The following is a 72,089-nucleotide window of genomic DNA, read 5'->3' as shown; positions in this document are numbered from 1 at the left end:
ATAGCTTTGAATTAAAGCAAGTGCAAACCCTGATGAGCTTCAGTCCAAAAGCTGCTGAGTATTTTTAGAGCACATCAATGCATTCTGCAAGACACATGTGCTCCAACACGCCCAGTTTACCAAGCAGTGCACCTGTCTGGCACCAGCCTCATTTACATCACTGTTCTATTTTTGCCTTCAGGAGAAATGTGGTGGATGCCTTTGTTAAAATATGTTGCCATGTGAGCTTCCTCACTAAAGCATCCATACTTCATATTCCTGCACCCTTCCTTCTAAGCAAACATCTGAATGGGAGGGGGATGCATTAAAATGCATGCATTAAAGCGTCAGAAAGTGACCTTCTCAGTTGCATGTACTAAGGGCCCAATCCTGTCCAATGTTCCAGTGCTGGTGCAGCAGTGCAAATGGGGCATGCACTGCATCCTGTAGTGGGAAGGCAGTCAAAGAGGCCTCATCAAGGTATGGGAACATTCGGTAATGGGGTAATGTTGCACCAGGGTCGGAAAGAACGATAGGATTGGGCCCTAAGGCTACAATCCTATCCACACTTTCCTGGGAGTAAGGCCCATTGACTATAATGGGACTTACTTCTGAGTAGGCATGCACAGCATTGGGCTCTGAGTCAGGTTACAGTAGAGAAAGAGGGTATACCTTAACAGAAGGGCTGTTTTTATGAGTTGTACCTTAATAACTGGACTGTAAGTCACCTTGGGAGCCAATTTCAGCAGAGTATAAATCTATATAATGAACACTCCAATATAATCTAAATATGCAAATAAAATATGACATCAAGGACTAAAACCTGAATTGCATAGCTGCTGAATTTCCCCACATTGTCACCAGAGGTCAGCACTGTATAACGAACCTGGCATAACGAATACGTCTAAAACATAATTTAAAATGTTGCTCAAGTCTTCAAGCCACGTATTAAAACACACTGTAGGATCTAGTCCCAACATTTCAACTGCGGAAAAGCCTCTTTAGGGGATTACAAAGAATTTTGTCTCCTCTGCTTAAAGCTCTGGCTAACTTCTGCTTTTGGAGGTAGTCCAAGTAAGTATCGAATTGGTCTCACGTGCTAGCTGGCCACAGGCTTAACTGCCAAACTTTCTAGCACCAGGACCCACTTTTAAAAATGACACTGCATTGGGACCCACCTAGGTTTACCAGAGTCAAATAAATAAATAAATAAATAAATAAATAAATAAAATCTTTCCATGGCTCCTTTTTATTTATTTAATTTATTAATAAGTAATAACCAGAAAAAAGAACCTCAGACTTTATCTTTCTATTTATACACGTGCATGCAAACTGCAGGAGCTCAGCTCCCTTTGGGGGCAGTTAGCAGCTACTTGATTTCTGAAAAGCCTCAGGGCTTGAGGCAGTGAGTTATCTGAGCTGTCCATCACCTTCGGGGACCCACCAAAAATCAGGTCATGATCCACCAGTGGCTCTCAACCCACACTTTGGGAACCACTCTTTTAGATTCATCCAGTCAGGAAAGCCTTCAGCTGCTATCCTCACTTTCCTGGGAGTTGTTGGCAACCTTCAGTCTCGAAAGACTATGGTATCATGCTCTGAAAGGTGGTTCTGGAACAGCGTCTAGTGTGGCTGAAAAGGCCAATTTGGGAGTGACAATCCCTTCCACACTGGGAGCAAGTGCAGCCTGTCCCTGGTCTGTCCCTCTGGCTATGGGCCTTCCTTCTTTGCCTCTTTGCCTCAGACTGTTGGCCAAGTGTCTCTTCAAACTGGGAAAGGCCATGCTGCACAGCCTGCCTCCAAGCGGGCCACTCAGAGGCCAGGGTTTCCCATTTGTTAACCCCTGCTAATTGGGTAAGAGGCACTTTTTCAAGTGGGTGCTCCTTTTTTTAGCAGGGGGAGAGTAACTGGCCCACGTCACCCCAGCACTGTCTGTTCTAGTGGCTGTCTGCTGGTATTCATTTGCATCTTTTTAGATTGTGAGCCCTTTTGGGAGAGGGAGCCATTTAGTTATTTGATTTTTCTCTGTAAACCGCTTTGTGAACTTTTAGTTGAAAAGCGGTATATAAATACTGTTAATAATAATAATTGTTGAGGTCCACTCCTAATGCCTTCAGATCCCTCTTGCAGATGTCCTTGTATCGCAGATCTCCTTGTCCTTGTTGCAGATGTCCTTGTCTCGTACCTGGGAGTAAGTCCCACTGAACCCAATAAAGCTTAGTTTGGAGTAGACCTGCTTAGGATTGTGCCCTTAGTGTGTTTGCACAGCATAACTCAGTTGGAGGGGAATAGCCTTTATTAAAATAGTTTTAATAACAAATACTGTAGTTGGACATCAGTTAGCTTTCTGGGTACATCTGAAACACTGGAACTGAGCCAAAGAAACTGCTTAGGTGAACTCCAAGACAGGCAGCAGCCTGCAGATACAGGAACTCACCTGTACAGCCACAATCCTACCTAAACCAATTAGGAAGCCCCTCGGCATCCCAGAGCTTTATTCCACCGAGTTGGCTGGAGCCAGCCCAACTCACTATGCAGCTTATATGGAGTCTCTTGCTCAGCTGTGAATCAATAAGCCCCATTATCAAGCTCAGACACATCCTACTGTTCAGGGAAGTGAAAAGAGGTTGGTTTCCGAAGAAGCTGTTCTGTCGGAAGCGAAAAGAAGAGCACTGGAGTGTGTAGTTAGTCTGTGGAACTCCTTGACACAGGGTGTGGTGATAAATAATAATACAGGTATTTCTATACCGCCTTTCTTGGTCCTCAGATTTCTCCTCAGACTTTATTCAAGGCAGTTTACATAGGCAGGCTATTTAAATCCCCAAGGGATTTTTTACAATTAAAAGAAGGTTCTATCTTTCAAGAACCACAACATGCAGATGTTTCTTTCTGATCTGGTTTCACATTCTGGCCTCCATCCTCCCATGCTCAGAGCAGATGGAATAGCTCGGCTCAGCTTGTCAGCTGCTTCAAGGTCGCACGGTGCCGGTGGCCTCAAACTGGCGACCTGTGGATGTTATCTTCAGGCAAATGGAGGCTCAACCCTCTAGACCGGACCTCCTGCCCGTGATGATGGCATCTGGCCCAGATGCCTTTAAAAGGGGATTGGACAAAGTTCTGGAAGAGAAGTCCATCACAGGTTACAAGCCATGATGAGTAGGTGCAACCTCCTGGTTTTAGAAGTGAGGTACCTCAGAAGGCCAGATGCAAGGGAGGGCACCAGGATGCAGGTATCTTGTTTTCTTGCCTGTATTCCTAAGATACAGGAAGCTGAACTAGATGGGCCTTTTGCCCGATCCATCGGAGTTCTTCTTACATTTAAACCAGGTTTCTCCTGGCACCTTACCTCCTCACAGTAGCATAGCTAGAAAAGGGATCGTGCACTAAAGTTTTGCAGGCCCCTGAACACACCATATCTCGCAGTGACCCACCAGATGCCTCAAGGAGCACACAAGACAACAAGCTCCCTGCCATCCCTTGCACCTGACATCCTGAGATAACCTGCTTCTAAAACCAGGAGGTTGCATGTACCCATTGTGGCTTGTAATCTGTGATGGATTTTTCTTGCAGAAATCTGCCTTTGAAAGGCATCTAGGCCAGACGCCATCACCACATCCTGTGGCAAGCAGTTCCACAGACACGCTGAGTAAAGAAACCTTTTCTTTTGTCTGTCCTAACTCTACCAGCATTCAATTTGAGTACATGTCTCCTGGTTCTGGTGTTGTGTGAGAGGGAAAAGAACATCCCTCTGGTCTATCCATTCTATCCATCCTAGGTTTGTCCTACCAAGTCCTGAATATGCATGAGGTTTGTCTCTTCAAGCGGAGTGTTAAGGACCTGGGTGCCACAGAGACCCAACCAAGAAAGCTACATAAAGGCTCCCAGCCCAGACAGCAGGCTTCATCCCCCCTTAACTGCAGGGGTGGCGGGATTACAATATACACTCCTCCTCACCCCGTCGCTCTCTCTGACTGTATTCTAGAGCAATGACCTCATTGAAGGAGGCCGTCCGTCTGTCCCTGCATCTCTGACCTTGATCTTGTTTGCAACCCTGTCTTCCTGGTGAGTGGAGGTTGTTTTTTTTTAAGGCAACAGAAAATCAATGACAAAAAGGAGACCACAACACAGGGCACAAACCGAGTCATTTTTGTACTGTCCAGCCTCTTTCTATTCACACAATCTATTGTTTTCTTGAGTAAAAAGGAAGTGTCGGCTGCAAGAGAAGGACTGTACTGAACACAGGCAAAGCACACAAGCATTGAACAGCACACAAGGCTAAGAATAGATATCATCTGAGTTGGCCTGGCTGGCTATTGATTTGTGCAAATGGGATGCTAGAGCTACGCAGTTTCTCTGTATTAGACAGACTTTGGAATGAAAGATCCTCATTGCTTCCCAGGACCTGGAGTTTTTCTAGTGCAACTGGACACATTTTGGATGATGAGAAGAAAAAAAAACTGTGTTGAGAATTAAGTTTTTGTGCCATTAGGCCTATGGAGTTGGATAGGAAGCTACTGCCCACCACTTCTGAGGAAGAAATAGTTGAACAAAGATGGTAAAAAGAGATCCAAAATAAAGAGGAACACTGGAACCTTTTCATCATGACCTTGTATTAAGAATAAATTTATTTATAGGATTTTTATACTGCGTTTCCGATACCCAAAGCAGCAATACATCACATTAACAGCAAAATCCAATATTAAGATTTAAGAAAACCATAAAACAGTTTAAAAGGTACAACAATTACAACCACTCATTCTATTCTTTGCCAGTTCATCGCCTTTTCCATCCTCCTTCTTGCTTTTTTCGTTCTGTTCCATCAAATCTGTTCTCTAGAGCAAGGGTTCCTAAACTTTTTAGCATCAGGACACACACACACACACACACACACACACACACACACACACACACACACAAAACCAGTTCCACTTTAATAATAATAATAATACAGTTATTTATATACCGCCTTTCTTGGTCTTTATTCAAGACTTTATTCAAGGCGGTTTACATAGGCAGGCAATTTTTAAATCCCCATAGGGATTTTTACAATTTGAAAGAAGGTTTCTATCTTTCAAGAAACCACAACATTCAGATGTTTCTTTCTTGATCTGGCCTCCATCCTCCCACGCTCAGAGCAGATGGAATAGCTCGGCTCAGCATGTCAGCTGCTTCAAGGTCGCACGGTGCCGGTGGCCTCGAACTGGCGACCTTTGGATGTTATCTTCAGGCAAATGGAGGCTCTACCCTCTAGACCAGACCTCCTGCCCAGTCTTTACCAGTCACTCAAGCCTCTGTGGCTATGATGGTGTTTGGGCAGCAGTTTTTTCTCCCCACCCCCAAGTATCAGGTTGTTTCATCCTTGATGCACATAGCCTAATCTACATTCTTAGTTTCAGGAATCACCAAGAATGGATCACAACCCACTGGTGGGCCATAGACCCACAACTTGGGAACCACTCCTCTAGAGGTCTCATGCCCACTGTAGACTAATTAGCCTCTCTTCCATTCCCTACAACGACCCTAAGCTCTGCAAAAAGTACCACTAGACCCCACCACCCAGGTAGCTTACCTGTCTGAACTACAGAGGTTCTTCTTCCTTCTCCCATCAGCAGCCTCTGCAGTTACAACCGCATCTTAACTCTCAGTAGCTCCTTGGGCAAGGCAGCCACACTGCCTCCAGCACTCACTGGCTAGCTCCCCCAGCCCCTGGCAATTATTCTCTATGCTCAAGAAGACCCTCATTATTCCTACTAGGATGCAGTTGTGGGCCACATGCATTGCAAGCTGAGGTTTAACTCTATACCGTCTACACAAGGGGCCACTGCTGACACAATATCCTGTCTTGGGGGGGGGGAGGATCTTCCACAATTCCAATACACCTTCCCCCTGAAAAATAATTTCTGGAGTGATGGGACTGCACTGACTGTTTTCATGGGGGGGGGGGAGGCTGAAAATGCACACCTTTCTCTCTATTTCTATTCCATCCACACAGTACACTGTTTCGCTTTATTTTATTATTGTAATTCAGAACATTTCTATACCGCTTTTCAACAGGAACAATTCACAATGTGGTTTACACAGCAAAATGAATCAATCAGTGGTTCCCAGTCCCACTGCGTTAAATGGGGCTTACTCTCAGGTAAGTAGGTCGCATTTCAGCCTGCGTTTCTGTGCACACAAAATGCGCAGAAGTTAATTGGCAGCGTTTTGTTGCGTAATCCAAACCACAGAGAAGCGGGAAGGGTCTGGAAACATGCACACATCCCATAATGCATTTCAACAAAAGAATAACTTCCCTACTTAGAACCACTAGGATTGCGTCACCCAGTATAGGAGGCCAGTGTGTCATCTCTGTGATGGACCTCCTCCCATGCGGTGGGTGGGACAACAGTCCTACACTGGGAATATTTCATTGCCTTAAAAACAAATCTAAATTTTGCAACTGATGACCACACCTACACTCAGTGCAATCCTCTGCGTATCTGCTCAGGAGTAAGATACATTGAGTTCAATCAGACTTATTCCCAGGTAAGTGTGTACTCTTCGTCTCAATTTCCCACGTGAAACTGCCCCACCATCTTGGTGGCTACAGCAATCCCAACACAACCCTGGTGCCCACACCATGTGGCCAACACATGGCTATACATCCAGTCCTCACACTGTCTTCCAGGCCACCAAGGTTAGCTGCTCCTCACATGATGAGGACCTCCCTACTCTGGGGTGATACTGGCCCTTAAACCCCAAGATTTTAATGCCTAGACCAGGTAGAGTTGAGGGTGGGGATGGGAGAGGGACAGTCCAAGAAGGGGAGGACCCAGGGCTTCATAAGGCACTCACAGCCACTGATGAGTGGGCAGTCTACCTGAAAGCGGCTCTGTGGTCCTTCTTGGTTGCTGGGAAGGGTGAGGTAACACTCTATCCACTGCTGAACTCTGCGGTCTGGTTGGGGATCCCAGTGATTGGGCCACCAATGTCCCCTTTTGTTTCTACACCTGATGGGGCCAAGAAGGACTCAGGCACCAAATGGAGCACACCCCTCTGATGGCATCCCTGCTGGGGGTGGAGAATGGAGAAACTTGCACCTCTATCTTCTGATCCTAAGAGCTCATAGCTTAAGAACATAAGAACAGCCCCACTGGATCAGGCCATAGGCCCATCTAGTCCAGCTTCCTGTATCTCACAGCGGCCCACCAAATGCCCCAGGGAGCACACCAGATAACAAGAGACCTGCAAGGCCTCCTGGGAATTGTAGTTAAGAACATAAGAACAGTCCCACTGGCTCAGGCCATAGGCCCATCTAGTCCAGCTTCCTGTATCTCACAGCGGCCCACCAAATGCCCCAGGGAGCACACCAGATAACAAGAGACCTCATCCTGCTGCCCTCCCATGCATCTGGCATTATGACATAGCCCATTTCTAAAATCAGGAGGTTGCACATACACGTCATGGCTTGTACCCCATGATGGATTTTTCCTCCAGAAACTTGTCCAATCCCTTTTTAAAGGCATCCAGGCCAGACACCATCACCACATCCTGTGGCAAGGAGTTCCACAGACCAACCACACGCTGAGTAAAGAAATATTTTCTTTTGTCTGTCCTAACCCTCCCAACACTCCATTTTAGTGGCTGTCCCCTGGTTCTGGTGTTATGTGAGAGTGTAAAGAGCATCTCCCTATCCACTCTGTCCATCCCCTGCATAATTTTGTATGTCTCAATCATGTCCCCCCTCAGGCGCCTCTTTTCCAGGCTGAAGAGGCCCAAACGCCGTAGCCTTTCCTCATAAGGAAGGTGCCCCAGCCCAGTAATCATCTTAGTCGCTCTCTTTTGCACCTTTTCCATTTCCACGATGTCCTTTTTGAGATGTGAGCTTGGCTTACATTCAGTCCTATTTGCAGCCCTGCTCTTCACCTGCCCACTCAAAGTGGATCATCTCCATCCCATGGCAGAGCCAGTCTTGCAACCACATCAGAGAGGCTGTAGTTCAATGGCAGTGCACCTGCCTTACATAAAGGCAACCCAAGAATCCATCTCCGGCATCACCAGGTAGGATGGGGAAAGTGCGCTGATTAGTGCCCTTACTAGGGTTTACATCACTTAGTGCAGGAGGCCCATACGTCACCCCCATGATGGACCTCCTCCCATGCTGTGGGTGGGGCAATGCCCCAGGTGGTGGCTGTGGTGATGGATCATTGCCAAGCAAAATAGAGACATTTCAATGCCACTCAATACTGCATTTTGCACTAAATTGCGCATTGGTTGATATGTAACATGATGGTATTATTCAAAAATACAAGATTAAAAAAAAATTTCATGAGTAGTGGTGTCACTCCCCTCCTGTGCAAGTCACCTGGTGTGGCCCACACCCCTTACACCCCCTAGCAAAACCACTGACAGAAACCCAGCAGGGATGCTACTGATCAGTGAGTAAAGGCTGACCCAGGTTCAACCCCTGGCAGTATGAGCTGGTGAGACTATTGACTGAAACTCTGGAGAGCCTCTGTCACTCAGCACAGACCATACTAATCGAGCTGGACCCACTGAGGCAGCGTCCTCAGCTAAGAACATAAGAACAGCCCTGCTGGATCAGCTGTGATCCAGGTTGGACAGTTTTGCAGTACAGACAGTCACCCCCCCAGTGCAAAATGTGGGACTTGAAATGTTCTTCCCCTCCAAATCATGTTGGCTCAGTTCAGGAGAAATGGATGGAGTTTCAATGCATTTACTAAGCCGTGGGAAATACTCTAGTGAGAACTGCTTAGCTTTCAAACCTGCCCCTACAAAACTTAGGTTGGGTTTTGCAGCAGGGAAACTGGGTCTTAGCACTTTAAATAGAGCCCATTGAATTATTCATCGTCAATAAGAGGCTTGCAAAATAAATTATTCAAAAAAAAAAATCTTGCTTCTCCTGTCTCTCGCTCTGTTTGAGTATAATTTCAGCAGGGTTCACAAAGAAGATGAGAGATACACCCTCCAAGAACAGAGAAATTTAGCTGTTCAGAGGGGCAGAGCTAAGCACAAACTGTAACTGGAGAGGAAGGGCATCTGCTTTGCATGTAGAAGGTCCCAGGTTCAGTTCCTGGCCTCTATAGGTAGGGCAGAAAAAAATTCCTGTCTTAATGCTGGAGCAGTAGCATAGCTAAGGGAGGGCTGGGGGGTACATTGCTCCAGGTACCATGCCTTGAAGGGGTGATACTCTGCACCACTGACAGCAGATCCAAGCTAGAAAAAAGCAGCCTTCTCAGGAAGACAATGTGCCCCTGGGGGGGTGTTAAATTGGACTCCGGGGGTATTAAAAAATTTTGTGCCCCCAGGTGGCTTAACCACACCACTGAGCTGGACAGCTGCTACCAGTTCGTGTTGTCAGTGCGGACCTGAATTGATCAATGGCCTGACTCAGTAAGGAAGCCCAAGTGTCAGGCCCAGGAAACTTAAGCCCAATCCTATTCAACTTTCCAGTGCTGATGCAGCCATGCCAACAGGGCATGTGCTGCATCCTGCAGTGGGGAGGTCGTCACGGACGCCTCCTCAAGGTAAGGAGCTTTGTTCCCTTACCTTTGGGGCTGCATTGTGGCTGCATCAGTGCTGAAAAGTTGGATATTGCTGGAGCTGCTTCAGCACTGAAGTTGGTTGGTGTAGGAGCAATCTGGGAAGTCTTCTAACCCGGTCAACCCTTACTCCTTAGCACCCACACTTAGTACCCACTTTCCACTGACATGCCAGGGCGATGGGGAATTAGCTCTTATCAGAAAGAAACAGGCAAATAGCTTGGAACAAAAAACAAGAAGTTGTTTTTGGGGGGAGGGGGAATAGATAAAAAGAGGGGGAAGGAAAAGATCAAAGAGATAAAAACAGGCATTGAGAGGCAGAATGAAATTAATTGAGAGGCAAAACGAAAATAAAACTGTCCAGACGTAAGTCCTGCTTAGAGATTACTTGCTTAGTTGTAGCTCCCCTGTTCACCTTCATGGGGCCAATGGGGCGGTCAGCAGTAAACTAGTTGTATCTTCTGGAACAGAACAGGCACTCCTTCAAACTAGCCAGCTCTTTTAATGGGATATAGGGGTATTGAGATTTTAGACTTCTGATAGGCTAATTCAATGGTCGGAAACCTCTTGAAGCTCCAGTTGGCCGTGGCCGGACCAATGGTCTTGACCAGTGTTTTCCAACAGATCCGGGGTTTGGAGTAACCCTTCGTTCCCATGAGCAGAGCTTACTGTTCCACCATGTCACCGCAATGCTTCTAGTTAGGTTGGGGGACAGGGACGCCCTGGGCAATTGCACCTGCCCAGACATTCTGTTGCACAGCCTTCTGGGATGCCGGGCAACAGAAGCGACTGCCCAAAACGTCTCTGTCCCCCTATCTAACTAGAAATCATGTGGTGACGGCTGGTCTTGACCAATAGGCAGGCATGAGTCAAACCCAGCAAAGTGCTGGCCATTTCAAAATGGAGACACTGCCCAAGGTGACTCACACAAGCCAGTACCGGTTACTTTTACAGAGAGAGCGGGGAGGGCGGGCAGGCAGGCTTCTGTGATCATATGCATCCCAGAATCCCTTGAGAAAAACTACCAGTCAGTGCAGACAATACTGGGTAGATGAGCTGAGATTCTGACTCACTAGAAGGCAGCTTTTGTATGCTTGGCAGGAGTCTGTGTAAATCAGTTGATGGCAGGGCCTAGGAGATGGGGGTAAAGGGGGTAATTTGTACCCAGGCCCAGGGTCAAAAAGGGGGTCCAGGAGCCCAGAAATTTCTTGGGATCTTACATTTTCCTATCTACTCAGACTTGTTACCTGCATGGGATGCTGGGGACACTATCACAAGCTTGCAGCTGCAGCTACCGGCAAGCCATATATCTGCCAGTGCCACATGGGTGGGTAGACCAGGGCTCAGAAGGCTTTTCCAGTTGTCTTCACCCTCCCCCCATCCTGTTTTGCCCCTCCCTGCCCCCATTCCGCTTGCCCATCATCACCCTCCCCCACTCTGTTTCACCCCTCCCCCTTTGCAAAGGGGCCCAAAAGAAACTTTGTACCCCCTGATTAAATTCCTCTCAGAGACCCTGGTTGATGGAGCGCTTGCTTTGCATGGAGGTTCCATCCCTGGGGAGCCCCTGACAGTCAGGGTAGACAATACTGATTCTGGTGGAATCATTATTAAAAATATTTCTATAGCATTTGTCAACCCAAGAAGTTAGTGCAAGAAACACTAACATCTAACAACAGAAATGAAAAAGAGATCCTTGTTCTAGGAGGGCTCAGATTTGGGGCGGGGGTTACAAGGCAGACATCAGAAAGCAGTTAATGGAAAAGAAACCATGGGATGGCCATTATTCAGCAGAAGACAGGTCCACATGGCTAAACTAACATTGATAGAATAGCACTATCAATGTAAGCTGAACTACTTGGAAGTACGTTCAGTAGGGTTTGCTCCCAGGTGAGTGTACAAAGCATATATGTTGAAGGGGGGGGGAGGGAACCAAGAAGGAGATGCTTTGCTTTTTTTGCTCTTTGTTTTCAGTTCCAAAGCTTTGACACAGAGCCCCAGCCGATGGGCCTGTTCAATATACTACAAGTTCAAAATGTGCACTCAACATGTTCAAAAGCCTGAGTCAATGCGTACGTTCAGAACAATCAACAAGCAACAAAATACGTATCAAACAGCAAACTTCCTACAGAATTCCACATCAGGCAGATTCTAGATTTTAAAAAGATGATGGAATGGGAGGGACATGTTGTGGGAGTTTCAAAGGCATGCGCTTCTTAATCTAAATAAGGAGTTTAGGGGTTTTCTCACTTGAATTAACCCTGAAGGATGTGAGATGGTCTACATACGTGGTCTAAGAGCTGCTTAGCTGTGAGATGGTCTAAGATGGACCAAGACAGTGATTTTCAACCTTTTTCAACTCACGGCACACTGACATGGTGCTGAAATTTTCAAGGCACACCATCAGACTTTTGACAAGTGGCAAGGCACACCATGCTATTAGCGGGAGGCTCATATCCCCCAATAACCCTATTAATAAATTACCCTTCCTCAAACTCCCGTGGCATACCTGCAGACCATTCATGGCACACCAGTGTGCCATGGCACAGGGGTTGAAAACGACTGGTCTAAGAGCTGCTTAGCTAACAGAAGCAAGAAACAGAAAATGGTTGAGCTACACCAGGATTTCTGAAAATATAAAATCCATGTTAACTGGCTTAAGGGCACAAACCTAACCAGGCCTACTGAGAAGTAAGTCCTATTGCATTCAATGGGATTTACACCCAGGAAAGTGAGGTTAGGATTGCAGCCTTAGTCTCCAGAACTAATCTGAACTTCGTAACAGCACTGACAAAAATGAGAGATGTATAGCACTTTTGTGTAGTTCCCAGTAGCAAACAAAAAGTCCTCCTTCTAAACCTATCAAGCAAACATTTACAAAGCTCATAAATATACTGAACCAATTCCAAGCAGAGCCAAGCATTTCTGGTCCATCACTAGCTGTACATCAGGACTCATGGAAACAGTGGCAATGCTAGATGGGGTGCAAAGCACTAAGTTTTGCAGGGAGCTTCCCGCAAGAGGTCCCTCTCCCTCCCCTTTGGAGCCATTTTGGGCAGGGGGGAGCAAAACAGAGGCTCCCTCTGTCCGGAATGCCTCCAAAGGAGAGGGGGAGGGGCTGCTTGCACGCCTCGGTGAGGCTCCCCGCAAAACTTAGTGCTTTGCACTCCCTCTAGCTATGCCACTGCATTGGATGTTTACTACCAGACCCCTGGGTATGTCTCCTTCTGAATTTTGCAGTTGGTTAGGGAAAAAGATAATGCCTGCCATTCAGATTAAGTGAGCTTGATCATAAAATTTGAACTGCTTTGGCACGGATCGCGAACACCTGACCCTCTCTGCCCTCGGAGGGTCTCACTCTTTGTGTAACCTGCTGAAATTAAACTCAGTCAGGCAAAGCATCAAACTCACAGGTTCCTTTCTACGAGGCGGTAATCAGGGACCGTTTTTGTTTTTAGGGTTTAAACGTGTTTTTTTAAGTTACTTAGGGCGCAATCCTAACCCCTTATGTCAGTGCTTTCCAGCACTGGCATAGCGGTGCCAATGGGACATGTGCTGCATCCTGCAGTTGGGTGTCACTCACAGAGGCCTCCTCAAAGTAAGGGAATGTTTGTTCCCTTACCTCGGAGCTCCATTGCCCTTATGTCAGTGCTTATGTCACGGGTTAGGACTGCGCCCTTAGTTGCTGGGCCAAGTACCATCCAGGCTGGAAACAGAGGCTTTGTTAATGTCGTTCTCCCGAGCAAGATTTATATGCTGGATGGCTTCCAAGAGCTACTAAATATGCTGCCCATATGAGAGGAGGAAGTGATGGGTGAGTGCAACCCTGAAGACTTTGCCAAGGCCTGACAGGACAGGTTAGTGGGGGGGGGGGGAGAGAGAGGGAAGGGGCTTTCAGCACTGCGGACAGCTCCTTCTTGCTTCAATGTGGGCCGCAGCCTGCAATGATGTCAAGGGTGCCCAGAAGGGCCATTGTTTCTCCTTGATCTCAGAGCGCCAAGAGTTGAACGAATTACAAGCCATCTTCACATTACAATAGGTTCACTTTATGGTCAGATCACTTTGCAATGGACTTTGCAGACTAATACAAGGTTCACTGTACAATAAGTGGCTCCTTCGTGCTCTCCTCTGTGGGCTTCCCATGGGCTGTTTGTTCATGGATTGGACTAGACGGGCCTTTGGTCGTATCTGGAAGGGCCTCTCTTATGCCCTTCATCAGTGGCTAAGTCCAGGCTGGTTCAAATCCTCCTGATGCCTGAGGTAGCACACCAGATGTTGCCCCCTCACTCAAGTTGTGCCAGCCTCTGCACCATCCCCACTCCTATGCTTTAGCTCAGCACTCCCCCCCCCTCCACATTTCTTCCTCCTCTTCTTTCTTTTCCCATCCAGGGGGTGGAAGGAAAGAGGGGCAGCAGTGGAGGCAAGTGGGCAGACTGAAATGGGCACTCCTCACCAACTGGCTGCCTGAGGCAACTGATTCAGTTGGCCTCACAGATGGGCCCAGCCCTGTAGCAGCCACTTGGGATCAGAACAACTTATGGAAGGCTATCAATGGCTACTATTCATACTATAGATGACTATGCGCAACCTCCCATTTCAATAGCAGTTGCAGCAAAGCACCGACAGGAGAGGGGTGTGTCCTCCTTCCACTAACCACTTCAGTAGGCATCAAGGATGGGCCAGTCCTGTGCTGAGTGCATGTGGGGGGGGGGAAGCCACATGATTGGAGTTGGATACTGGTCTGCAGGAGCTGCTTGGCACCCTAACTTTGTTTGTTTGTTTTGTCCATGCACAGAGCATGATTCTGGCCTTCAAAGCATCAGAACTTGCCTTGTACAAGTTCATCCGGTTCAATGTAGCATCTGCGGGTGACAGGCAGATGCCCTCCAGGGTTTTAGGTGGGATCATTCCCAATTTTACCAGCCAGGACTGATCACTGAACCTGGGTCCTTCTGCATGCAGAGCAGCTGCTCCATCACTGAGTGGCAACCCCCATCTACTGCCACATACACCATCATCTCTCCCCCCCCCCCCCACATAGTATTCAGAGTGCCCTGAACACTCTCATCTAGACTCATCGCTAAAATAAAATGTCACGGCTATCTTGCACGCACATGCCCGATCTTGTCTGATCTCGGAAGCTAAGCAGGGTCAGGCATGGTTAGAACTTGGATGGGAGACCTCCTGGGAATGCCAGGTGCTGTAGGCTTATACCAGGGGTGCCCAAATCCTGGCCCAGGGGCCACTTGCGGCCCTCGAGGCCTCTCAATGCAGCCCTGAGGGAGCCCCCAGTCTCCAATGAGCCTCTGGCCCTCCGGAGATTTGTTGAAGCCCGCACTGGCCCAGTGCAACTGCTCTCAGCGTGAGGGCGACTGTTTGACCTCTCGCTGTGGGATGAGAGCTCCCTCCACTGCTTGCTCTTTCACATCTGTGATGCAGCAGTGGCAGCTAAGGAAAGGTCAGCCTTGCTTTTTGCAAGGCCTCTTATAGGCATTGAGCTATTGCAAGACCTTGATTCATTCATACAAGTTCATCTTTAATATATTCATTTATGTAAACTTATGTAAATTTATTCAAATTTTACATGTAAATTAATTCCCCCCCCCCGGGCCCCCGAGACAGTGTCAGAGAGCTGATGTGGCCCTCCTGCCAAAATCTTTGGACACCCCTGGCTTCTACCATAGTCTTTCGAGACTGAAGGTTGCAAACCATCTCCCTTTACTGAACACTATCTCCTGATTTTGTCTGATCTTGGAAGCTAAGCAGGGTCAGGCCTGGTTAGTACTTGGATGGGAGACCGCCTGGGAATGCCGGGTGCTGTAGGCTTATACCATAATCTTTCAAGACTGAAGGTTGCCAACCATCTCCCTATACTGACACTATCTCCTGATTTTGTCTGATCTTGGAAGCTAAGTAGGGTCAGGCCCGGTTAGTACTTGGATGGGAGACCGCCTGGGAATACTGGGTGCTGTAGGCTTCTACCATAATCTTTCAAGACTGAAAGTTGCCAGCCAGATGTTGATGATGATGCAGGTGCATCTCTTCGATGGGTGTCCCAAACATCTGGGCCCCTTTGGTGTGAGCCCCCCTTCCTTCTCAAGGGCAAGCCAGCCCCCACGGCCAAGAATGGCAGCTCCATTGCACCGGGGCTAGTGCAGGGGCAACTTCTTGCACCCTGTAGCTGGCTTGGATCCCTTTCTCCCCCCCCCCCCCAGACTGTTCTGCCTCTTCACCCTCCCCGTTCTGCTCCAGTCGGCTGGGGGATTTCAGAGATCTCCAGGAAAAGAGGAGGAGGAGGTGGAGATCTGAAGAGTGACAGCTTGGCTCGGCCTCTCTTCTCCTCCAGCCCTGCCATGCCAGGGCCAGATCCCCGGGGAGACACCGGAGAGGGGTGATTTCATCGGCTTGATGGAGTCCAGAGGAGCCAGCCTGGCTCCCCCCTCCCCCGCCGCCGCTGCCAGCCCAGGCTGATCTCACCAGTTCCGGTCACGTTGTTCTCTGTTTACGCCTTAGCAGCTCCTCTCCCCCTCTCCTTCCCCCCCCCCCGCCTGTTTCTCTGGGATCTGCTTCTCCTCCAGCCGGCAGCCAGCCCCCCCCCCACCGATCCACCCTCTCCATCACTCCCCCATCCTTGCCAGGAAGGAGGCTGGCACCAGAGCCACCATGGAGCTTGCTGCTGCGGTGGCACGGATGCCCTTGCTCTCAATGCACCAGGAGGCTTTGAAGGAGATCTAGGGGCAGAGGGGGGCAGAAGAAGAAGAAGAAGGCCAGCCAGCCAGGGGGCAAGTGGAGGAGGGAAGGGGCTCCTGCCCCCCTCTCCATCCCCTGCCCCCCCTCATCAGATTGGGCTGGAGAGTGCTTGGATGGCCCCTGGGGGGCTGCTGAAGTCCAACCTGCTTGCCCTTGCCTGCTGTCCTGCCAGCACGCCCCATTGATGACCCCCAGCTGTGGCTGCTGTCGCCTTTTGCACAGGTAAGGAGGAAGGGGGGAGTAAAGCAGGGGGTGTGGGGTGGTGGGTGATGAGGGGAGGGCAGGAGAAGAGAGTGCCCAGGCAAGCTGGCTGGCAACCAGATGTCTGGGATTCTGCTTAAGACTCGTGATGCGGCCAAAGAGAGGGGCTCTGGGGCAGCGCTGCCTAGTGGTGATGCCTCCTGCCCCCTGGGGTCCTCGCTCTCACCGGTTCAGTTCTTCAAAGACCGGTGCACCGAGTGGACGGAGCAAGCCTGATTCTATCTGGACTGCCTCTGAGCATGCACAGAGTGCATTTCCTGATCCACTGCATCCACACCACCACCCCTCCCCTCAATCTGGGATTTAGAAGGAGACTGGCACTCTCAGTGAATCCTAGCTGGGAGTCGATGGGTATGTACGTGCACTCTGTCCATGCTCAAAGACAGATACTCCAGGAAGAATCAGGTGAGCTCAGTCCACTTAGTGCATGTCCAAGCGCTGTCTCCTCTCCCATTGCCCAGAGGAATGAGACTCAACTTCCAGGGTCTTTGCACTACTGAGATGAAGTAAGAAAGAGAGGGGGTCTATAGGCTGAATGGCACAGCAGAGGTTCCAGTTTCCATCCCTCGCAGCTCTGGCTAAAGGGGTCTCAATTAGCAAGACTAGGAACCACCTGCATTCCAACTGAGGGACAAGAGAGATATGGTAGGAATTTGTATATCTTCAGGGGGGTGTTAAAAAGAAAATGCCCTCCTAGGTTAAAACCCCCAGTGTGAGCCAGGCTTTCCTGTAGCCACCATTCACATATGTAAAAATCAGGAGCACATATTCAGAGATCTCCCACATCATTTCCAGTTGCACCCCAGAGATTCAGACCCTCCATCCATCTCATTCAGCATTGTCTGCATTAACTAGTATTAGCTCTCCAGAGTTACAGAGAGAGAGGTCTATCCTGAGATACCAGGCACTGAACCTGGTACCTTTTACATGCTGGGGAGGTTCCTACCTCAGCTGTTTCAGCTGGGAAAGACTCTTGCCTGAGACTTCTGCAACCCACTCATGAGCCATCTTGATTATATTTTATTCATTTCAAAGTATACAAGTTTATAAAATATTCCCCATCTATGGATTTAGGCAGGACTTTTCCTCAGATCTGATTGGCTAGCAACTACAAAGAGGTTTTGTCTCATATCTGACTTGGCTGACTTACTAAAGCGACCTATGCTTTTTTTTTTTTTAACCCACCCAATAGTTGTTGCTGTTTTGTTTTTTGTTTTGTTTTTATTATTATTACACTATTGGCAGTGTTGCAAACAACCAGGTGCAAAACTGAGTCAACTGACAAGGAGAAATGGGGCGGGAGGGCAGGGACCTGCCTTCTGCAGTGTAATATATCAGAAGAGGCACCTGCAGACCAAAAATTCTTTTGTAGACATTTCAAGTAAAAAAGAATTAATTGAAGAACAATGAATGTGTCTTGGTACACTCCTACTTCTGGCTGGACACTGACTCAAACATTAAATTGTTGACGTGGTACAGTTCACTCTTTAACCACCTCAATTGTTGTTGTTGTTGTTGTTTTTTTTGGGGGGGGGGTTGGTGAGTTGATTGCAGATATAGAACTATAGAATTGGAGGGGACTTTCCTCCTCAGTGCAGGATATCCTGAACTACAACATCCCCATCAGACAGGGATGTCTACTTGAAGACCTCCAGCAAAGGGGATCCAGTCCACCACCATCCCAGTAATTGATTCCACTGGCAAACTACTCTCACCATTAAGAAGTTTTTCTTCATGTTTCACTGGAATCTAGCCTCCTGGAACACATGTCCATTAGATCAGATGTGGGTAAATTTTGGCCCGTGGCAACCCACTTCTGGGTCCATCTGTTGAAGTCCTCTGAACTAGGTGGACCTTTGGTCTGATCCAGCAGGGGCTGTCCTATGTTATACAGATGATCAAGTGTCTTCATTTGGAAAAGCATCTCCCAAACATAGATAGTCCAGGAGATAGGGAGAAGATTCATCAGGGAATCCAACCACTAGGCAGTTGCTATTCAGAATCGACTGCTTCTCTCCTGCACAGGTTAGGGTGCATTTACTTAAGTATTTTTGTAAATACTTTGGGGGGGGGGTGAAATTTCCCATATTTAGGCTCTCTCAGATACCTCCACATGGAAAAATTGAAAATCTGCTACTTTCCAGAGATGCCACGAAAAATCCAAAGCTGCTTTGGAAAGGTGATACAGGACTGACCCCATGAAAGATTTCTTAGCTGTATGGAAATCACAGGGAGAGCTCACCACACAGAAACCTCTTTCTTGCCAACACTGGTCATGGAAACAGTCTATCTGTTATCTGCCTCATAAAATACTCTGTGTAATTCAAAAGCTTTCACCAGCCTTTGCCGACAGCCATTGCTCCATCCTATGGGAGATCACACAGTAGTATCCAAACTGTGGGTTGGGACCCACTAGTGGGTCACGACCTGGTTTATGGTGGGTTACCAAAGGGTGATGGAAAGATCAGATAACTAATTGCCTCAAGCCCTATTGAAAAATCAGATACTGTAGCTGCTAATTACCCTGTAAAGAGCTCAGCTCCTGCAGTTTGCAAGATAGCTACTAACTGCCCTACAAACTGAGCACTTGCAGTTTGCAAGCATGTGTAAATATAGAGAAATAAAGTTTGAGGGTCTTTTTCTGCTTATAAATAAACAAAATATTATTTCTTTCTAGATCTTCTTTTTTTAAGTCTCATAAACCTCGATGGGTCCCAAAAATCATTTTAAAAAGTGCTAAAAAGTTTGGGAACCACTGGTTTAAGATTACAGGCACCGTATATTGAAATGTGCTTAGATCTGTGGTTCTCAAACTGCAAGTTGGGACCCAAAGTGGTTTGCGACTCAACTTTTGGTGGGTCACGAAACCAACAAACTGAGAGCTGACAAGAAATATGTATTGAGCCCTATGGAAACCGAAAGAGAGCAGCACCTGAGTATTTACTCAGAAGTAGGTGAATATGCCTCGGCCACACCACCAGGATAGTCCCAATCCAATGAATGCAGGCCCCAACAAACTCTCCAGAAGGAAGTCTTGCCTTGAAGCTAACAAGGAAATTGTATTGAGCCCTATAGAAAGCAAAACTGAGCCACACTTGTACGTTTACTCCCAAGTACGCAGATGCGCCTTGGCTTTTACTGGAGGCCAGACAAAGGAAAATGCAAGGCTCCAGAATGGTCCCTCACCAAATGCTCCAGAAGGCAGTCCCCTCCCCCTACCATATTAAAAAGGATCTAAACAGAGGCCTGAGCAGCTGGTAAAGTGAAACCTTTTTTTTTTTTTTTTTTAGTGTTGTAAAGCTAAATGGGTCCCAATAGAGTATCATTTTAAAAAGTGGGTCCTGGTGCTCAAAAGTTTAGGAAACACTGACTTGGATCCATTTGGTCCATAAACTAACATGTACTTTTTAAGCGCACAATTTTGATTGCTTTCCATTCTGCCATTGAGTTAAAAAGTCTGTTACGTTATTTCTATCTCAAAGATTCTGCAGGCCTTGGTTGTGAACCTGGGGCCCTGCCAAAAATGTTTTCCAATTGCGCCCTGCAGCTCCTAAGACTGACCTTTGTCCAGATTTTAAAAGTATAAAAAAATAGGACTCGCTCCAGAACGTGGAGCATTGCTTCCCCTTGCCCAAGGTTTTACCAAGCAAAAGCAGCAGAATAGTGAATGGTTCCATGTGGTTCCATTACATGTGCAGTTGCACCAAAAACACCTTTCTATTCCCTCCAGGCTCCAACTGTTCCTCGTGTTGCGATGGAGACCGTGTCCCTGGAGCACCAGATCCAAAGCATTCAAAGACACATCGCCTTCCTGAAGAAAGAGCAGTTGCAGCTTCTCCATGACCTGCACCTGGAGATTCTTCACCTACAGAAACACTGCACAGGTGAGTCCCAGGTGGCCCAGCAACCGTGCGTTGGACTTTAGCGGTTTCTTGGGGAATAAGTGGTGACTGACTTGTTGCTGGGATGCAGTCAGGCATCTCGGAGGACGCTTCTCTTTCAAAAGTTGAGAACATTTTAGTTCAGAAGAATAAGCAGCTGAAGGGAGAGGGGACATGGCTTAGAAAATGAGGTTTAAAAAATGAGCCGTAGCTAAGACTTGGCTTAGAAAATGAGGCATAGTGTGGAGAGAGAGAGTTTCCCCCTCTCTCCCAACACTAGAATCAGGGGTCAGCCAATGAAACGGATTGGCAGTAGATTTAGGATGGATAAAAGGAAAGTTCAATTGTGATCCTGGCCCCTCTGCCACCCAGGGCCAGGACAGCAAAATGCCACCCCTCCGGCCTAAAAGCGTCACTTCACTTCCTGATTTCGAAGAAAACGGTGACATGTTTAGGACTTCGGAGGGCCAGAGAGACTGCGCATGGCCTTCCCAGCCACCAGGAGACTTCCAAGGCCTCTGGAAGGCGTTAAAAGGTTTTCAGCAAAAACCAGAAGCGACCTTTATAGGCCTTCTGGAGGCCTTGGAAGGACTTCTGGGGGCCATGGAGGCAGCATACAGCCTCCTCCAGCCCTCAGAAGACATGCTATGGCCCTGTAAAGGGGCCTCAAGGCAAAAAAAAAAAGGGTGGGGAGGAGGGGTCATGGCACTGCCCTCCACCGGCAGGCACCCCAGGCCATTCCTCCCCCCAGGTATGCCAGTGGAAAAGACTTTGGGCACAATCCTAACCCACTTTCCAGCACTGACATAAGGGCAATGCTGCTCCGAGGTAAAGGAACAAGCATTGCCTTACCTTGAGGAGGCCTCCCCAACTGCAGGATGCAGCACATGCCCCACTGAAACAGCTATGCCAGTGCTGGGAAGTGGGTTAGGATTGTGTCCTTTGTCACATAGATGTGGTGCTGGTCAGTCGCTTAGAAGGACAAATCAAACAAATGGATTAAGGGCATAAGAACATAAGAACAGCCCCACTGGATCAGGCCATAGGCCCATCTAGTCCAGCTTCATGTATCTCAATAGCGGCCCACCAAATGCCCCAGGGAGCACACCAGATAACAAGAGACCTGCAAGGCCTCCTGGGAATTGTAGTTAACAACATAAGAAGAGCCCCACTGGATCAGGCCATAGGCCCATCTAGTCCAGCTTCCTGTATCTCACAGCGGCCCACCAAATGCCCCAGGGAGCACACCAGATAACAAGAGACCTGCAAGGCCTCCTGGGAATTGTAGTTAACAACATAAGAAGAGCTCCACTGGATCAGGCCATAGGCCCATCTAGTCCAGCTTCCTGTATCTCACAGCGGCCCACCAAATGCCCCAGGGAGCACACCAGATAACAAGAAGACCTGTAAGGCCTCATGGGAATTGTAGTTTAAGAACATAAGAACAGCCCCACTGGATCAGGCCTTAGGCCTATCTAGTCCAGCTTCCTGTATCTCACAGCGGCCCACCAAATGCCCCAGGGAGCACGCCAGATAACTAGAGACCTGCATCCTGGTGCCCTCCCCTGCATCTGGCATTCTGACATAGCCCATTTCTAAAATCAGGAGGTTGCACATACACATCATGGCTTGTAACCCATAATGGATTTTTCCTCCAGAAACTTGCCCAATCCCCTTTTAAAGGCATCCAGGCTAGACGCCAGCACCACATCCTGTTGCAAGGAGTTCCACAGACCAACCACATGCTGAGTAAAGAAATATTTTCTTTTGTCTGTTCTAACTCTCCCAACAGCAGTTCTTTCAACAGCTATAATGGCCAAATGCAAACTTCCTGTCCTGATTACCAGCTGCCTGGGCACAAGGGCAGGGGAAAGCTTCCTCTCCTTCTTGCTCATGGGCTTCCCCAGAGGCATGACCTGGGTTTAACCAGCTCAGTATGTAGGCAGGCAGCCTTTCTCCATAGTTTCATACAGGGATCTTTCCCAGCCCAGCCTGGAGATTGAGCATAACACCTTCAGCATGAAAAACAGAAGCTCTGCCACTGAGTTGGGGGTCAATATTAATGGGAAGACAGAAGGCTCCTAGCCGAGTATTGTCCCCTCCGACTAGGAGGCCTTTCCCAGCCATTCTATCTGAGTTGCTTTTAACTGGAGACTCCATAGGGAGAAAGGGAGACATTTGATTTTACAAATGCATGTCTGGAATTGTCACTAGGCTGGCTGCACACAGGCTAAATTTAATTTCAACGCAATCCACTGGGGGAGCATTTTGTTAAGCTGACAGTCCTCTGCTGGATCCGAGGCTGTGGGTGGGAACACTTGTGGGGGAGGGAGAAAGGACCTGGAGTTTGCAAGCTCTCATTAAGCTCCTTCGAGGGTGCATCGCCTTCCCAAAGAGGATTAATTTTGGTAACATCTGATCACATTGCTGTATGCCTCATAGTTAAGCAATGTTGCTTGTGTTGATTTCTCTGAACCCTGTTGGATTTGGAGACTAATGGAGTGGGCAGAAGCAGAAGCAAAGAACTGAGAGCCCAATACTATGCACGTTTACTCTGAAGCAAGTCCCATTATAGTCAATGGGGCTTACTCCCAGGAAACTGTGGGTAGGATTGTAGCCTGAGTCAGGACAGGCAGAAGGAAACATCGAGGCACACATTAAGATTCTCCAAAGTTGCAGTTCCAGGGACATAGGAGGAAGTAAAGCAAGGCAAAAAAATTCTTACTTAGAAGTTTTTTATAGAGTGAGCCAAGGCCCTATAGTTTCCCACATCTCTTGGTCTGAGGGGTTGCAGTACCCTCTTTGGCCATTATTGGCGTGGCGCTGTAGTGCAGCAAAGATTGGGCCAACAGTGCCCTCTGTCTGACAGCTGCTGCCCCCAGCCACACTCCAGTGTGGCTACTTGGATCCCAAGTGTGTTTTCAAGTTGCTGAGAGCAGACTCCTGCGCTAGGCACCTGATGGTGCCCCCCATGTGATGGCACATTCAGTGCTAACTCTGTCACTGACTTGGCCAGGAGGGCCCTCTGAAGGGTGTGGGTCTTTACGCAGTGCGCACCCTGGCCACCCTCTCCCCCAAACCACGCCTATTCATCAGCTAGGAGCCTACAGGAAAGTAAGAGCCTTCTATGGTTGGGGAGGGGCCAGAGTTGTCAATTCAACACCTTCCCTTGATGCTCAAGTGACACAGAGCCCAATCCTGTCCATATCTACTCAGAAGTGAATCCCATTGTAGTCAGTGAGGCTTACTCCCAGGTAAGTCACAGTCTACAGTCTTATGCACACGTACCTGGGAGTAAGCTCCACTGTTAGTGGGACTTACTTCTGAGTAGACATGCCTAGGATTGCATTCACAGTCAAGCAAGCAGTCTTTTTTCCTTGGGCTGGCCCCAGTAGCGTAGCTCGAGGGGGTGCAAAGCACTAAATTTTGCAGGCACCTAACTGTGCCATGCAAGGGCGCCTCCCCTTCAGTGCCAAGCATTCACCTCCATTTTGCTCTTGCCACTGGGAATGACTCGAAGGGGAGGGAGAGGGACCCCTTGTCAGCCACCTGCAAAACTTAGTGCTTTGCACCCCTTCTAGCTGTGCTACAGGGCTGGCCCACCTGGTGGTTCCCATGCAGAGAGTTCCTCTACCCAAGGGTCACTAGCCAAGTTATCCAATGACCAGACCAGCACATTAGGCCTGAAGTACCACTGTTCATATTGAATTGAAATCAACCCACCATCATGCTGCAATCCCCCTGGAAAGCAGACATCTGGGAGGTCTGTTACACATGAGAGGAAAGGCAAAACAACAGATGTGTTTATTATCTTGAATTTGGGGGCAGGGGAGAAATCAAAATAATTGCTTAAGTGTATTTCCTGCATGACAGCTTTCTGTTGGAGGAGTCCTGCCAATAAATTCAAGAGAAACAGAGAAAGCCATTCATTCCACCATGTGGCATGAACCTTCTTTTGCTCCCTAACTTACTTCATAAGCATATAGTGCAGTCCTATGCTTGTCTACTCAGAAGCAAGGCCCATTGTATTCAATGGGACTTACTCCCAGGAAAGTAAATAATAGATTGTAGCCAGTCCGAATTCCTCTAGATCAATGGTTCCCAAACCTTTTAACACCAGAACCCATTTTTTTAAAATGATGCTCTTATTGGTACCCACCTAGGTTTATGAGAATTAAAAAAAAAATCTAGAAAGAAATATTTTTATTTACAAGTAATAATAACCCAAAAAAAAAAAAATGCTCAAACATTTTATCTCCCTATATTTACTCAGGCTTCCAAACGGCAGGAGCTGAGCTCTTTTCTGGACAATTAGCAGTCATCTGTATTTGAACAGCTTGAGGGCTTGGCGCAATTAGTTATCTGATCTTTCCATCAGAAGTGTTTTCACTGGAGGCTCTGCTTGGTGCTTTGAGTCCCACCAAAAATTGGGTCGCGACCCACAGTTTGGGAACCACGCTAGATATCAAAAGGACAAAAAAAAATAAGCCTAAGAAGAGATTACACGCTTTTCTTCTGAATACAGACATGACCAAATGCATATGCTGGGAAGGGAGTTTGCCCATCCCAGTCTTCCAATGAAAACTGACCAGTACAGGAACTGGCCAAGAAGATCAGAAGGCCAAGAAAAAGTCATCAGCCACTCGCAACCATGCCAAGTGTGCTGTAAACCCAAGAAGCAATTACTTCTGGATCAGGCACTTCTGGGGGGGAGGGGTAATGTCCAATGTCACAGCTCTGGGTGCCAGATGTCCTAGGGATGCCACTAGCTAGTTTGATGTGAATTTTAAAAATCCATAACACAGACCACATTCTGTACGTAAAAAATACACTGACCATAATAAAGGTCTGATAAGAATAAGGGTCTAATAATAAGAGTAAGGATCTGGGTACCATTTGGGAGGGGGGGAACCACTTCCTTATTTCCTTTGTGATTCTGCCTTTCCCCGCTTCCTTAATCCTACATACTCCCTGCTACAAAAAGATGTTATTTTTCAACTCCTGGCAAGGGGGAAGGGATGCATTGTACAAGAAATGGTTGCTGAAGCATTCAGGTTGTACATCCAAACGGCACAGGATAAACAGCCATTCTTAAACAGCCTACAGCTGGATTGTTACTGGAACAATCGTTTTACTGGGAGAAGAAAAGGGGGGGACTCCAGCAGTCCAAGAGCAATCCAGGAGCCAAGTGCTGCCCTTTCCAGGGGTCCTCTCTTCAGTACAGCCCCTTATGCAAAGCAGATGTAATTGATGCGATCCCATTATGTATATCCAGAACTTCTAAATAGCTCAGAGAGGGACAGCACTTAGGAGAATTGAGGGCAGCCCTGCAAGAGAGCTATCCTGGCCCTAACATTGTTAAAGATCTGCTTCTGTGTGTACTCTGTCCTTCCTCGATGGAACATCATGTTCCATGTTTGCTACAGCTTTGAGCAACTACTTATTACTGAATCTCCATTTCTCCCACTCCTCTCCCCTGCTCGGAGGTTGAGAGCAGCAGCAGAAATTGCACCAGTAATGAAGATCCATTGTAATTTTCTGGGGAGGGGGGAACACTCCAGTCTCTTCTGCCACCCCCTTGGAAATACTGACAGCCTCTGGTGTTCATTTTTTCCCCCTCACCTTGCTGAAAATGACTCCAAATTCAAAGTGATGCCCCATGTCTCAATCCACCAAACATATTTAGCTGCTTAGTAGAATTTATACTGCATGGGGGAACTTGGTTTGACTTGAAGAGGTTGTTGACATGCTCCAGGGCCAAAAGTGAGCTGTCTCAGGATGATGTCAACAGGGACCAAGGCTGGGAAGGCCAGGCTTGAGATTCCCCCATCCAGACGTAAAGTTCACGTGCAAAACAAAGGGTTTGAAAAAGGGTTAAAACATGCCTTCTTAGTATCACTGCGCCAATCAAAATCAGAACCAAAGCTTAAGAACATACAAAGAGCACCACTGGATCAGGCCAAAGGCTTATCTAGCCCAGGTTCCTGCATCTCACAGTGGCACACCATAGGGAGCACACAAGACCCTTGCATCCTGGTGCCCTTCTGGTGCACACAAGACCCTTGCATCTGCATTCTGAGGTAGCCTACTTCTAAAACAAGGAGATTGCACATACCTATCAAGAAACTTGTGATGAAATTTTCCTCCCTAAATCTGTCCTTTTAAAGGCATCTAGGCCAGGTGGTATAACACAATCCTGTGGCAAGGAGTTCCACAGATTAATTAGGCAGGTAAAGAAGTATTTTTGTATTGTCCTAACTCTCCCAACACTCAATTTTACTGAAAGACCCCTCATTCTAGTGTTGTGCGAGAGGGAAAAGAAAATCTCTCTATCCACTCTATCCATCCCGTGCATAATTTTATATGCTCCATCATGTCGTCGTCGCCTTTAAGGGACCTTTTTTTCTAGAGTCCCAAATGCTGTAGCCTTTCCTCATAAGGGAGGTGCCCCAGCCCAGTAATCATTCTGTGCTTCATGTGATATATAGAGGTAGACTGCCTTTGAACATGGAAGTTTTATTTCTGCCTGGATAAACCAGACGATTCTGGATGGCTCACCACTGGGTATGAAGTTAACAGCCATCCCCAGGTGTTGCTCCTCTCAGCAACTAATAATCAGAGATCAATTGAAACTAGAGGTTCCGTTTCACATCCATGGATTGTAGCCCCTCCTCCATAAGTTGCCTCATGCCTTAAAAAAGCATCGAACATCACCACATCTTGTGGCTCAGTGAGCCATCAGTGACTGACCTGAGCATATTGATACTGCAAATGGCTTTTGCATTTGCTGGAAATGGGGTGGTTATTTTTATAACCAGGTGGGGCTGGGCTGTTACTGAAAGTCAGTAGCTCTGGTGATAATAGCATGGAAGTTGCATGCTATGATTGTGGCATGTTTATTGATCACGCCAAATATCAATAAAATAATTCATAGTGGAAAATAGAGACACCAGTCGGATCCCTTATTGAAAGCAACAAGAAACCAGATCAATCCTGCCCCTTGCCTCATTGGGCAAGAAAGATGTCCATAGCCCAAGACAAGAAAGAGTTGTACATCTGGGATTGTACTTTTGTCAGTACACTTTTCAGGACACTTTGTCAGTACACACATAGACACTCTCATCCCTTTCAAAGTATTTCCATGTCAAACACAAATTGCCACCCTTCTTTTTCAGCCGGGATCAATTTGAATGCAAAGACCCTGATGGTTTAATGGACAGTTGCAGTTCACGGATAAATTGCCCATTTCCTTGTGTATATGTAGGACTTGAGGCTTTATTCTCCTGGGCAACCACTCAAATTGAGTGGCGGGAGAGTTAAGAAAATATTTCTTCACCAGCATGTGGTGACATGAAGCTGATTTCTGCTGGCCCATCCATCTCAAGATGGTCTACACACTGACTGGCAACAGCTCTCCAGGATTTTAGAGGTGAAACTTCACAGTACTACATAAGAACATAAGAACGGCCCCGCTGGATCAGGCCATAGCCCATCTAGTCCAGCTTCCTGTATCTCACAGCGGCCCACCAAATGCCCCAGGGAGCACACAAGACAGCAAGAGACCTGCAAGGCCTCCTCGGAATTGTAGTTAAGAACATAAGAACAGCCCCGCTGGATCAGGCCATAGGCCCATATAGTCCAGCTTCCTGTATCTCACAGTGGCCCACCAAATGCCCCAGGGAGCACACCAGATAACAAGAGACCTGCAAGGCCTCCTGGGAATTGTAGTTAAGAACATAAGAACAGCCCCACTGGATCAGGCCATAGGTCCATCTAGTCCAGTTTTCTGTATCTTACAGCGGCCCATCAAATGCCCCAGGGAGCACACCAGCTAACAAGAGACCTGCAAGGCTTCATGGGAATTGTAGTTAAGAACATAAGAACAGCCCCACTGGATCAGGCCATAGGCCCATCTAGTCCAGCTTCCTGGATCTCACAGCGGCCCACCAAATGCCCCAGGGAGCACACCAAATAACAAGAGACCTCATCCTGGTGCCCGCCCTTGCATCTGGCATTCTGACATAGCCCATTTCTAAAATCGGGAGGTTGCGCATACACATCATGGCTTGTAACCCGTGATGGATTTTTCCTCCAGAAATTTGCCCAATCCCCTTTTAAAGGCGTCCAGCCCAGATGCCATCACCACATCCTGTGGCAAGGAGTTCCACAGACCAACTGCACACTGGGTGAAGAAATATTTTCTTTTGTCTGGCCTACCTCTCCCAATGCTCAATTTTAGTGGATGTCCCCTGGTTCTGATGTTACTACCTCTCAAGTTGCTGCCTGAAACTGAAACTGGAACCTTAGGCACGCAAAGGAGCTGCTCTGCCATTGAGCTGCAGCATCGCTGCCATGAATTAATTGCCTCTATAGTGGCAGATCTGGGGCATCCTGGTGGAGTAGGGCATTATCCTTTAATGCAAGGGTGCCCAAACCCCGGCCCGGGGGCCACTTGCGGCCCTCAAGGCCTCTCTATGTGGCCCTCAGGAAGCCCCTAGCCTCCAATGAGCCTCTGGCCCTCCAGAGATTTGTTGGAGCCCACACTGGCCCGATGCAACTGCTCTCAGCGTGAGGGCAACTGTTTGGACTCTCGAGTGAGCTGTGGGATGAGGGCTCCCTCCATTGCTTGTTGTTTCACGTCTGTGATGCAGTAGCAGCAGGAAAGGAAAGGCCAGCCTTGCTTTGTGCAAGGCCTTTTATAGGCCTTGAACTACTGCAAGACCTTCATTCATTCATATAAGTTCATCTTTAATATATTCATTTATGTAAATTTATTCAAATTTGAAACATAAATTAATTCGGCCCCCAACACGGTGTCAGAGAGATGATGTGGCCCTCCTGCCAAAAACTTTGGGCACCCCTGCTTTAATGTGTTGTAGAACTGCCAGAGGATAAAGAATGCCATTTCGATTTTCCTGGAAACTCAGGATTACATTGTTCAGAGAAACAGAAGACCAACAGGGATTGGTTTCTCCAGCCTAGAGCGGAGTGTTTTCTAGCCAAGCTGAGTGGCATGACCTCGTGATGCATCCACCTCTGGGACTGGCCTGATTTTACCAGATTGGATAAAACAAGAGCGAGAGGAACGAGATGGAATGTTCTCCCAGCCTGCATTGCTGCCCTTCTCCGGCACCTGGATCCGCTTCTCCGACTTAACCAGGCTTCCAGAAGAAATGAGTTTGAAATACGATTGGGGTTGAATTTTTGCTTAGGACCTGGACTTGTGAAATCCGAATTTCACATCCAAACCTGAGGAGATGGGAATGAATTCAAAAGGATGACAGTCTGGCCCTGCCACTGAAATGTGGCATTAACTGCCTGATGGTGCTGATAGCAGGAAATGATTAATTCTGCTGGGATTTGATCTAGAAGTTTCCACTTGTAATCTCTGGTGGTTAAACTGTAAGGCCGGGACCCCAGAGACCCATGTACAGATCCCTGTTTACTTGTAAATCTCGCTGGGGCTGCTAATCATATGAATGTACACCTGGGAGTTAACCCCATTGAACTCAACAGGAGTCCTGAGTAAACACACCTAGGATTAGACAGTGGTTGGCTCTGGGCCCATCTCAACCTCACCTACCTCACAGGGTTGTTGTGAGGCTAGAGTGGGAGGAGAGCAGGACTATGTATGAATCCCAAGCATACATACAAGTATATCATCTTGGTGGTGAGCAGATGTTCTGACCTTGAACTTTTCGAGAAGGGGGCCAGGGCTCCTTGGTAGAACACATGCTTTGTCTTCAGAAGATCCAAGAACACAAAGGGAAGACCCCCTACCTGACACCCTGGGGAGTTGGAAGCAGTTGGTCTATAGCCCATGTAAACCTAGATGGGCCAATGGGCTGTCACAGGAAGCTGCAACTTCTTATGTTCATCAGGAGCATCTATATTGCAGTGGTAGAGCACATCCTTGGCATAAGGGATTCCAATCCAATCCCTGGCATTTCCAGCAAGACCATGAGACTATGGGGAGCTACTGCCAGTCAGTGTTGATATACTGTACTGTGTAGACCACGGTCTCACCAATGGTCTGGATACAGGTGGGCCCTTCTAATCCGCAGCTTCAGGACCTGCAGATTTGACTTAATGCAGGTCCTGACCCATGTCTGGAGAACCTCATCTTACCTCCCCAACATGACCAGAAGTGCCTTTCGGTTGCGTCAGGGAGCATTCTGAGGCGTCAGGGAGGCCACACATGGCCTCCCCATGCCTCAGAAGGCATTCCAGAGTCTTCTGAAGGGCACTTTCAAGGATTTTAGAAGCTCTGGGAAGCCTTCTGAGGTGCACAGAGGTCACGTGCAGCCTGCCAACTCCTCAGGACACCTCTGAATGTAACCAGAAGGCACTTCTAGTTGTGTCCAGAGGTCCTTTGAAGGCCCCACCTGTGAATTTTATTATCCACGGTTTGGTATCCACAGGGGGTCCGTAAACAGACCCTCCATGGAAGCCGGCCTGTATTGTTTGGAAAAAACAGCTGATTCCCCCCCTTCCTCCATTAATCAATGCAAGACATTCTTCTGTATCAGGTCAGTGTTTTATCATTCCATTCATTGAACTCATCTCAAGTGGCATCTGACACTAACAGTGTGTGATTTTCCCTTTTATTCTAGAGTTGACTCAAGACCTTGAGATGAAAGAGTTAGAAGCTGGCCAGCAAGGTAAGAGGATGCTCGGACTGGAGGTGAAGATGCTCAGTTTGGGGTGGGGAGAGGGCGGGAGGTGGGCATTCCCAGGGGAGGGTGGGCGGGGAGTGGGAGGCAGGGCCAGGATCCGGTAGTTATGGGGCAGGGATATGGGGCTGTTATTGGGGCAGGGATCCTAACCCCATTCCCTGGTGGTCCAGGGTTGCTCAGATTTGTGCCACCTCTTGAGGTGGCACAGATTCAAGTAACCCCATTGGGTTGCTGTGGCTTTACCCGGGAAAAGGGGGCGTGATTCCCCTTTCCCCAGGGTGAGCCACTTTCAGCCCCAATCCTCTCTTGGATGCAGTGCAGGCCCGCCGGCCTGCCTGCTCCAGCGCAGGTTAGGATTGCGCTGCACAGTGCACAGTGTGGGCAGTAGAGTGGCGTAGCTAGAGGGGGTGCAAAGCACTAGGTTTTGCAGGCGCCTGACTGTGTCATGCAAGGGACTCCTATTTCCTTTTGCTGGAAATAGGAGTTGATCTTCTCTTGTTACTTTGGGATGATTTTTTTCCCCCATTTTCTCCATCTGAATTTGATTCAGATGTAATTCTTCATCCCAGTGTGGGCAGTAGAGGGCGCCCAGCGAGCAGCCAGTCCCTTCAGCAGGCATCTCGCTCGGATCTTTCCAGGGCTTGGCACAGTTCCTGGCTGTTTTACGATCCTTCTTTCTGGAGTCTCGGGTTCTCGCTTGGCCTAGTTTATCATCAGCGGTGACAGTAAACATGGGTATTGTTTGAAAGCCTACTCAGTGGGAGATGGAACAATCTGGTATTCTAGGTGTGGCTCCTCTGCAGGACAAAATTTATTTACAGGCACACCCCAATATCCACAGATGCAGCACCTGCGGTTTCACTTATCTGCGGGGGGACACTTTTCAAAGGTAGGGAAAGTGAAGAGAAAAGCCAGAAATAGTTTTTACTATTGCCACATGGTGAAATAACTGCATTTAGAGGGCTGCAGGCAAGTCCACCTCATTTTGGGGCAACATTGGGTGAAGGGAAGAGCCTTGCGCGACCAGGAAAAGGCCGCAGGCAGCTCAGAAGGCTATCTGCAGCCCTCAAAATGCAGCTTTCTCCTTATCTGTGGATTCGCGCTATCTGCGGGGCAGGAGGGGGGTTCAGAATGGAACCCTGGCGGGCAGTGGCGTAGCTAGAGGGGGTGCAAAGCTCTAAGTTTTGCAGGCGCCTGACTGCATCATGCAGGGGACCCCGTTTCGGGTGCTGGAGCAAAACGGAGGCATCCACCTCTAGTGCCCAGAATGGCTCTGAAGGGGAGGAGCCACTTGCACAGTGTGGCCAGGTGCCTGAGAAACTCAGTGCTTTGCATTCCCCCTAGCTACACTGCTGCTTGCGGATATGGGAGTATGCCAGTATTCACTTACTTCCTGAGATTTATGCACTGCCTTTCCCATGCTCAAGGCAGAGCACAATTAGAAAATAAAAATGCAACCCTTCAGCATATAAGTTAAAAACTTTTAAAAGCAATTTGAAATTAGAAAGTTGAGCGATACGGATAAAAATATTAAAGTATATGGCAAGGTATCTGAGGCCTGGCAGCTCAGGTTTCACTTGCAGAACTCTCTGCCACAAAAGGGATGTTGGCCAATCGCCTAGATCAGGGGTGTCCAAAGTTTTTGGCAGCAGGGCCACATCATCTGTCTGACACCATGTCGGGCGCCGAATTAATTTACATTTCAAATTTGAATAAATTTACATAAATGAATTTATTAAAGATGAACCTGTATGAATGAATGAAGGTCTTGCAATAGCTCAAGGCCTATAAAAGACCTTGCACAAAGCAAGGCCGGCCTTTCCTTTGCTGCTGCTACTGCATCACAGACGTGAAACAGCAAGCAGTGGAGGGAGCCCTCATCCCACAGTTCACGTGAGAGGTCAAACAGTCACCCTCACACTGAGAGCAGTTGCATCAGGCCAGCGTGGGCTCCAACAAATCTCCGGAGGGCCAGAGGCTCATTGGAGACTGGGGGCTCCCTGAGGGCCGCATAGAGAGGCCTTGAGGGCTGCAAGTGGCCCCAGGGCCGTGGTTTGGGCACCCCTGGCCTAGATAAGTGATTAAAAGAGGATGAGACGAAATAATGGAAGATAAGCATCGATAGATAGAGCTGTCAGCTGTGATGGCTAAATGGAGAATCCATGTTCAGGAGCCATCTGCTTTTCAATGTACCAGTAACCGCAGGGCAAATCGCCATGGCGGGCCACTGAAGTCATGCCCGGCTTGCTTGGGCTTCACAACCGACATAACGAAACCAAAGGCATGTAAAGGCATCACCCAAAACTCTCCAAAAACAACCCAAACTGGTCATATTGGGATGGTAACTTCTTAGGGACAGATTACAGGAAATAGGGACTGTCCCTAGTCAGTCAAGAGAGATGTCGATGATGCATAATGATGCATGATGACGGATATGACTCACAGCACCTAACTTTATATCTTAGGGACTAGAAACCGAATCGGTGCCAAAGCATCAAGCAACTCCCCAGCAGCTGCTAAAAGCACAAGGCCCCCCAGGGACCCATTGCTGGTGCCTCTCTTCTCCCTTGCCCCAGGGACATTTGGGCCCATCCAGCATCCGTTGTCTGTTTGGGTCCCTTCTCCCTTACCCTGGTGGCAGTCATAGTTACTTCTTGGTGAACCAAATGCATCCACAATACTATTATGGAAGGCAGGAAATCCCACCATGATTGCCCAGGGCAGCGATTTTCAACTGGTGTGCCACGTAAGGTCCGCAGGTGTGCCATGGGAGCTCGGAGCGCAGTGGTTGAAAAAAAAACTCTTCTGGGTGCTGCGGCTCTGTTTCCAGGACAACTCTCTGTAGTAACAAAGAGCCGGTGGAGGAAGAGAGACAGGCAATTCGTCTGTGGGCAATTCTAGGGCTATGGACAGGCAATTCTAGGCAATTCTAGGGCTATGGACAGTAGCCCTAGAAACAGAGCTGCAGGACCTGGAAGAGTCTCCTGGAAGTGACATCACAAGAGGCAAAGACCAGAGAGAAGACCAGAGCGGTCAGTGTGCCTTGTGAAGAAAAACGCTGAAAATCACTGCCCTAGATAGTTGTACATAGTGTCACGTAGGAATGAAAGAGACCTGCGTTCACAACCTTGATAAGGGGGTGGGGCCTACCCAGGTGAGAAGAGATGCACTGGGGGGGGGACACACCTTGTCAAAGGCCCCCTTAAACCTGGCAGCTGCCCTGGATAGGAAGGTATGAACAAATGACCCCCAATGCTCCCATGATCTTTATCCTGTAGCCTGAAGTCTCCTATAGGAGTGAGATGGGACACACACAGAGCCTGCTGGCTGAGCAGTGAAAGCCTCTCCCTGGCCTCAGGGCGAAAGGCGAGGCTACCAGCTCAGTGCAGGAGTTGGAGGGGCAGAAGGCAGCAGGAAGTCTCAGGCAAATGGAATGCGGGTGCAAGGCCGTCCCGGAGAAGCCAGTGGCAGATTCCAAAGGAGCATCCCTTCCCCACCCTTTTGGCCCCACCCCTTTTGCTGCTTTTGGCCCCACCCTGCAGGAAACCACATTGCTCGTGAAATCAACTGGCATGCTTTGGCATCCCCGGAGCCCCTTTGCGGGTTGCAGGACAGCCACTTCCTGAAGGCTCAGTTCCAGAAACTGGAATGCCAGCTGAATATGGGACCATCATGGGCTGCGAGTCCCAGTGTTCCTGATCATGTGCAGAGTGCTTTCGGCTCTGCCAAAATAATGGCCTCTGGAACTGAAGCAGAGAGTGGGGGACTTTTCAGATCATAGACTTGGGGGGCCAAACTCTTCTAGGAAAGGGCATTGTGTTTTAGTTGCAGTAGGGAATGGAGACCAAGGGGAATGGAGACCAAGGGATGTGGCATCTTAGAAAAGGTAGAATTTGAGAAGGGTTTGAAAAAAGTCAGAATGAGGGCATCACCAGGGTGGCTCCAGGCATAAGGGGCAGTTAGGGAAGAACCAGGATACCCATGAATGACTGAAGGGGGTGAAGCATAGCTTTCAAGAGCAATTGAACGGCAGCCACAAATTCTGCGGCACAGAACTCCATTAAAATGGACAGTTACAGGAGCAATCAGAGCAGCAGCCCATAGGCCTAAAACACCCCATTAGATGACCCAAGGAGAACAGCATGGGAGACCATCTGACTCCTACAAGGGGGGGCATCATCGGTTTGGTAGATGGGTGAGAACAGAATGACTCAGCAGTGACTTCTGAATGGAGCTGGGAGGGTTGGGTGGCGGGGGAAGAGGGAGAGCAAAAAGGTACATCTGCACACAAATTTTCAGTGTCAGCATTTGTTGATGTGCAGTTGGGACACTGACTCACCAGGTGAACGCAAGCAGGGGAGAGTCCGTCTTCCACCCTGCCGCTTCTTCGCCTACACGGCTAAGCTCTTTCTGTGCCCACATCTGATAGGGCAATATATTAAGGAGGCAGTCAAATAATTGCTCCCGCTCGTAAGGGATGTTTAACGTGTCCACCTCCCTGGAAGGACTCATTATAGATCGCTTAGGAGGTGACGCCATAAAGCGGTTGCGCGAAGGGGAGTGTGGAGAGGGAGCTCCAGACTGCAACGCAATGCGGGCAAGTTTGTGCACGGTTAATCTCTCTCGGCATGGATGAATGCAGGCCGGGAAAGCAGCACAGCTGAACAGAATTCTGCTGTTTTGTTGTAGGCATTGGCAAAGAAAATTGTAAACAGCCTCATCGCAATCCCCCAGCCCACTTAGCCCCCATTCGTTAGTTGGGATTGGAGACTGCAGGCTTGTGTTTGAGTCAGTGGCCGTCTGACACCACACGCCTCTCACCCACATTTCCTCTTCCACTTTATTTCCCCCTTTTCCAATCCAGGGAGCTGGAGAAGAAAGGGCAGTGGAGGCGAGTGGGCGGATGGAGGTGGGTGGTCCTCTGCCAGTCTGTCGCCTGAGGCCACTGTCTTAGTCGGCCTTATAAATGGGCCGGCCCCACGTGAAAACTTTAAGAAAGGAAGGAAGAGGCCTTGCTGCTTCTAACAACAACCTTTGTAATTCCTCCGCCCCCCTTCCTAAAAAATGTTTGTTCTCCTTTTGTTTGTTCTCTCTCCCAACTTCCACATCAGCCTGGGGAGAAACAGCCCCCTAACCAAGCAAATGTCACTGACTTTTTGAAATTCTGTTTTGTTCGCATGCAGGCTAGTAACACGTCTGGGAAAGTGCCCTTTAGGCACATACCTGGGACCGTTCCAATTTTCTGTTACCTGCCCCATATAGCCAGGTGTTAGGGGCCCCTCAGCAAACTGCCTTCCATGGGTCCCCTTCAACCTGGATGAATCCTTCCAAGGGCCCGGAGCCCTGCAATGTTGACCACCCACATAAGCCTGGAAGACGCAGGTTCAACATCCTCGCTCAACCGTTCGGCTTTCTGGGTGACCTTAGGCCAATCACGATCTCTCAGCTTCACCTACCTCACAGGGTTGTTGTGATGGCAAAAGAAGGGGAAGAACTATGTACACCGCCGCTGCCCCACCATGCTCCCTGGAGGAAGGGCAGTATAAAAATGCGAAAAATAAACAAGCAATAAACAGACATCCTGCAATTCTGTGTAGTTCATCGGTGCAGTATGGTCCCTTCTGGCATTCTTGGTTCCCAATAAAGGCATTTTCCTTGGCAGGGTGTGTGTGAAGGAGAAGGCAGCAACCTCAGGTCAGATTCCAGGGAAAGGTGTGTAGTAGCAGAACAGCTTTAATTGAGTGAAGCCAAAGACGTAAGTAGCGGACAGGCTCCCCAGGGTAAACAGAGGGCTGGAAGACAGAGGTTAACAGAAGGATCTCAGGTGTAAGTAGCCTCATCTCTACAGGCAGTGCAATTGCTAGAAGGTGTGGGCCACATCAGGTGACGCGCACAGGGGGATGACACCACCGTCGGCCAAAATTTTTAAAATCTTTGTATTTTCGAGCACATGCCTGATCTTGTCTGATCTTGGAAGCTAAGCAGGGTCAGGCCTGGTTAGTACTTGGATGGGAGACCGCCTGGGAATACCGGGTGCTGTAGGCTTATACCATGATCTCGGAAGCTAAGCAGGGTCAGGCCTGGTTAGTACTTGGATGGGAGACCGCCTGGGAATACCAGGGTGCTGTAGGCTTCTACCATAGTCTTTCCATGCCCAATCTCGTCTGATCTTGGAAGCTAAGCAGGGTCAGGCCTGGTTAGTACTTGGATGGGAGACCGCCTGGGAATACCGGGGTGCTGTAGGCTTCTACCATAGTCTTTCCATGCCCAATCTCGCCTGATCTCAGAAGCTAAGCAGGGTCAGGCCTGGTTAGTACTTGGATGGGAGACCGCCTGGGAATACCGGGGTGCTGTAGGCTTGTACCATAGTCTTTCGAGACTGAAGGTTGCCAACCATTTTTGTTTTTTCAAATAATACTATTGTGTTATATATCAATCAATGCACAATTTCACGTAGAATGCAAGGAAACAAACCCATTCAAATACCTCTATGGTAACAAAAGTTATAACCAAAAAACTAGCAGGGATGGCGCAATGGTGGATCACCACGCCTTCCGCCCGAGGGCAGTGTCCTACCCACTGCATGAGAGGAGGTCCGTGGGAGTGATGCACTGGCCTCCCGTACCGGATGTTGCAAATCCTAGTGATGCCACTGTCTACAGGGACATGCAAATGGATTCTGTCTCCAAGAAACCAACTTTCTGTGATCAGATTAAACTACGTCAATTGAGCGTGGAGGTATAAGGGCCAGGCTAGATGGTAGTGTCAGTGATGTTATTTTGAATCCCCATGGTTGGAATTCTACAAAACAAACAAAAAACAAGCAATCCAAATGCAGCTTCTGGGAACACTGGTGCAATTTGGAACCACTGCACAGAAGGAGATGGGTGAAGCTCCTTCCCCCTGAGATGTTTTCCCACTAACAGTCACCCTCCCCAGGCTGCTGTTTCACCTGGAAACTGTATTTGTTTTAAGTTGACTGGTTGAAGTCATTCATTCCTCTGAGGAAACCCTGGGACTTACAGTTCTGTAGAGGTAGGGTAGTGTTCCTAAGAGAGAATTCTTATCATCATATGGAATGGAAAGGATGTTTGTGGAGGAAGGCTGGGTGACCTTGGGCCAGTCACTGTCGCTCAGCCTCTCCTACCTCGCAGGGTTGTCGTGAGGACAAAAGGAGGGAAAGAATCACGTACACCACCCTGAGCTCCGTGCAGGAAGGGCGGTGTAAAAATGTGGAAAATAAATAAATTTCGCTTGATCATTTGGGGAGAACTTAACGCTTTTTAAACTCTTTACCTTCTCTAGAAGTGATCGACCAGGAACTGGAAGAGAAATGTAAGATCATGGAGGCCCAGCTACGGGAGAAAGAGAAGGACAACCTGGAGATGCGCAAGGAGCTGAGGCACAAGGAGAACTTGGTGGCCGCCCTCCGGTCCAACCTGAGGAATAAAGAGCGGAAGTTCCTGGAGGAGCTCAAGAGAAGAAGCCACCGCGTGACCATCCTCAACACAGAGCTGCAGAAGCAGACAGAGGCTGCTGCTTATCTCTCCTTCCAGCTGCACACCACCAAACAGAAGCTTCACAGCTCCCGCCAGAGCAGCAAACCTCTTGCCGACCGGCCTCCAGAGAAAGCCCTCCTCCCTCCGCCCTGCAGTGAGGCAAAGCCCAAGAAAAGGGCCCAGAAGTCCCACTCCCGGAGGCAGGCGGCCAGCTCCTTCCACAGCAAGGCAACCTTCAAGGACACGTCATCTCGTGACAGGTTCAGCAGCTTTGAGGAAGCCGAGCCGATGCCGGACCCGGCGCTCTTTTTGTACACCAAACGGCCCCACGCTCCCTCTCACCGCCAAAAATCAGAGCCCAAGTCTTCGGCCTTGTCCGCAAAAGCAGGGGCTAGCCACAGGGACCCCACGACCCCCAAGGGGGGCCTGCAGCGGTCACTATGGCAGCCCTCCCAAGAACCAGCGGAAGCCACAAGCAACGTCAGAACTTTGGGGAAGCCTAGACCTCTTTCCAAGGGGGAGCAACGCCAACAGAATGGCAGCAGCCCTCCGACTTCGAGAGACGTTGAATGAAAATAAAGCAACAACCCCTCAAAAAAAGAAGACGTGAGAGGGAACCCACACAGCCATTTTGAAGGAGCTTTTCTAAAGAGGTCAGAAGAGAAAACAGATCTTGGCAAGCACATCTAGAACCCGGAGCCGGTCATGGAAAAAAGCACTCGATCCTCGGGCTTCAATGGATACAATCGCTATTTCCCTGTCAAGCTGCGTAACACCAGAATAGCTGTGCATTTCACGGGGAACAGTGTCGGTGGTAGGATGGTCAAGATGGCGGCATTAGGGTGGTTCCGAATCACGTGGTGAACCCCGGGGTGAATGTAGCAAGCGCAGCCGTTGGCTGTTGCAGCCACAGAACGGCCCTGCCCAACCATTGGAGGAGAAAACCGACGCGCTGGACCTCACGCTTCTGTGCCTTGAGATGATCGTTTCCGAGTTTCCCGTTTCAAGTTCTGACCCGAGCGTGGAAACTTGCGTCATCTGAGAATTCAATTTCAGTGGCAAAACGGCAAGCTTTGGCACTGAAAAAAAAAAAAAAGCTGGGCGTTGGCTGTTCTGAATGTGTGCAAGCCATCTCATCTCAAACGGGTGCATTTTTATTTGTTTCTCCTTTCAGCCCGGGTCTGATGACCTCGGCGCCAGGAGAAGATGGACATGGAGGTTGGATGCGAGAGTTTGGGGAGGGCCTTCTTCCAGGAAGTGGGGAGGGATGGGAATTGTGGAGTTATTCAAATGCCTCTTCAAGGTATCTTGGAGAAGAGGTCCATCTCCAGGGGGTAAAGTGAATGGTACGAGGGTATGTTGCATCCTGATGATCGTGTCCTGATTAACTGTGTACTGATCATTGGCATCCCTGGACATTCATGTCTTCTTTTTTCCCCCTGCTTCCGAGTATAACTGGGCAACACACCCCATTTTATATACTAAGGGCACAATCCTAACCCCTTATGCCAGTGCTTTCTGGCACTGGCATAGCGGTGCCAATGGGACGTGTGCTGCATCCTGCAGTTGGGTGTCACTCATGGAGGCCTCCTCAAAGGAAGGGAATGTTTGTTCCCTTACCTCGGAGCTGCATTGCCCTTATGTCAGTGCTGGAAAGCACTGACATAAGGGGTTAGGACTGTGCCCTAAGCCTCTTATCCCAGCCCTAACCCCACTTTTGCATTTTAACCATTAAAAACTACACCTAATTTAAATATAAATATATTGGGACACAAATATCTGGGACGCTAAAAGAAGGGGTGCAAAGGTCCAACACCAGATGTATTTGACCGGGACACAGTTGTCCATTACACAGTGTCCTATCACTGAGGACAACTTGGGGTTGGACATTGGAGCAAACTATATTTGTGTGAAACATCCGTCCTTGGTTCTGGTTGAGTGCAGGAGGCAGCTGTAACATCTATGTGGCAAAACCGAAGACGTGAATAGGTCAGTCCAAATGGTGAACCTGGTCCCCTTTCCTTTTGTTGCGTCCCCCACTCATTGTCTGTAGAAGATTTCGGGGCACAAAGCCCCCAATTGCTGTCGAATTGGCAAGAATTGGTGGAGCTTTTGAAGCACACCCAGAGATCTCCTCCCTCTCTTGCCACAACCAATGAACATAGTAAATTACATGGTATAGTAGCCATTGGTAGGCCCCACCCCTTAAAGGGGCTTAAGTAAGTCTTGCATAGGTTGACCCCCAAAAATCTGGGAATTCCAGATCCTGATCTTCCATCCCCCCCCCCCCCCAGCATGGGAAAATATTTCAGATTCTGAGGACATAATCAACACCTGGGCAGATTTTGAAAACCAACATTTTAAAGGTATTAGCAATTGAAAACAAGTTCAATTTTAAGTTCAGGGTTTGATTTGCCTTTGTGCAAAATCAAATCAGATTTGGCCTTGGTGAGAATATTTGTCCCAGACAAAAGAGTGTGTGTGTGTGTGTGTGTGTGTGTGTGTGTGTGTGTGTGTGTGTGTGTGTGTGTTTCCTGAGTGATATCAAAATGTTAAAATCCACATAAAAATGTAAGCATTTGACCCTGTCCTGAAATTCCAGCACTCCTTAGGGCCCAACTAGTTGTCAATCACATTATTTGTTTCAGCTTTCCTCCCACACCGTATAGTGCCCACATAATCCCCCCCCCCAGGGGATAACAGCAGCTTCAGGATCAGGACTATGTGGAACCCCTGATGCCTATAGCTGTTGCAAAATGCCACGCTCCCCCTCAACTGTTCATAAGAACATAGGAAGAGCCATGCTAGATCAAGCCAAGGGCTGATCCACTCCAGCTTCCTGTATCTCACAGTGGCCCACCAGATACCCCTGGGAGCAATCAAGACAACATAATAGCTGTGTCCTGTTACCACTACCTTGCGTGTAGCATTCAGAGGCAGCCTACTTCTAAAACCAAGAGGCTGCATATATATCCATCATGGCTTGTAACCTGTGATGGACTTTTACTCCATTCAATCTGCCCAAGCCCCTTTTAAAGGCAGCTAGGCCAGGTGCCCTCACCACATCCTGTGGCAAGGAGTTCCATAGATTAATCACATGCTGGGTAAAGAAATATTTTCTTCCTGCTCCCTAGATTCGAAAGATAGAGTGAGATGCAGTGAAAGAGGCCACTGGGTTCCACCAGCAACCCTCCCTGCAAGTTGGCTATTCAGTTCGTCTCATGGATGAGCCAACCCTGTTAAAAGAGGGCAATTTGAGTCAGGGTGGTACACAGATGAAATGTGTCAGATGCATCCCCTCTCCTTTCAGACCAAATCCCCCTCTCCCACAGCTGCTTTCACGATGGTGGAAGTCCCGGTCGTGGAGGTTTGATATAATCTGTGTTCTAGGTTCAAAGTGCACTAACTTTCATGGAGTTTTGAGATGGATGGATTCATTTCCAGCCATCTGTGTAAATTGTTTGGTTCTGGGAAAACCAGAAGACTGAATGACAATCAAGACGGGCTAAGAGAGTATGCGGCTTGTCTTTATGTAAAGTGTCAGGAGTCAGGAGGCAAGCCAACATTTCTTCATCCCTGGCCAAGTTTATGCCTTCGCTTTGTTCATCTTCTTCCATGATGATCTCATGCAGGGTTGAGGCCATCATCCTAAGTGCTCTTAGGGTGTCTCCAGCTGTGTGTCACTCTCCTTAGGGCGTGTCTGGATTTCTGAGCAGCCGCAAGCATAGCAATGAACCCATTTATGGATGCATAAAATTGGATGGCCGTGGCAATGTGTGGCTTACTACACAGCCAGAGAGACAACAGTAGCATAGCAGGTGCATTTGACATCTAGGGTCTCCCACCTCCTTTATACAACAAAAAATTTTTAACACCCCCTCCTTTATACGACACCCTCCCCCCAAATGGGGGAAACAGAATTGGGCTGCTATTGTATGTGTATATTTGACTAGGAGAGCGGCTGCCCACATTACTTGCCTGTTGGTCCTTCATTGCAGTAAAATATACAGGGCTGCCTGTGTCACTTGCCTGTTGGTCCTTCCTTCACTGCAGTAAAATATACAGATACAATTGTATCTGTAAAGGAAGGACCAGCAATCATGAGACATGGGCAGCGTCTCTCCCTTCTTGCTGGCTGCCAGGATCTATTGAACAAGATTCTAGCAGCGGGCAAGAAAGGAAAGCGGCTACCCACATCCAGGCCAGGGTCATCTGACCAAGCTCAGCCTGGCATTGCAGCCTAAAGGGCACCTTTGCTCCATGACCAATATGTCTGAGTTCCTCAGTATCTAATCTGTCTAGGGTCCTCAAGAACCAGGACATCGATGGCACAAGTAGCAAGGCAGCAGGGAACAATTGTTGACCTGGCCCCTGTGCCGCCCCGGGGCCAGGACTGCAAAATACTGCCCCCAGACCTCAAAAGTGACTATTTTGCCTTCTGAGGGCCGGTGAAAGCCCCAGAAGGCCTAAACAGGTCCAGAACTGACCTTCACCAAAAACTAGATGTGATGTTACGGTGCGGCTTTCCCCGGCCCTTGGAAGGCAGCAGCAAGGGGGATGGGGTCACCCCCCTTGATCTCCCCAGGTGTGCCAGTGGCAAGGAACAGTTGCCGGAAGTTCTGCTTTCAGACCCGCACCCCCAATGCCTTACAAACCCCAGATCAGCAGTGACACAATCCGGCCGGACGTTTCTTGCCTGGACGCTGTTGAAAAGAGAGAGAACCCCAAAGCCTTCCTAAGCAACTCCCCTCCATTTCAACAGAGTTTGCGAAGAAGAACGTCCTGCCTGGTTCATCCCAAACGCTTAGTATTGGGTGTGGGAAAGGAGATTAAACCAACCTAATTACTCAGAGTTGAGCAGCTTTTCAAAGGTGATCTGTACTCAGATTTCTTACTACCCAAAAAAAACAAAACAAAAAAGCATGGGTGCCAACTCTTAGTCTCACCTGTATTCTCCAGCTATAACGCCACTCTTGGAACCCACAATTTGCTGCCATGACAATGAAATCAGATCATCCAAGCTCTAGTTGTGTCTAGATCCAGTGGCAAAGCTAGAGGGGGTGCCAAGAACTATGTTTTGCAGGCACCTGAATGCACTGTGTGAGTGGCCCCTCCCCTTTGGAGCCATTCTGGACGGTGGGAGCAAAACAGAGGCATACCGAACGGCTCCAAAGGGGAGGGGGAGAGACAGCTTCATGGCGCACTCAAGCACCTGCAAAACTTAGTGCACTGCACCCCCTCTAGCTACACCACTGTCCAGAACTGTTTGGATGGTCTCTTACTCCCAGAAGCAAGATGGCCAGGCTCCATAAAGAATACCTATAAAAGGGAAGCATTAATTTACATTTTGTTCTCAAATCTCCTGCTCCTCTCATAACAAACAAAAGGGGACTTAGAACCAGGGCTCAGCCCTGGAATAATTGACATAATAATATATTGTGTCTGATCCTATTACCTTTACCAATTACAAAACAGTGCTTGAGGTGGTGGGGCAAATCAGTGCCTTTTTTTTCAAAGAAATTCAATCAAGGAAGCTTTTCTCCCCAACATGGAGATTTAGGCTGCAATCCTATACACACTTTCCTGAGATATTAATATATATAAATATATATTATTGTGCTTGCAAAATCCTACGAATGTCAACTCAGAAGTAAGTCCCATTGCTGTCAGTGGGGCTTGCTCTCAGGAAAGTGTGTATAGGATTGCAGCCTGAATCTCCATGTTGGGGGGAAAAGCTTCCATATATATATATATATATATATATATATATATATATATATATATATATATATATATAAACAACTAGATGTTACTGAAAAAGACAGAAGTCAAAACATTGTACTTAAATGTTCTAAATTATCTCTATTTCGTCATCCACATCCACCCACACACACATTAATTATCATTATTAAGGTGATTATTATCCAGAATATTGATATCCTGCTTTTCAACAAAAAAAATTCACAGAGCAGTTCACAGAGAAAATTAATATATATATATATATAGTCCTCTCTCTCTTGAAATAGAAAAAAAAATAATAGAAATATTTGCAACAGAAAAAAAAAGATTCAGAAGAGACACCACCCACTAGGAAAGACTCTGTGCTGTTACTATTACTCATCCCTGCTAATTATAAGAGGAGTACCACTTGAAAAAATGCCTCTTTGCCTAGTTAGCAGGGGTAACATGAAATTTTAACTCAGTAAGAATCCAGGCCCCATGAACCATGTCAGATTAGGGGTGTAACTTGTGCACACTTGGGTAGCCTCCAGAATATACTAAAGTCGTGCCTCAGAATCTGTGGGGGTTCAGTTCCCAGAACCCCCATGGAAGCTGAAATCTGCAGATAATCAAATCCACAGGTCAGGCACCCTCCAAACACAACCAGAGCATGTCCGGATAGCCTTCTGAGGACCAGGGAAGCCACCCATAGCCTCCTCAAGCCTCAGAAAGTCTTCTAATGCCTTCTGGGGAAGCGGAAATTGTCACTTCTGGTTTTTGGCCAAAGGCCTTCTGAGTGCCAGGGAGGTCATGTGCAGCTTCTCCAGCCTTCAGAAGACCCTCTGGTCATGTTTGGAGGGAACTGGTCAGCCAAACCCATGAGTTCAGAACTCACAGTTAGATGAAACCATGGCCCTCAAATCCATGGATAATCTAATAGCTAATAACAATAGTCTGAACCTGTATATGCAAGAATTCTTTTGTACCACTGCTTGATATTGGAGTGGCATTGGATATTGGATATTGGATCCAAGTTCAGATTGCTGGCCTTGGATCAAAAAGACCTGAATTCAAATCCCTGCTCAGCGATGGCACTTACTGGGCTTAGCCACTGTCTTTCAGCATAATCTACCTCACAGGGATGTAGTGAGGATAAAAGGAAGAGCCATGTACACTAATCTTGGCTCCATGGAGGAAGGGTAGTAAAAACATGTGAAAAAATAAGTAATGGTGTTAAATTTAGGCTGCAATCCCATTCGCTTTCATAAGAACATAAAAACAGCCCCATTGGATGAGGCCACACGCCCATCTAGTCCAGCTTCCTGTATAGCACAGCGGCCCACCAAATGCCCCTGGGAGCACACCAGATAACGAGACCTGCAAGGCTTCCTGGGAATTGTAGTTAAGAACATAAGAACAGCCCCACTGGATCAGGCCATAGGCCCATCTAGTCCAGCTTCCTGTATCGCACAGCGGCCCACCAAATGCCCCAGGGAGCACACCAGATAACAAGAGACCTGCATCCTGGTGCCCTCCCCTGCATCTGGCATCCTGACATAGCCCATTTCTAAAATCAGGAGGTTGCGCATACACATCATGGCTTATACCCCATGATGGATTTTTCCTCCAGAAACTTGTCCAATCCCCTTTTAAAGGCGTCCAGGCCAGATGCCGTCACCACATCCTGTGGCAAGAAGTTCCACAGACCGACCACACGCTGAGTAAAGAAATATTTTCTTTTGTCTGTTCTAACTCTCCCAATACTCAATTTTAGTGGATGTCCCCTGGTTCTGGTGTTATGTGAGAGTGTAAAGAGCATCTCTCTATCCACTCTGTCCATCCCCTGCATAATTTTGTATGTCTCAATCATGTCCCCCCTCAGGCGCCTCTTTTCTAGGCTGAAGAGGCCCAAACACCGTAGCCTTTCCTCATAAGGAAGGTGCCCCAGCCCAGTAACATTCTTGGGAGTAAGTTCCACTAACCATTATAGGACTACTAACACCCCAAGCCTATGCATGTCTATCCAGAAGTAAGTTCCATTGTGTTCAGTGGGGCTTACTCCTAAGAAAGTGTGCATAGGATTGCAGCCTTACAGCCCAACCCTATCCATACTTTCCTGGGAGTAAGCCCCATTGACTCTAATGGGACTTACTTCTGAGTAGACATGCATAGGATTGGGCTGTAGGTTCTGCCCTGAGTACATATGTTTAGGAACAGGGAATAAAAAAGATTTAACTGTTCTGGCAGACCCTCCCCCAAAGCACCCATGATATTGTAGTTCTTGTTATAGTGCTAGGACTCACCCGCAATACCAAAACCACAACAGTTCCCAATATCTGGTGAGACTGAAGTCATTTCCAAAGATGATTTAATATTAGTATAAATGTGTTCTAATATTTAATAAGAGCTTCATCAATAAGTGCCATCAATGCAGAAATCAATACAGGCTGTAATGAACAGGGGAGGTGCAAATTAAGTAGTCTTTTGTAAACAGTTGTTGGTGCCACTTATCCAGTGCCTAATGTGTAAAAGAGCCGGTTTAATTGAACTGTAGGCTCCTTCCAGCTCAACCAGAAATAATCTGCACCATCACAGAAGGTCATTTAATTGCCACTCCCTTTCCAGCAACTTCTGCCCTTTCCTTTAATATTAAGCCATTATGCTTCCTAATTAGTTCCCATGATAATAGGATGTGTTCCTGTATCCATCTGGGGACTTGGAGTTTGGCCCAGAACAGGTCATGCAATCATCGTTAAAATAGGCAGTTCATGCAGATAGCTGTTCAATAATTGCCTGTTATACATTTATATATCCACCAGAGCCAAAAGGAATTTATGAGGAGGGAGCAACATTCCTCCATAATCAAATTGCAATTTCTGAACTATAGGATTCAGTATCAGATTTCGGGGATAGCGTTCAGGCCACTCCATGCTCTATGTGGTTAATCCAAGTGAGCTGAAGTGAAAAAAGAGTCCCCTGATTATTAAGGGGCTCTTTGTTAATCTTACAGTAAATAATTGTATTACAATCAATTTGTCATAAGCTGACATGTTGCATGACATTCAGAATACCCTGTGAACACTGACTGATATGAACATCTGGGGCATCAGCTTGAAACTATAAGGCCTTGATTTTAAAAATTCAAATAGCACATTACCCAGCTTGCTGGAAAAAATTTGTAAACCTGGTTTTCAACATGAGCACACCATTGCCACCATTGCAGCTACCACCACCCCTGCACTGCATGTCCCTGCCATCTCCATGTGCTCTGCCACTGAGCTATAGCCCCATTGCTTATGGCCCCATTGCTTGGGTCAACACTGTTTTGAGCTGGGCTGCTTTCTAACTTGGTGACTTTGAAACTGATCAAACGCAAAATGCATCCCAGCTGAATTCAAATCACATCCGCAAGCTTTTCTATAATTAGTTGCCATGTTGGTGACATTCAGTTCATTTAATTGCCAACTTAATCACCAGTTCGCTTCCCCATCAATAGGAGAAGGGCCACCCCATCTCATAAATAGGCACTTTATCACGCAACTTCTTGACATCGCCGGAAGCCTCTTTGGCTCTCGGTTCCTCTGTCAGAACTGCCACAGCTTTTAACTAAGCACTTTAGCATCTGCAGACGCGCCTACCAGTGACACTAGCAAGACAGCTGATGGCCCACTGTGAATTCTGTACATCCCCAGCCCTATATCTAGAACTTTAAGACCATTCTTTTTCTACAAGGGCTGCCAGATTTCATGAAGCTCCTTCCCTAAGGCTAAAGGGTGGAGCTTGTTGGGGGAGGCAGGAAAGAAGGAATATTAGAGAAGGAAACTAACCTGGTGGCTCTTGGTGATTGTTTGGAAAGAGATCTCAAATAGTCTTCTTTGAACAGATGCTCAGTAGTGAATTTTCCCCTCTTTTAATGACATTTCCAAAATATTTATTATTAAAATTAATTGACATCTGCCTGTCTGTCATTTGCCCCCCACAAGAAAGCAAAAGAAGAACACCGAGTCAGGAAGATCATGCTGGGAAAAGAGGGTGATTTAAATTTTGGAAAGGGGAGACAGCAGAGGGTGAACCTTGCAGAATATACAGTGGGCCCTCTTTATCCGTGGTCTCAGCATCCGTGGATTTAAATAACCGTGGATGCGAGCCCATGGCTAGAGGGCCTTCAAGGACCTCCAGAAGTCTCTGGGAGGTCTTCTGCGTGCAAAGAGGCCACATGTGCTGGAAAATCCCCCCCCCCCTACGGATTTCTTTCTCCACAGAATTTGGTAACCACAAAGGGTTCTGGAACAGATCCTCCTGTGGATACTGGGGGCACACTGTAATTCCTCCACTTCTCTGACTTGTAACCCTGAGATCGTAATCCTTTCCCCCAAATACTGTTAATAATAATAATAAATAATAAAGAACCTAAGAAGGCAACCCAAATCCTGAAGCTTTGGGCCAAGCCCAGAGACCTGGCAACCCTATTTCCTATGCACAAAAGAACTAGGATAGTCCGACGCTGCTAGGTTGGCAACCTTTGGGCGAGACCTTAGAATAATTCATCTGGCCTGCTGGTCCAGGCCTTTGCCACTGACCTTCCTTCCTTCCATCTTTTTGATCTTCTGGTGCGTTCGAAAGAGTCAACTTGCACAGGTGTATCTGGTGCACATTGATGTAAATGTACAATAATGGATGTAATGTTTAGTGGGACAATCAAACGTTCTGGTAAGTGGGAATCAATTCCATCGGGTTAAATTATGAATGTGCTCTGAAGGAGGTTGCATGTCGCGAAACCAGGCACCCCAACACGATGGCTTCCAAGGACAATTTTGTGAGGTGTAGAAGGAGTACGTGTAGGCCAGTCGAATACTAAGGAAGTGGGTCATTGGCAACACATAGACTCGGTTATGCGTACGGCCTCTCCGACTGTCCCCAGGCGGCAGAGGGTGACACTCGGTGGGGTTGCCGCACCCTGCGATCCTGGCCCCAGACGGCACAGGGGCCAGAATTGCCAATGAAACAAGCCACCAGTAAAAATATCCATGGGGAATCCCAATCCAAACTAGGTGAAAGCAGCAAAACTTCATAAACACGATAATGGTTTCTTCTGGCTGTTTGCTTCTCCTTTTACACTTCACAGAAGGAACTGAGAGGCCAATCGGTTTGAGCAGTTTTGTGACGCAGAAGTTTAGGACTGTCACACAATAACAGCATTTGGGGGGGGAGGTGATGGAGATTCTCCTCAATCCACACCCACGTTTGAATTCCTCTCCTCTTGGCGCAACCCAAAGCTCCATGGGGTTCCCGCCTCTGCGAATGAAACCCCAGCCGCACCGAGCGACATTGCTCAATGCTGCGCAGGTGCATGGAGAATTTCCCACCGCATGAAGCTCAGAATGGAGCAACGGCTTTTTTTTTTGCACGCATGACGCTTCGGAGCAATCGTGCTGAATTGATGTACATTTGAAGAGAATTGGGATGGTTATTTGTTTATAACAATGTATTTCTATAAATGCAATTGGAGGGAGGGGAATATTAGCAGTGTTTTTACATTTTTAAGCCAGAGGGCACGAGTCAGAAGGCACAACACACACACACACACCTGATGAAATGAAGGATTTTTTCCCAAACAACTGTGGACGGGCGTGTGTGTGTGATTGTACAGACTTCATGTAAAATGTACACGCAACGTACAAGACATTTTTACGCTGTGTCTCTCTCGCCTTCTGTCGTCGCCTTCCCACACGACAGGCTTATACATAGCTTATAGTATATATATATATAAATATATAATATATATGTACAAAAAAAATGTACATATGCTGTATTCACATTTATCAGGGAGTGTACTAAATGAAACTGACATGCTTTGTATGGGGGAAAGAAAACGGACCAATGTTCCATGTTTTGGTTAACTTGTACATCTTCACATCTCAAGTCGAAGAACAGAGCAATAATTCACCATAGGCATGGTGTCTCATTGTATTTCTATGTGTCAATGACGTCCGCACTGTAGCTTCACAGTCACATGGACTTGGGCTTCCTAACTCCATATTCTTCTTCCCTGTTCTGGAATTGTATGATCCGTTTTCACTTTATTGGTTGCACATTTCACGTGGCACCTTGCAAATGAAGATGCTTTTTTTTGCCCAGCCTGACTGCATGTGTCTTCTAAGTCCTTTAGAATCGGGCCACTGACATGAGAAATTTGGAGGTGGTTGGGGAGACAGGATGAATACTGGAAGTCCTTTTCTTCCTTTGCCTGATCATTTTAGAGTTCAATCCTATGCAGAAGTAAGTCCCATTAGCATCAATGGGGCTTACTCCCAGGTAAGTGTGGATAGGATTGGGCTGTTAGACAATGGATACTTTAATCTTGCCAACTCATAAATGATGGCAAAGAAGACTAGCTACTGCTTTAAAATTTAAAAATAAAAACTTCACAAAGCACTGACATAGCAAAAAGACTGAGAAGACAATCCCCTATCCCCAAGGGGCTCACAGTCTAACAGTGCAATCCTATGCAGTGGTGTAGCTATGGGGGGCAGGGGGGGGCGATGCATCGCCCCAGGTACTGTGCCTTGAAGCGTGTCTTAGAGGCCTCCAAAAGGCACTTTTGGTTTTCATTGAAAACCAGAAATGCCGTTTGGAGGATTTAAGAATGTCGAATGGAGGTGTTAAAAATGTTGGGGGGGGGGGAGGTGCTAAAAATTTTTGTGCTCATGGGTGCCAGTTGCCTAGCTATGCCACCAATCCTATGCATGTCTTCTCAGAAGTACATTCCACTGTTTTCAATGGGACTTACTCCTTGGAAAGTGTGTATAGGATTGCAGCCTAAGAAAAGTAACTAAGGCTAAGAAAAAGCCTAAGAAAAGCCTAAGAAAAGTGGGAGGCACCAACAATAGCCAGAGGGAGGGATTCCATGCTGGGATGAATAGAGATGGTTGACCTCCCATACTGAGGGTAAGAGAGCTACTACTTTGAAAAGTGTCTCTGCCCAGTGAACAAGAGTTGGCCTCCTGTGGGAGGCAACCAGTCTTGAGACAGTACCATGTAAGGGCTACATTGAATTTTATGGTTATGGCTGGCAACCTTCAGTCTCGAAAGACTATGGTATAAGCCCACAGCACCCGGTATTCCCATGTGGTCTCCCATCCAAATACTAACCAGGCCTGACCCTGCTTAGCTTCCAAGATCAGACAAGATCAGGCATGTACAGGGTATACATTGAATTTACACCTTGCATTTAGCCTGTTGGGCTGACAGGCTCAGTTTCCATTTATGTGAGCAGCAGCTGGGTCAGTTCCGCCCCTGTTGATTGGGACAGCAATGAAGGGAAACTTTAACCCTTAACACCACAGCAATCCCAGTCCAGACAGCCCCTATACCTGCTGTTCACCAAGGAGAAAAGCTCTAGTTAGCACCAAGGGGAGTTTCCCTACTGGGTAAATTTTCGTGGTTGTGGGGAGGGGGCATCTGGGCTGGAAACATGGTGGGGCAGAGTATTAAACTTTGCCATACTGCAACGCCAGTACATTGGGGGGGGGGGGGAGAGACATAGTCTACTTCTTTAAAGGAAAAATCAAGCATGTCAATCTTATTAATGAGGTTCACATAGTGGCTATGAGACTGAGTTGCAAATTGAGACTTTCCCAGTTCAAAACTTACCTCTGTTATAAATTCATTAGACAAGCCACTTCCTTTCAACCTCAGTCTTCCCATGCCACAGAACGGGGATAATAGTTACCTTACAGGACTATTTTAAACATTATAAATGCACATTCAGCACTTTGCACAGCCAAAAGTAATTATTATTATTTGTAAGTAATAATAACCAGAGAAAAAGTTCCTCAGATATTTATCTCCCTATATTTTTACATACACATACATACATACATATGGGAAACATATGGGAAACCCTGGCCTCTGAGCGGCCCGCTTGGAGGCAGGCTGTGCAGCATGGCCTTTCCCAGTTTGAAGAGACACTTTGCCAACAGTCTGAGGCTAAGAGGCAAAGAAGGAAGGCCCATAGCCAGGGAGACAGGCCAGGGACAGACTGCACTTCCTCCCGGCGTGGAAGGGATTGGCACTCCCGGATTGGCCTTTTCAGCCACACTAGACGCTGTGCCAGAACCACCTTTCAGAGCGTGATACCATAGTCTTTCGAGACTGAAGGTTGCCAATATGTATGTATATTTTTACACATCCTTGCAAACTGCAGGAGCCGATCACTTTGCAGAGTAATTAGCAGCTACAGTATCTGATTTTTGAATAGCCTCAGGGCTTCCCAAATTTTGTTCCCAAATTTTTTAGCACTGGGACCCACTTTTTAAAATGACACCCTACCCAACCCATCTCACTTTACAAGACTTTTTAAAAAAAAGGTGATTCAGAAAGAAATATTTTATTTATTTACAAATTATTTATTTATTTACTTATTTATTTTAAAAAACCTCTATCCATTTCTCCTAATGAGGCAACCCTAATGAATAGCCTCAAGGCTTTGAGAGGCTTAGGGCACAATCCTAAACAGGTCTACTCAAGAAGTAAGTCCTATTGTATTCAATGGGACTTACTCCCAGGAAAGTGGGGTTAGAATTGTAGCAGAAGTTATGTGACCCAGACTTCACCGGCCCCCACTACCTGACATTGACGGACTTGGGGGGAAAAAAGACATCAGAAAAAAAGACAGTCAAATATTTATCTCCCTATGTTTATAGAAGCTTGAAAACTGCAGGTGCTCGGCTGTTTGCAGGGCAATTAGCAGCTATCTTGCAAACTGCAGGAGCTTGGCTCTTTGCAGTGCAGTTAGTAGCTATCTGATTTTTGAATAGCCTCAAGGCTTCAGGCAATCCGTTATCTGATTTTTCCATCACCCGTGTTTTCAGTGGTGGCTCTGCAGGACCCACAAGAAATTGGGTCCCGACCCATCAAGTGGGTCCACAGTTTGAGAAACGCTGGGTTAGCCTGTGCATGGTGCAAAATAGATGTCTGGTTGCCACAAAGTCTTCTGGGAGAAAAAGGCAACACTTGCTCTGGCTTTGAAAACACTGAGAGGGGGAAAAAAGTCTGTATGTTATCCGAACTCCTTCTTCTGTCCCTACATTGCAAGTCGTCGTCATTTTAGGTACTTTCCAGAATGCTTTTTCGTGACATGTCAACTGCATGGGATTTTGGGTGTCAAGTAAGGAAACTCCTGTTGTTCCACCATCAAGCAAGAGATTATATGAAGATTTGAAGACCTGGGAAGAGATGGCTCTCTCTTTATTTGGTACAACTAACTAGCTTGTTGCATAAAACAGGGGCTGGGTGTGTAACATAGCTCTGCTCTCAGATGTTATAAGTCCCCAGGTCCTTCCTACAGAAGTCATCCCATGGGTGAAAAACGTCTTAATTTCTACACTGAATCTGCGATTTTACAGACCAATCCTAACCCCAGCGGCAATGGAGCTTCTCACAATGGGGCTTCTCAAGTCTGCACCAGCTATTTTGCAGGTGCAGACTTGAGAACTTTGGGCTTTGCGGTTGGAGGATAGGATATGGTGGAGCAGGGCTCCCTTTCCGCCACGGTTCCTGGATGACCATGGGTTCAAGTATCACAAGTGGCCTCATTTACCTTCATTTAACCCATAATGTAATGCCATTTGCCCTGGAACACTTCTCCCTGAAATGCTAGCTTTCTAAATTCAAGGTGATGTTTGTCTAAGGAGGAGCATTGCATCCTGTGAACCCAGGCCTGAAGTCCGACTTGTTTAGACTTGTTTAGACTATGGTGTAGTCTAAACAAGGGCTCACTACAACCTGGTGCAAGTGTCAGTTTGCTGGGGACTCTAGGCCCACGGTTCCCCTGTCTGCATCCTGGTGGTACATTGGAAGCTAATGTTGCCACCAGTACTGCCACAAAAGGGCCTGACAAGTTGGGCCCTTGGCCAATGACTGGCCTGATGGACCTCTGACCACGCCTCTACTACTACCCCAAAGCTACAAGGCACAGAAGATTCAGGAGGGAGGGAATTGCCCCATGTAAATTGAAAGCTCACAGCCAGGAATCTGTGAGGCATGCATGGTTGTGAAGCCCACCCCACCCAGATTAACAATTTATGGATTACATCTCCTCCACCCTGCAGAATCTCCAAAACTGAGTCTTTTGAACTAAAAAAAAAAAATCTCCTTGAGAGGTCTGCAACCTAGAGCTGTTAAGAAAAATTATTTGCATGATTTGCTGCTAAGACTAATCTTACTCGCACAACACTAGAGTCTCCATCCCGGACATGTCTCTTCTTGCCAGTCACTCGTCCTGTGTTACCGTGATCAAACCCGTCTGCAGAGTCCCATGGGTGGGGGCGAGAAGAGGGATATCCTTGTTTTGCTCTTGTGTCGGCTACTCAGCCCTTGATCATCCCAGCAGCTGCATTACTCTCCTCTCGCAGCAGCAAACGAAAGAGCTGACCCACGCAGAATTCCATGTGCGGTGTTGGCCTCCTCAAGCCCCACCTGAAGGGCAAATGACATGCGCTGAAATCCATTGCGGTCATTCCTTTTCTTATAAAAAAGGATTGTGTCAATGCTACAAGGAAGCCGTGACAAACCAAAGATATGCTAAAATTCTTCCATGATATGTACTGTTGTTATCGCTTCCCCTTACCCTGGGTAATGTGCCAGCAGCCCCAATGGGGCTACTTGGATCTGCGCCACTTCAGGAGGTGGCGCAGATCCAAGCAGCCCAGAGTTCCTAGAGCTACCCGGAAATGGGAATAGGATCCAGTATAAGTGCTGGATCCTGGTCTCACGAACTGCTCACCTGCCACCTGCCCGCATGTCCTCCCACCCTCCCCAGGCCCCCACCAGACCCCCGCACCAGCCTAGCTCTGTCGGAGCAGACTTACCTTCTGCCCTCGCTGAATGGGGCTGATGTCAGCCCCCAGAGGAAAGCGCACATCCCTGTGCCAGCTTCCCTGCTCCTAAACTGGTGCGAAAGTGCTTTACGACAGTGATGGGCTTGTGCAAGGGACATGTGCTGACCCATCTCCCAGACAGGATTGTGCCATGAGTGCTAAGGAAATAATAAGCCAATGGGACAAATCTCAAGATGCAGTATCAAGACACTGCGAAGATACTGTTAGATGCTGTTAAGAGTTAATTGCTCACATTATCCTATAGCAGGGGTGTCGTATACTTGGTCTCACACTCCCAGGGTTTTGGGTGCTCAGAGTTGTTGGTTCTGAACCCTAGAGCCCTCAAAGATCCCTGTTCGGTAGCACTGCCACCACCCTGTAAGAGCCAGTGCCTCAGTCCAGGGACACCGAGACCCTCTAGGTTTAACTATATCCCTTGTAGGCACTGAGCACTTTCTTTACTTAAAGTCTCAGTCCTCAAGTTATTAGTCCACAACGAGGATTTTTGATAGCTTGCTGAGTGGCTAGGCAGGATTCTGAACCTTTGTCCCCAGCAGACAATGAACCAACATGGTAAAAAGATTTTTACTTTATTAAGTACGTAGGGTTACAAAAAGTTACAAAAGGCTGCAAATGCTCGAGGCATAAAAACTTCTAGGAAACATATCAGCATAAAACAACAAAGCTAACTGGCTAACTCTGTTATTCTCTGACTCTCACCTGGGTCAGCTTCTTTTGTAGATCCTCAGGCCAGTTACCTAAAAGGCCACATGGTCCTGGCGGGGCAGGATGTGCACCCACCTCCTATCTCACCTAGAGACAAGGAACAAAGACCAAAAGACTTGTCTTCTTTTGGTGGGGCTGGAAGTGGGGCTGGAAGCTCGCCCTCTCAGCAATTCCCTCCCCCCTGGAGATCTACAGCTGCATTCCATCCTTGATGGGCGTCTTTCTGGCTGCCTAGGTGCTACATAATCACCTTCCATTGAGTTGTAAATTACTAGCAGCTAGGACTGCAGCCACTTCTGTGTTACTGTTTTAGCTTGGTTCAGGCTTTACATGTTACTAGGCCTAAACTGTACATATTCATGACAAGGGGTCTCCAAACTTTTTGGCCCTCAGAACACACTCCAAAAGCAACCAGAGCACAGTTCTGTTCGTGTTTGGTTGAGTGGGCCAGAGGCTTTCAGGGGACAAGAGGCTGGCCGTGGGCCAGATAGAGGCTCGCTGTGGGCTGCATCTGGCCCCCGGGCCGGCGTTTGGGGACCCCTGTCCTATAGCAATACCTTGACTTCCATCCACTTGACTTTCATAGCTTTGCTCTTTCAGCTGTTTTCAGTTATAACCACATTTCAAATTGTATCCATGTGCTTTCCTCTTTCATCTGATTTCAGCCAACCTTCCATGATGTTTGCTGATGTCCTTATGTTTATTCTTCTTTTATTTCTGTTTATTTTGGTTCTGCATGCATTATCCTGTGTTATATAGTTATTTATGGTTTTTGCCAGCCAAAATAGATTTGCAAGCTAAGTAAGGCCAGTGGTGTCACGAGGGTTTACGTCACCTGGTGCTGGAGGCCAGCGTGTCACCCCATGATGGACCAACTCCCATGCAGCAGGCAGGGCAACACCTGGGCAGTGGGTGTAGTGACGCACCATTGCCCCGCCCCATTAGTTTTTTGTGTTTTTTTTGCTATAACACTTGATAGAATAAAAGTATGTCAGTCTGGTTTGTTTCATTGCCTTCTGCATGAAATTATGCATTGAATTATATATATAACAATGGCATTATTCAAAGATTTTATACATTTTGGCCAGTAGTGATGTCACACACACCCCCACGTGCGTCACCCGCTGTGGCCTGCACACTCTACACCTCCCTAGTGACACCACTGAATTTATCCGTCTTTTACTTTCATCTATGCTGTGGTCCCTAACCATACAAAAGTGCCGGGTATCGCTGTATTCTACCAGACAGAATTGTGGGATGTCAACACGTGAAAAAAAAATACATAAATGAAATATAAAACCATTGCAGCTTAGGAAGTGCTGGGCGGTTCAATCAGGATAGCCATACAGGACAAACGGGGTATTTATTAAACACCTCCTCCCGCCCCTGTAGTGCGACTGCTCTCATTTAAATTGATTTCAACATTGCTAGTCAGTTGATCCCAAACTGGAGCTTTGCATGTCTGTTTTGGCTTTATACCCCCTGCGACTGGGGCTAAAAAGTATGCATCAGATTGCAGCTTTTAATGGTACTTGGCCCAATCCTAGCCACACTTTCCTGGGAGTAAGCCCCATTGACTCTAATGGACCTTCCTTCTGAGTAGACATGCATCTGGGAAAAGGGACTGAGTGGAAGGATTAACCTTGTAATGTCCCCAGAAGGTCAACACTAACTAGGGCTATTTCTGATCCAGGCTGGGAGCACACTGCAGATTCTAGAGGCCTCCGCTCTGAATGACCTCCCCCAGAACAAAAAGCACCAATGCTAGCCTGACAGACATAATTACGAAGGCCACGTATTCTCTGTCCCATTATTTTGTGCTAGACGACATGGTAAGACCTTTTAATCTGGTAAGCAGGAGTGCTCTTTATACATGCACTGGGAGCTCTAAACATGCTATGTTAACTGACTTACAGAAACTAGCAATCCTTGCTGGAATGATCGGGTTATGGATCTCTAAAGTTGCCAACTGAATAAGGAAAAACCAGCCAGGTGCGCTCCGGTGCCTTTGGCAAAGGTGTGCTTTTTCAGAAGTTGACAGATTTTGCTGCCTTTCTACTCATTCTCGTTTTGCGGTTTACGGTGCTTGTGGATTTTTTTTATTCTATGATGATTTAGGACGTTTTGATTTGTGAGTCACTCTGGGGATGAGTTGAAAGTCAGGATAACAAAAATCATTAGTAACTACACACACAGAGGTACAGAGAGGGGAGGGGAGAAGGCTACGACCAGTGGTGTAGCTAGAGGGGGTGCAAAGCCTAAGTTTTGCAGGGAGCCTCACCATGGCGTGCAAGTGACCCCTCTCCCTTCCCTTCGAAGCCATTATGTATCGGGAGAGCAAAAAGGAAGGAAAATGCCAGAGAAGACCCAGAGAAGGGACAACCTAATGGCTCTGAAGGGGAGGGGCCCCTTTCACGCCATGGTGAGGCTCCCTGCAAAACTTAGTGCTTTGCACCCCCTCTGGCTATGTCACTGGCTACCACCAAAGGTCCAGCTAGCCATGCTGGAGAGATGGGTGTGCTACCTTACCGCATAGGGCACAAAGGCAAAAATGAGTCCCGCTGAAAAGTGAGAAAAGGCTCCAGCCTGTGTGCAGAGCCACACCCAGCTGGCAGAAGTGCATGAACAGTGTTCAGGAGGCACCTGAAGAGGGACAATAACTTTCTGTTAGGAGTGAACCACTCCCTGCTCAGCCCAAGTCTGAGAGTGCCACATCTATAAAGGAGATGTGGCCCACAGCCAGAGCCTCACATGTTTACTTGCAAGTTAAGCTGGATCCCATCCTTCCTTGGAGTAAGTGTCCAACTGAACTCAGTGGAACTTCCTGCTGAGTTAGGCAAGCATGGGACTGCACTGTTACAACACAATCCTAGGCATGTCCTCCTCAGAAGCACCTCCATTGTACTCAATGGGACTTCCTCCCAGGAAAGTGCGTATAGGATTGCAGCCTTAAGGCAGAATTCTAAGCAGGACTACCCAGAAGGAAGTCCCACTGTCCCATTGTTCAATGGGACTTCCTCCCTGGAAAATGTGCTCAGGATTGCAGCCCAAGGGTGAGTGACACCCAACTGCAGGATGCAGCACATGTCCCATTGGCTGCTGCAAAGCACTGACTGAAGGTGTTAGGATTGCGGCTGCAATCCTAACACCTTCAGTCAGTGCTTTGCAGCAGCCAATGGAACATGTGCTGCATCCTGCAGTTGGGTGTCACTCACGGAGGCCTCCTCAAAGTAAGGGAACGTGTGTTCCCTTACCCCAGAGCTGCATTGCCCTTATGTCAGTGCTGGAAAGCACTGGCATAAGGGGTTAGGAATGCGCCCCAAGTCTTGTAGTGTGCAGTGGGGTTTACTTCCAGGTAAGTGCACAGAGGACACCAGCCTCATCTATGAGGCACATTGATGGCTTGCATTGCTGGGACTTTTAGACTTACCTTGCAACAACATCCTCCTCTTCCCCTCCCTTCTTCTTTCTGTGTTCTGTGTGCATAGATAAATGCATAGATAAGGGGTGGGGAAGTCATGTGAACACTGTGAACAAGGCTGGCATAAAAAGGCTGGGAACAACCCTCAACAAGTGTGCAAAGAGTCACCTTTGCAAGTAGTGGCTCTCTTATATGGGGGGGACGACAGCTATCCATTCTAGCTGTCCCTCCCAGTAGCTGTTTCCTGGTGGTTCCATTGTGTCTTCTTCTTACTTGTGAGTGAGTGAGTGAGTGAGAGAGAGAGAGAAACTATTATATCTATCTAGCTATAATTTAGTGCAGTGTTTCAGGTCAGGACCTACTACGACGGGTCATGAGCCAATTTCAGGTGGGTCCCCATGCATTTCAAAGAATATTTTATTTTTAATATATTAGACTTGACACTACCATGGAATGCTACTGCATTTGGGGAAATGTTGCAGCGAGCCAAGCCTCCTACTGATGTTTGCTGTGTCATGTTGCTCATCTTGCTAGCAGGCAGGCGGTCTCCCATCCAAGTACTAACCAGGCCCTGCTTAGCTTCCAAGATCATGGTATAAGCCTACAGCACCCGGTATTCCCAGGCGGTCTCCCATCCAAGTACTAACCAGGCCTGACCCTGCTTAGCTTCCGAGATCATGGTATAAGCCTACAGCACCCGGTATTCCCAGGTGGTCTCCCATCCAAGTACTCACCAGGCCTGACCCTGCTTAGCTTCCGAGATCATGGTATAAGCCTACAGCACCCGGTATTCCCAGGCGGTCTCCCATCCAAGTACTAACCAGGCCTGACCCTGCTTAGCTTCTGAGCTCATGGTATAAGCCTACAGCACCCGGTATTCCCAGGCGGTCTCCCATCCAAGTACTAACCAAGCCTGACCCTGCTTAGCTTCCGAGATCGGGCATGTGCAGGGTCATTTTCCTGGGGCTGCCAGAAGTACTATCAGACACCACCTTGAGTACCACTAGTGGTACCCGTACCGGTGGCTGAGAAACACAATCCACAATACAGCACAATCCTATCCACACTTTCCTGGGAGTAAACCCCATTCACTATAATGGGACTTACTTCTGAGTAGACATGCCTAGGATTATGCTGATAGATATAACCATTTCATTAATAATAATAATAATAACAAAAATCATAATCATGATAATGATTATTATCATTATCAATAGATCAACATATTATTTATATACGCATATCAGTACATTAATATTAATTAATTAATATTAATGTACTTTAACATTTTAATTAATTAATATTAATTAATTAATAATTAATATTAATTATAATATTAATATTAATACTAATTAATGTTGATATTAATTAATTTGATTAGTTAAATGCATTATTTATATAATATATATCTGTATGTGTATGCATAATATATATTTATATAAGAAATGTATTTTATACCTATATACATTTAAATGTATGTATACATTAATGTATATATATATACATATGTGCACAGATACATATGTATGTGTATATGTTTATATATATATACACATACATGTATACATACAAAAATACACTCACATACATATATATACATATACATGAAAGCATACATATACATACATACACGCATACATATATATACATGTACATATATATATACATACAAGCATACAAATATACGTGTGTATGTGTACATGTATGTATGTGTGTATGTATATGTATACATATATGTATGTGAGCATGTGTGGATGTATACGTGTACATATGTATGTTTGTATATGTATACATGTACGTATGTAGTAAGAAAATCTGCTCTATTGGCTCTCCTTAGACTTGCCAGGCGCTCTAGATGCAGGGCAGGCCTACAGAACCCTGAAACAAAGGCTCCTTGACATCGAGCAACAGGACCTTTATAGCAATGCCCACAAAATCTGCTCTCCAGGACATCTCCATCTTGCTCTCCTACCTGAAAGGAGGCCTAAATATTTTGACTTCTTAGAATGCCCCCAAGAACAGAGGGCGTTTGCCCTGGCCAGATGCAGTGTCACCCCATCGGAGCAGTTATTTGGCAGATACAGAGGCATTCCAGCTGCAGACCAGTCTGCCCACATGGGCTGGGAAATTCAGAAACTCTTTCCCACGTGTTATTACATTGCACACTGTACCAAAGATCTTCGTATATGCTACTTAGCACCAGTCTTGGCCACTATCTGGGGTTGGGACGACCAGAACAAAATTACATACATACTCGGTGGGGTTAATGAAGAACTTTGGGGGGGGGGGCAAATATATAAGTATGATTATTAATAGATGTATTATGATGTTGGTCCCAAATGGCTGAACTGATGCAGCAAAGCCTGGTTGAAGGTGAACTGTTGGATTTATGTTGCCCTCCAGCCAGTTTTGTTTTACACTTTTTGTATTTTAAACATGCCAATAAAGGTTTCTTGATTTGTCTTGTCTATACATGCATGTATGTGTACATATGTGTGCATACATGCATGCACGTGTACATGTGTGTATATGTATACATGTATGCACATGTACATGTGTGTATGTATACATGCATGTATGTGTACATATATATATGTGTATATGTATACATGCATGCACATGTACATGTGTGTGTATGCATGCATGCACCTGTAAATATGTGTACACGTGTGCATGTATACATGCATGTACATGCACACATGCATGTTATGTATACGTGTACATATGTGTGTATGTGTGTATATGTATACATACATGTACGTATACATATGTATGTGTATGTATACATGCATGTACATGTACATATATGTGTGTGTATACATATATGTAAGTGTACGTGTGTGTGTGTTTATATGTAGACACACACACATGTACACACAGACTCCTCCTTGAGGCTCTCCCTGCAGGCTCCTCCCTGGCTGGCTGGCTGCTCCTGCTGCTTCCTCCTCCTCCCCCCGCCCCCATCCCGGCGCGGGCCCTTTAAGGCGCTCCTTTTGTCCCAGCCGGGCCTCCGTCGGCTCTGGCAGGCGGCGTGTCGCGGAGTGCGGGCCGGCCACGTGGGGCGCTCGCTCGCTCTGTCTGTCCTTCCTGCGGCGCGGCGGGGCCGGCGGAGAGACGGGACGGTCCGGTCATGGTCATCAAGGCGGACGACGCGGGCCCGGCGGCGGCCGAGCAGCAGCAGCAGCAGCAGCAGCAGAGGGACGCCCCGCGCGGCGCAGGTGGGACCTCCCGGCCGAGCCCCCCGCCCGGCACTGACAGCAGCTGCTCCTGCCCGGCCCGGCGGCGGAGCCCCTCCCGGGCAGACCCTCCTCCCTCGCCCCGGAGCTGACAGGGGCAGGGACCCCCGCAGCAGGCCCCCTCCCCACCGCCTCCCAGCCCTGCAGTTCCTCGGCGGCGCCTCCTGTCCAGCCTCACCTTCAGCACACCCCTTGCTCTTCCCGGTGCAGACCCTCCCCTACCCCCAGGGGGGGAACAGCAGCCCCCTCGCCAGTCAGCCCCTCATAGTGCCTCGGCCTTCTCCTGCCCGGGTTCCCCTTCGCCACATCCCAGGGCAGGGCAGGGGCCTCACTCCTCCTGGGCAGACCCCCTCCCCAGCAGCCTCCCTGCCTTGGATTCATTGAGCAACTTCTCTTGCCCAGTGTCACCTTCAAGGGGTCCTGGGGTGGCAGCTCCACTCTTGATGCAAACTCTCCACTTCCCTCCTTACCCCTCACTGGAGGTACAGTACTCCCCCCCCCAAGTGCATACATATACATGTATATACATATACCTTATACATACTTGGTGGCTTCTGTGCAGGGGGGGCCTTATACATACTTGGTGGCTTCCCCTATGGGGTTTCACCATCACCCCATTCCAGAGTAGTGCCCTCTCTCCTGGTACAATCTCCCCCCCTTCCATCACAGCATTCCAGGGTAGTAATTTCACTTCTGGTGCAAACTTCCCCTCCCTCCCTCTTTCACCATCACCACATTTCAGGGTAGTGACCTTGCTCCTACTGCAACCTCTCCCCTTCCTTACCCCTCATGGGAGGTGCAATGCTTCCCTCCCAAATAGCTTCCCACCCTTATATTTACTTGGCAGCTTCTCCTGTCCAGCTTCCCCTTCACCACATTGTGGGGTAGTGACCTCATTCCTGGTGCAAACTTTCCCCATCCTTCCTTACCCCACACTGGAGGTTCAACACTTCCCTCCCAAATATCCTCCAGGCCTTATATTTAGTTAGCTACTTCTCCTGCCCAATTTCACCATCGCTGCATTTCGGGGTAGTGATCACTCCTGGTGCAAACTCTCACCTTCTTTGCCCCTTTATTGGAGGTACTGCATTTCCCTCCCCAGTCACCTCCTGACCTTATATTTACTGGCCTCCCCCATAACCTCCTGGCCTTCTCCTGCCTGGTTTCAATGTTATTACCCACCTCTGTCCATTAGAGATCACTACCCCTGAATAAACCCCCTCCCCCAACCCTCCTTGCTGCAAAGAGACTTATGGCTTTTTTCCTTTCAGTTGGACCCCCTCTTGTGGGTCCCAGGGCCATGACCCTTGTGTGAGCCTTTCACAGTCATGCCCATCCCCTGAATAACCTTTGAGTCTTCTTGAATTGAAAGGGGAGCCCTAACTCTCTCCTAATCCGTAGTTTTGCCTTCATAGTGTTCCAGCATGTTCCTGTGCCTTCAGCTACCCCTGAATAACCTCCAGTTCCCTGGTTAACCCATTTTTGCCTGGCCCACAGGTGTACACATTTGATCCTTGTTGCGCATATGCAACGTTGGGCAGAAATGGCTTGGGTAGTGAGCCTGCACTCTCTCCTCCACACTTTTACTTACGCAGCATGATGGGATAGTGCCCCTTCTCCGAACCCTCCATTATTATTTTTTTCACCTTGGAGGTAGCTACCTCTGAACAAGCTTCTGTCTTTAATGGTTGGGAGGTGAAGTAGTGGAGAAAAGCAAGGTCTGGTACTTCAATGTGGGGCCTGGTTTTTGTCGTTTCATCATTTGTTGCCTTTGCCTATGGCTCCTTGGCTGGCTAGCCTGTCACCACCTTTCCTGGACATAGTTACCCTCAACATTCCTTCCTTGTTTTAGGTACTTCCTACTTAATCACATTTCTGATGAACAGTATTCAGCATGGTCTACGGTGTAAAATGTGGTGTAGACAGTATGTAGTATGACAGTATGTAGTATGACTTGATTTCATTCACCTTCACCCTGTTCCGTCCTTTCTCCGGGGCTAAATCTCCCCAAAAGGAGGTAGCTCTTCCTGGATACTTCCAGTATTTATTCAGCCCGACTGTTCCTGGTCTTTCTGTCCCATTTGCTCAAGCTGGTTTATAGTGCAAGGCGTCAAGGCCGCAACCCTTTGTGCTTTTCCGGGGAGTCTCGCTCCATTGAAATCTCGGAGATCTTATTTCTGAGTAAACATTCCATAGACCTGGGCTGTGAAAACATGACCTGAGTGGGTAAGTAGTGAGCCCTGATTCTTTAGCATTCATTGTATTCTGGGGTAATAACCCTTGGTTAATTCCTCTTTGGAAGTAGCTACCCCTGAATAACTCCCATCTGTATTTATTTATATTTTTTACTGCACTGGTGTATTGTCTTTCTGAGACATGCACTCTGTTTAGCTTGTTTTAATGCAGAAAAGAGAAGGATTTGCATATGGAAAGAGGTGTTGATCTCTGACCTAGATCTCCCTATATTCTTCTCCAGTCTGACCTCCTCCTCCCCCACACACTTGGTGGTAGTGACCTCTGGTAACTGGCATGGGGGGAAGTAGTCTGTCCAGGGGCATGCTCTCAGTTTGGACTTAATGTGTGCTCGCACACTTGTTCAACTTTGCACCCTTAAGACTAGTTAATCTTTAGGAGCTATAATCACACCTGACCAATCCTGCCCCTCTCTCTCCGGCAGGAGGGGGTTGTGTCTTGCTCAGGAGCACGAATAATAGCCTGGCTTCTTTTTTTCTGCCCCTTGCCCTTTCCGTTACTGCAAAAATTACTGCCTGTATAACTGCCCACTGCTAGGATGGGACCAATTCATGGAGAAATGGAATAACTGCTGATCAAAACTCTTTTTTGGGGGGGCAGGGTTGACACCCCCTTCTGTCCACACATGATGTGATGCATTATTTTGGCTGAGGGTCACAAGCCATTTCACCTGGTGGCTCTCTCAACCTTTAAGGTCTAGTTCTCATCAAGGAGAACTTCCAGCTTCGGGTGGGGGACTCGTGTGATGGAGTGCTCCTCCATACCAAGCAAATTCCCTGGGCTTAGTAAGCTAGCATCTTGGGGAGAAAGATTTGAACCTTGTCTACTCTGTGATATGCTAGTTTGCTGTGTGCAGGGATTAGTGGGGTTGCTTTCCCTAAGAGAGAAACACGTGGTTCAGCCCAGGTATGGATTTGTACCACTTTAGAGAAAAATCCAACTTGGATGTAGTAGAGGCCGCATGTCCAAATCCTACACTTTATTATGAAGTGAGAATTCTTCGCTCCATCCTGCAAAACACATAAGGAATAACAACTTCTGTGTAAGGTTCACAAATTAGGCTTCCTTCTGGTCAACTCCCTCCACCCTTGGAGAATCCTTAGAACCACACCAATAACTTTTCTTTTGGGGGGGAGGGGCTTATTTCAAAGAGAGGGCATGCGGCCCTTTCTTGAGAATGCTTCTTCCCACCTTTGAATCTGGATGTGATTTATGGAGCATCTCCCATCCCTGAAGGAGATCCAGCTCCGTGCAGGAAGACCATCTCCATGAGTTGGTATCTCTTCAACATATGTGGCACTTACCCTTGACCTGAGGCTTCATTATCCAGGAGTGGAGGTTAGGACCTAAGGAGAAGTTCTGCTGAACCAGTGTAAAGGTCCATCTAACCCCTCCCCAATGTTGTGTTTCCAGAAAACACATCAGCGGGCCCTAAAGGCCACAGCCTCTCCTGCTGTGTCTCTCCCACCCTGCAACTAGTCGTGCATTATACAGGGCAAGACCATAGTTTAGTGATAGAGCACCTGCTTTGCATGCAGGATATTTCAGGTTCACTCTCATATAGGTCTGAGATACTCCTCTACAGTCCCTTGGGAGCTGTTGCCAGTCCATGTGGACAATCCTGAATGAATGGACTGACTTGGAAGGCAACTTCATTTGTGTGTTCGTATCTTTCATTGGCCTAGATTCCTTCTGTCCTTGGTGGAGAGGAAGTTAAAGAACAGCCAACTAGGCGGTTTCTGGACTCATCTTGGATCTCTCATTTCTGCTCCAGGAGCAAAACACTAGGCTTCGGAATTAGCTAGGAATCTTCCGGGGGGGGGGGCCTGGTTAAGGAATAACATGGCATGAGGGAAGAGGAGGAGGGTTCCTTCATTTTGGCTGTCCTGTTTTGCTCTGATGGGACTCTTTCCCTTTCTTGCTGTGGTTGCAAACATTTTGGGTTGGTAAACATATCTCTGCATCCAAGTTTACATGCATGGGGAGCAAAGGAGCTGATTGCTCAAAAAAAACCCCCATTCCATTTGGAGGAACCAATAGAAACCCCCCTCATGTGGCAAGGATGCTTTTGAGAGCATATGGGGGGGGGCAAGATTGTTTGCATTGCAGCACAATGACATAATAAGGTCTAGGCCTAAATTCTGAAAGTGGATTGTTTGGGGGGGGGGGAAGAGTTGATTCTGAGGCTGACACCCTTAGATGTCACTAGAAGTTGGCACCTCTAGTACTTAGAAATTAGGATTTATGTGTGATATTTTTCTATAAGTAATGCTGTTGCCAACCCACAAGATTGTGCTCTGTTTAATGGCAATTGGAACACATCTCACACACAGGTTCTGTCCTTGCGCGCACTAGATTGGAATCTCTTTGAACCATAAATATGCAGTTAGAGAAAGGAGGGTGATCCCATATAATGGCTTGGATTCTGCTGCCGCCAGCTTGGAGGCTTTGAAAGTGTATCTAAAGAATTCATGTTTTGTGATCTTGCGGCCTGGATTGTTAGAAATGAGGTGTGTGAAGAACATTTCTCTAGGATCCTGGGAGATTTTTTTTACAGGAAGGGGAGGGTGTTAAGAAGGCGTTGGTTCGAAGCTGCTGCCAGGACTTATTTCTCTTGATATGGCACCCATTTCTCCCTCCCTTCTCTAATAGGGTCAGAGCCAAGATGTGAGGGGAGGAGCGCTCTCTATGTATATTCAGTCCTTCCTTGCCTTGTGCACGGTGTTTACTCCCTGCAAGGTCTCCGTGCCAAAATCTGTGTAATGCTCGGGGCAAATTCAAGCACATGTATCCTAGTGGGCCGTAGCTCAACGGCAGACCATGTGCTTTGGGTGCAGGAAGTCCCAAGTTCAATCCCTGGTGTTGCCAGGCAGGGCCAGGAAAGACTGCTTCCTGAAATTCTGCAGAGCTTCTGCCAGTAGGCTGAGTGGAGTAGGCTGGTGGGATGACTCGTCCTTGGGCGTTTGTGTGGATTCAGATCACTCCTGGGCATGTGCAGAGTGTTTCTCCTCCCGCATACATGGCTCAGAGTTGCTGTCATTGTGTTGACAAGAGGACAGCTAAAAACATACAAAGCTGTCTGATGTGGAGTTGTACTGTTGGTCGGTCTGGCCCACAGTAGTAGCTTGGATTGAATTAAGGTTCTTTTCCCATCCCATGTGCCTTAGATCTGTCTGTTGGGAGCAGGAACTATAGCACTGAGCTAGTGGCTGTCCCTTAAAGTGGAAGGGTATCCTTTGTGTACCATGTAGCTGAAGTCCTGAACATAAGGAGGCTGACTTTGAATGCTAGTTGAGATCTCTTTGGCCATGAGAATGAACTCTGTCCTTTTCCATGCCTTTCTTTGCTTCCCAGACACTTAAAAATTATATTCTCTTGGGGCCCATTTCTCCCACTCTTGCTGTGATTTAATGTAGTGCTCTCAGTGAATGAAATGGTGATGCCTTGAGTGGAAATTAACTAATTAAGAGACCGAAAGGGTGTCTTTTTAAATGGCTATTAAACTTGCTGTTTGCAGGCCAGTAAATTCCATTTGTATAGTGTGTTCTCAATATAGGTATTTAAGCTGGTAACAGTTCTGTCGCTGGTGGCTAATCTATTATTGCTATTTATTTATTTGCATCATGCTTGAGTAGCCATCCTGTCTTGTAATTCTTCTCAGTGTTACTGATATTTTTGTGTCACGGTGGGTTTTGAGTCGCTTCTGAAAACAGCAGGTGTGGAATAGCTCCTACAGCTGTTGAGAAACAGCGAAGCGTTGTGACTAAGCTTGCAACAGTGTGCCTGTGGCAGGAGAGATGTTTTACGTTGTGCAGTTCTCCATTTTACAGATGGAAAAATCAAGGCTGCCCCATGGAAGTTCCTGGCGAAAGGAAGCGGCACCTTTACACCTTTGATCACGGTTGGGAGCTTGGGGAGGCTTTCACCACTGGGTCGTACTACCTTAGGATTGTCGTGGGGCAGAAAGCGACCCCCCCCCGAAGATGATCATCCCCAGCACTCTGACCAGTAGTGAAGATGCTGAAAGCTGGATGGACCCAGGTTGAAAGCCTGATCTTGAAGCAAGCGGCTTCTCTGCTTCCCTGCCTCCTCTGAGAGGCAGTGCATTTACCTTAACCGCGTTCATGAGTGCACTAACCAGTTAAAGATGTTAAACCCCTTGGCACACTTAATTTTCCCGAAGAGACACCTCCCACTGTCTGTCTGGCTTGCATGCCTTGGCCAAGGCACTGACCCCCCCTTAGTCGGTGTCTGATCAGAGCATTAATGTGATTGAAAGGGTGCTGTTTAAATCTTCGCTTGGATCCGCGGTGACCCAGAGAGCAGAGGGGCGAGGGGCAGCCCAGTCCTGCCTGTGCTAATTCAGGAGCAAGTCTGAGTGGCTTCCAAAGAAGCACCCCGGATTACAACCTTGGAGAGAAACCACCCTTGTATTAAAAGCTGATTTTTAAATAAATGATTGCCATCCTCCCTTTCCAACTCATCTTCCCCTGCCCCTTCACCTGACTTGCCTTTCTCCCTCTAGGGTATTTGTCAGCCTGTTCTATCAATCTCACCTGGTGGAAAGAAAGCTCTCCCCCTGCAATCATACAGTGGTCTTAAATTTGTGTCGCTATCTTTTCAACCAGGTGGTTACGGGAGGAAGGAGCTTGCTTGTTCCTACTTTGTTAAAAATGTTGTAGGCTTTGTTCAGTGCTGTACGCACGCTCTCCTAGGATGAATTCCATGCTGTCTGTCCCCCCTTCTTCTGAAGTCCCATTCCAGGGAAAAGATGGGGGGGGGATGTGAGAGCTTGGCCCTGGTTGGGCACTGATGTGAACTGGGTCCATCTGGCCAGGCTGATCTTTGATTCCTTGGTAGTATCTGATATGCAATTTGGGGGGGGGGGAACTGATCCATCAGGGTCCCAGGGATGTCTGTGCGACAAAGCACACAGCAATCTGGCACTAGCACTGAGGAGATATGTGCTGGGAACCTCTTTGGTCACAGCCCCATGACTTTGGAACTCTCTCCCCCTTGAAGATTAGTTGATTCCTTCATCGGCATGTTCTTTTCGTTGCAATGAATGTTCAGGGGTTTGATGCTTCTTGTTTTTCTGTCTCTTTTCCCCTGATCTCATCTTAATTGTGTGTGTGTGCGTGTGTGTGTGTGTGTGCGTGTGTGCGTGCGCTAAAGTGCATGATTTTATTTATTTTATTTGAAAAATTTACATCCCACCTTTAACGTCTGTAATGCGAAGCTAGGTGTGAGTTTTGTGGCACCAGTGTGTGGCAGGTGAAAATATAAGGACTCTTGTGGAAAGAGTGTTATCAGTACAAATCCAGGAACTTTGCCCAATCCTAAGGGCAGATGGTGCCTTAGGGCCCAATCCTTTCCAGTGCTGATGCAGACGCGGCATCCTGCAGTGGGAGGAGCGACTCCTTGCAGTAAGGGAATATTTGAATATTCTCTGAATATAAGAAGCCTCCTTGCAGTAAGGGAATATTTGTTCCCTTACCTCTGAACTGCATTGCAACTGCATAAGTGCTGGGAAATTGGAAAGGATTGGGCCCTTGGTGTTCATGCTTACAGAGGGGTCATAGCTCAGTGGCAGAGTGTACGCATGCAGAAGTCCCCAACTTCAACTTCTGGCAGCATCTCCCAGTGAGGCTGGGAGAGAGCTCTGGAAGTAACTGCCAGGAGGTGTGGCTAATGATGAACTAGATGGATCAAGGGTCTGACTCGGTCCCAGGAAGCGTCATTGGTTCATATTTCTATGTTGCAGTCAAGATGCGCCTGCCTTTCACTCAGAGGATCGGCTTCTGAGCTGAAACATGAACTAAGAGCACTGAAAGATGTAGACCTATTCAGGGGATGCTTGCTGCAAGATGTGTGCATAACATGGCAGCCCCAATGGATTCTTAGTACTGCTTTGGGATATGGGGAGATGCAGGCCTGGGGGCTTGTGTGGCATAGCGGTTTGGAGGGAGCACCTGGATTCAGATCTCTGTTAAGCACAAAACTCTTTGGATGAGCTTGGGCCAGTTAATTCTTGTAGCCTGGCCCGCCTCATAGGATTGTTGTAAGGGGGCAGTGGGAGAGAGCCATGCACACCACCCTGAATTTCATGGAGAAGGGACTGGTTAAAAATGGGAGGGGAGGTGGCACAGATTCAACAGGTGGGGGGAGGGATCTAACCCCCCCCCCAATCAGAGGTAGGGGAAGAAGGTATGAACTACCGACAGAAAGCAGAGGACAGATTGGTGGAAGAAACGGGTGGGTGGGGAGGGAATAGTTTTAACTGTCTCTCCATCATATCATGCAAGGTTTGCATCGCTGAAATGTTAAATGACCATCAGATATTTGCAGCAATTATAAATGCATTCATTAAAAGCAAGGAGAGACACCATTTTAAAAAAGCGTGTGTGTGCTGCCATTGGTTGGCCTGGGTCCCAGGGATCCGACCCTGTAGCTGCCACCCTCCAGTGCCCGCCTTCTCCTCCTCTCCTTCCATGCAACCTGCCTGAAGGTCACCTTCAGTGGGGTAGGACAACAGCAACGGCGCAACCAATCCCGGCGGGGTGGGAGGGCCTTGACTGCCTGTCTGTCTCTTCCCCTCTCCTCCAGTGGTGGCAGGCAGACTCCCTTAAGGTGCTCTTTGCATTCACCAAAGGAGGGGATTTCTATGCACTTTGGGGGAATGAGATCGTGACCTCCCCTTTAAGGAACATGTATGTGCTGCCTCTTTCCAAGGCTTGCTAAAGGGAAGGGGAGACCTGCCTTGAATGCTTGGGATGGGTGGGGAGAGCTTGGGAATCCCCACTGGAGCAGCCTCCCTCCCCTCCCTCCCCTGCACATGGCTGTCCTACTGTGCATGGATTTAAAGCGACAGGTCTGCTTTTTCCCCCTTACCCCCCCCCTCTCTCTAGGAAGGATTGTTTGCCCTGTCGAGGTGATTTAAGGGAGCAGTTGGCCATGAGGAAACCTGTACAAATTATAACTGACACACAGCACGCTCCTGCAGAGGTGTAGCCCTGTCAAGTCTCTTGGCAGTGAAAATGAGCAAAAGTCCTGTGGCACCTTAAAGACTTGCCAGTGGCAGCAGCTTTTGTGGGCTACAGTCTGTTTTACTCGATGCAGGATGCATCTCATCAGAGCTTTTTGAACTCGATGAAGCGGTCTGCCAGCCGTGGAAGCTTTCACTGCAGTGAAGGGCTGTAGTATTGCCGTAGCAGCTTTTGAAGCGCCACAAGACTCTTAGTGGTTTTTAAACATACAGAGGGTT

General features: G+C 47.7%; 1 protein-coding gene across 1 annotated transcript; it reads left to right on the top strand.

The window, feature by feature from the left end:
- The first annotated feature begins 15,903 nt into the window (after positions 1 to 15,903).
- CCDC92B (coiled-coil domain containing 92B) lies at positions 15,904 to 42,309 on the top strand. Its single transcript, XM_066635908.1, has 4 exons — positions 15,904 to 16,493; positions 20,263 to 20,416; positions 31,027 to 31,074; positions 38,395 to 42,309. The coding sequence occupies exons 2-4, from the start codon at positions 20,287 to 20,289 to the stop codon at positions 39,159 to 39,161; spliced, it is 945 nt and encodes a 314-aa protein (XP_066492005.1). The 5' UTR covers positions 15,904 to 16,493; positions 20,263 to 20,286; the 3' UTR covers positions 39,162 to 42,309.
- Positions 42,310 to 72,089: the final 29,780 nt, after the last annotated feature.

The sequence above is a fragment of the Tiliqua scincoides genome, chromosome 8 (genome assembly GCF_035046505.1).
Source record: "Tiliqua scincoides isolate rTilSci1 chromosome 8, rTilSci1.hap2, whole genome shotgun sequence".
Lineage (NCBI taxonomy): Eukaryota > Metazoa > Chordata > Lepidosauria > Squamata > Scincidae > Tiliqua > Tiliqua scincoides.
This window is presented reverse-complemented; position numbering and strand designations above follow the sequence as displayed.

What these genes read in the sequence shown, in the direction of transcription:
- CCDC92B (XM_066635908.1), top strand. Translation starts at nt 20,287, where the DNA reads ATGGAGACCGTGTCCCTGGAGCACCAGATCCAAAGCATTCAAAGACAC. An exon ending in CCTACAGAAACACTGCACAG is followed by an intron (nt 20,417 to 31,026) that starts GTGAGTCCCAGG and finishes CTTTTATTCTAG; the next exon opens with AGTTGACTCAAGACCTTGAG. An exon ending in GTTAGAAGCTGGCCAGCAAG is followed by an intron (nt 31,075 to 38,394) that starts GTAAGAGGATGC and finishes TACCTTCTCTAG; the next exon opens with AAGTGATCGACCAGGAACTG.